This window comes from Macadamia integrifolia, chromosome 11, assembly GCF_013358625.1.
Source record: "Macadamia integrifolia cultivar HAES 741 chromosome 11, SCU_Mint_v3, whole genome shotgun sequence".
Classification (NCBI taxonomy): Eukaryota; Viridiplantae; Streptophyta; class Magnoliopsida; order Proteales; family Proteaceae; genus Macadamia; species Macadamia integrifolia.
The window spans coordinates 12034822-12100257 of record NC_056567.1 but is presented as its reverse complement, the minus strand read 5'-3'; the positions used below and the strand labels follow the sequence as shown (position 1 = coordinate 12100257).

Below are 65436 nucleotides of genomic sequence, written 5' to 3'. Positions count from 1 at the left end.
CCCAAAAAAAAAAAAAAATGGAGAAAGGTTGAGATGAGCTAGATCTAAATTCTGAAATCAGATTTGAAAATTGAAAGAGAAAATGTTAAAATAGAGGTTAAGAGTACTCAAAATGAGCTCTTAGCTTTTAAACGAAGCAGTTAGGTATCATTAGGTAAAATGTCGCAGCCCAATCAGATAATGTTTGCTAAGCTGTTACCTCCAAGAACCCACAGAAAAAAGCTATTAGTGTGTTGCACCAATTGTATTCTACAACCAGCCGGCCATAACCTACCTTATACAGGAGTGGGTCCTTCATCAAGATCATATAATCTACATACAGAGACACAAGTGGTTCCTTCGCCTGTTGAGTGTCTAGGCTTGTTTGTGATCGATTTGATCAGTTTTTGATCAATGGTATCAATCTTTTCCAAAATAGAGGATACATTTGTGGCATTGTTAAAAATACACTCTAGAACGACCGTTATCTACCGATCTCATTTCGAACAGGACGACACAGATTAGGGGGGAGAGAGAGAGGGAGAGAGAAAACGTATTTGGTGGTGCCTTATGAGTTGGAAACCACCAAACCAACAAAAATGGGCCTACTAGTTTTGGCGCATACTGGGTTGGGCTTCAGTTTAGATTTGGGACCTCATGAGTTGCAAGTTACAATCAAACAAAATATTATTGTATAGGAGGAGTCAGGGTCCACAAAATCAACCATTGGTATAAGCTTAAGCCTTTTTTATTTTTATTTTTTTAATTCAACCGACGAGTATTCATGGATTCAGCTTAACTAGTCCAATAGGTTTATATTGAGTCCACAATCGTATGGATCGTGCCTTCATGTGAGTGATCCTAAGCAGGTAAGAGGAGTCGAACTCAGAATCATATGCTTCTTGAGGTGAAGGTCCCTTGCCAACTCTAGTACCCTCTTCGGGTTAACCATTGATATAAACATTTCTCAAAAAAACACTTATTTACCTATGTTTTGTAATTAGGTTTTTAGTAAATGATAGCGGCATTGGTATCCATCACCACTAATGATTCCAAACACTTTCGAAGTATACTATTCAATATTCTCTTTAACCAAGGTTTAGAGTTGAGATCTTCAAAGGATGGCATGCCCGGAACTTAGAAAATGCTGATATTAAAAAGGTAAAATGACAATTATATATATTAAATAAATAATAAACCCAGATCTTTTAACATCATAGGTGCAAAAGTAAGACTGCATTTAATATGATTTCTTGAAATACATAACAAGCACAGCCTTTTGAAAACTTTGCTTAAGACAAAATAAGGAGGAATATTGGCTTTGATGGATTGAGACCTCTACGTTGTTTCATATACAGATCCCTATATTTTATAAGGTTAAATGTAGAGATGTGGTTATGATGGAGATGGCTCTTGTATCTTACGTCACTGTGCGTCAACCGTTAATTCTATATATAGAATATATATATCATACGAAACCAGAGTAGTGACTCTGTTATTCTTTTCTAAGAAAATGGTTAATTAATTAGTTTTAGTTTTTATTGCTTGCCATGCAAACTCCATCCATCCACGTTGAAGAAAAGAATCAAAAGAAGATAAAATGCATTTTTCATTCCATTGAAAAAAAATAGATAGATACAGATAAAACGAAGAAATTAAAGATTGAAAACTTCTTGTAGCACGCCATTGATGGATTTGATGGATCTCTTTTTCTTCAATTCTCCATAATCAATTGGTAATGTTGTTGATATTGAAAGAACGTTGAAATTAACTACTTCTTCTTCTTCTTTTCTCTCACTCACTCACGAACGACATTTGAAAATGTTGTCACGTTAATAAGTAATTTCACCAACCGTAATACGTATAGCTATCGTCAGTTTTAATTAAGTGGACTTTGAGCCTTCTGCAGGAGGATAGAGATCATCATCTTAATCTAGTAGTAGTAGTACTAGTGTCGTAGCCAATTGCTCTTATCTTTCTTTCTCTGATATTGATTTAACGGAATCACTAACTCTCTCTCTCTCTCTCTCTCTCTCTCTCTCTCTCTAAAGTGTCAATTAGTAGTCTCAAGACTCTCTCTCTCTCTCTCAACTACAACTACAACTACAACTACAACTAAAAAGGTGAGAGATGTGTGGAGATCCACATCAGGTTACAGGTCAGTAAAAAAGTGGTTGCTCCGTCAATTGTCGGCCAAAATAGATCATGATTAGGCTAAGAATTTGAAGGTGCAACTATCATGATTACAGGCAAGACGGTGAACCTGCCCATAATAACTAAATACCATCTCTAAGACACTACCACTTCTGTGCTATATACCGTTATGGAGATATCAAAGCTTTCTATTCTACCCTTTTTTTAACTTTTATGTGAGTGGAAGAGAGAGAAAGAGAGATTTGAAATTAATAAGATTTTATTTCATTTGTATGGTTTAAAATGATATAAGTGAGGTACTTATTAAGTCTCCTTAAATGAACCTATCCAAAAAAAAATCTCTTTAAATGCGTCTTAGGATACGGACAAAGAACTTATACCGACATTCTACTAAGATCTTTTTAAGCCATACCCACCTTCATCTACACCATTCTTAAAAGTTCAAATCAAGTAGGTCGTAGATGTCCCAAGAGTCGAAAGTTTTTGAATTTGGATTCTCTACGTCGCAGGAGTGTGCTGGAGAAGGATCAATGAGGAGAGAGAGGAAAAATAGAGGTGGATAAAACTCTCACTGATTCCTCTCCTGTGTGGGAAAGGATCAGATGTTTGTTAAGAAAAATATTAAAATAATAAAATTTTTCTTCATCTCGTTGATTTGACATTATGATTAGATTTGTAAAAGAATGATTTAAGAATGACTAATGCTCGGCATATATCTCACATATTTTTTCTTTTTTAGTAAAAGACATCACATTCATTGTTGTTCTTAGAGTTTCTTGATAGATATTTTCTAGGGAAACAAAAAAAAAGAGATGTGTTGAGTGATAAGTGTACATGCAGCAGTATAGACCTATTAATGATCTCGTCATTAACTACTACCCCTATTTGAGAGTGAAAGGAAAAATAGGAGCCTTAAGGCAAAGATAAGAGAGAGAGTCAAACCAGTTACCTTCCTAGGGTTATAACTCTGCCAAAAAAAAAACTCTATTAATAAGGCATCAATCAATTGTGCTAGCATTATTCTTGTAGTGAAAGATGTATTTTGAAAGCAATGTTTGGTAACTCGCAACCACAAAAAGATAAATTGGAAACCAAGGCTATTTTGAACTTCTCAACTCTAATTTTTGGTATGGGTATCAAAAGTTTGCCTGCACTAATTGGCCCGACATGAATTGACTAGCCAAAGCTCGAGATCGGCTAGACCATTACTAAACATGTCATACTCAAGTATCGAATGAGTAATAATTGGACGTTTCTAGTGTATGGTAGTGGCTTGACAATCGCCTAACCAAGACTGACGAAATACTCTTGTCTACTGATGACAGATACTTTATAGCCTAGGTAGTCGGTAAAACCATTTAGCTCGAGTACAACTCTTATGGTCCACTTACAACCCTAATAGTCAATTAACCCATTTAAAATCTGATTATGGACCGATAACTGACCGATCGAATAGAATTGTGTCATGCCTATGAGGTCTGCTTACCTAAATAGACAAAAACAATGTGATGCCTTAAATTAGTGGGGACCAATTAGACCTGACTGAAACCAACCAGACCCAGTCAATTGACACTTCTAATTTTTGAGACATGAATTGTCTACATTCAAAAAGAAGAAAGGGGTATTAGGGAAAGGCAATGTTAATACATACATCAATAATCTCCTACATGTGTAGGCCAAAATCCCATAGTTCTTGCACGTGGAGCTCATGTGGCATTCTTTCTCATGGCATCTCAGGAGAAGAAATATTGACAAAACTCTTCCAATGTATTTCTCAGGAGTCAAACATTCAACCTCCCTACTCTTATATCATATTCGCTACTGTTTCCCTTAAAAACTTGAACTACTAGGAAAATGCAACACCAATGTATACATCAGCAGGGACAATGCATTGAAGAGTTATTGATTACAAAACCATAAAATAGAAAAGTAACACGAACCCATAAAGGCCAACGTAGAACATGTCCAGTAGTAATGGTTATGAGCAATTCCTATTGTTATTTAGGTAGTGCTGTTGAGAAATCCTAACGTTGAACCATGTTTCTACCAAGAAAAAGATCATACAAGACCTTCTCATTGAGGATCCAATGGAAGTTGTTCAAACTTAAAACTGAAATTATTTTTATTTTTGGAATCGTTCCCCTTTTAATCTAGACAAAGGGCTCATTCCAATGTAGAACATGTTAAATTAGCTAGGGGACATGGGCGTTTCCCAAGACCTCTTTAATAAACAAAGCAATACTTTTTGTTGGGCAATGTTTCTTTTTTCAAAACCAATTTACCTTTCCAAACAAAGAGAGAACCTTTACATTATGTTATTAAAAGCTTCAGCTTTATCCATGAATACATATCCCTTCACCTCATGAAGGAGTCCCAAAGGTCCCTTCAATTATTCAAAGAAAGAATTGCTAGCAAGACGAAGGATTTGAAAGCAAATCAACTGAAACCTTTGAACCAAACTCAACAATTATTCTCTAACAATGAAGATTTCGACAAAACCTAGTCCATAAAGCATTGCTTTTGCCTCGGCTATATTGGAATTTGAGGAGATATATATGGTATTAATGTCTGATGAAGGAAATAAAACATATTAATTGTTTTCTTGCCACCACCAATCAAATATTCCCATCAACATCGATCCGGTTTCACAACCAAACAGGAGGATTTAGTCGTCGAGTAACTAATAGTTGTTATGCTGTCTCCATTAGAAAGGAGCCAATGTGGAGGCAAGAGGTGTGATGTCCAATCTAATTAATTATTTGGATATTGAAATAGATTTATTTATTTTTGTTGTAAACGGATAGTAGGTTGGATACATGTCAAATTGAGTGGTCCAATTCAACCAAAATATCTCATTTTTGTGTAGGTTATTATTATTCCTTTGGGGTTGGTTTGGGGTGGAATGATTCCCCCAATGCTGGAGTATAGATTTCCTTACACATTCTCTCACAGAATGAGTTGCAAGACCCACACTGACACATACTCACTCTTCTATTTTGCCCCATGTGAGTCCCAAGTGGATGATGCCAATTTTCGCACCAATGGTGGTGTTGAGTGTAGATTCTTCCATACTTTGAAATTGGAGACCAAATCAGGTTTACATATGTACAAGATTTTTCTCGTACGTTCTTGATCTGTGGATTTAGAATTCATTTTCTTTCTCTACATTTAATTGATTCTAAATTTATGAATCAGACATATATATGAGATTGTTCTCATATGTGAACCTAATTCGAATTCTTGAATTGTGAATTTTTTTTTTTTTTTTTGTATAAATTAAATGTATTTACTTTTTGAAGAATGATCTATACAACTTGGGAGTGTAGTTTTTCACAAATGAGGGGATAGGTAAGTCTCAAGAAAACAAGGGTTCTACTGTCCTGACTTCACCGTGGTCAAAGTTCCATGTGGCATTTTAAGGTAAGTCTGGTATGAAGAAAAAAAAAATTCTTGGAGCTTTGGTCTTTCACGTGGCGATTTGTATTTGGTTTTGAAGAATGACAGGTGGAGAAAGGTTGAGTATAATTAATTAATTCAAATATAAGACAATAATATGGCATATATATAAAAGTTATAAGCAGTGTGAACGACGCACCATGGAGGTACATTTAGATATTTTTGTTGTTTAATCTATGAATTAAGAAAGTCAAAATATTTAATGAAATTTTGTTTGCGTATGTAAATTCAAATGTAATTGGTATATTTGTTAGCGTTGCCATGAAAATAAAAGATAATGCTGACAGAAAGTGGGAGGGGGACCTCAGACTCTCAGAGTCAGTGACTACCGTATCTCCAATTATGTTTTTCTTGTCTGGTGGGCCCATGAAAGCGCAGTTCCTCCTGACCCCATCATATCATTTAACTTTCTCCCTCTCCCTCTCTCTCTCTCGGTCTCATATCGTTGCGGTGGTTGCACAAGTAAAACCAGTGATTGGTGATTTGGTATGGCCTCTCTCTCTCTCTCTCTTTTTCTCTCAGACACTCAGGCACACAGCTAAAGACGCAGAAACTCTTGGAGAGAGAGAGTGAGAGATTCTCTAGGGATAGCGGTGGTTTCGAAAGTGCTTGTCGCTAAGATTTTAAGGTCGAGGGTCGTAGTTGAGATGTGGGCGTATCCCCAGCACACACTGTTGGCCCTAACGCCCTAAGAGGGTCTTTTGTCGCTAAGCTCTTATAGGGTAGGACCCCTCTTCCCTCTCTCTCTCTCTCTCACATTCATACACACGCGTGCTCGCACAGACACTACAAATGGAGAAGAGAAGGTGGTTGGGTTCTTCTCTTCTGGAAGGCCATCCAAGAAAACTAACCCCCACTCAAAAGTACAACCAATGACCAGGCAAGAATCAAACATTTTCCATGAATCTCCGGCCCCCTAGCATCTGCATGCCCTACCAATCTACCACATATAAATCATTCCCCTCCCCTAGCTACATGGGCTACTCATAACCACTTCTTCCTTCCATCTTCTCTTCCATTCTTCAATTCTTCAATTCTCTCCTTCCTTGCATCTCTCTCTGCCTCCCCTGTTTGGGAAGCAACTAAGTCTGGTTATCAGTCTTGCTAAGGTTGAATGGCGGAGGAGGAGATGAGTCTATCAGTGAATGGTCAGTCTCGGGTTCCTCCAGGCTTCCGATTTCATCCCACAGAAGAGGAGCTTCTGCATTATTACTTGAGAAAGAAGGTGGCATTCGAGAAAATTGACTTGGACGTTATCAGGGAAGTCGACCTTAACAAGCTCGAGCCATGGGATATTCAAGGTATAATATCTATCTTAATTAATAATAATAATAATTAATGTCTAATTGTCTCTTTCTTTCTTTCTTTCTTTCTCTCCAAACCCAAAATCTATTCTATTTCTGTCGCTCGCTTCTTCACATTTACTTGTTTATTTTTTCATTCTTTCTTTATTATTATAAATTAAGTGCGAGTTATTAGTTAAGGGTCAAAGCCAATGTGCGTCTCTGTGTTGCACCTTCCTCTCACCTGGTAGTACTGGTATGGCTACTTGTTTTGCAGAGAAGTGCAAAATAGGATCCACACCTCAAAATGATTGGTACTTCTTCAGCCACAAAGACAAGAAGTACCCGACCGGCACCCGAACCAATCGAGCCACCGCAGCCGGGTTCTGGAAAGCCACTGGCCGTGATAAGGTCATCTATAGCAGCTTCAAACGCATCGGAATGCGGAAGACCCTCGTCTTCTATAAAGGTCGAGCCCCTCACGGCCAGAAATCCGACTGGATCATGCATGAGTACAGGCTTGATGACCACCAAACCTCCTCCCCCTCATCTGATCTGTCAAATTCAATGGGAGAGGCGGCACAAGAAGAGGGCTGGGTGGTTTGCCGTGTGTTCAAGAAGAAGAGCCACCACAAGACCATAGACAGCCCGAAAAGCTCTTCCATCACTTTAGATGTAAAAAATACCCAAATGTTCAACCCAAGCAACGATGGTGCCTTGGACCAGATTCTTCAGTACATGGGAAGGAGCTGCAAACAAGAAAACGAAACTAGCAAAACAAGCATGATTAATGATCTCAGCAACATCAACACCATCACAAGTGCCAACAATTACAATAGCCACACCAACTGGAGGTTCCTCAAACCGATCGAGATAGCCATCAGCAATGGGCTTCACGAGAGATTCTTGCATCTTCCACCACTGGAGACTCCAACGCTCACTTCATTCCCAAACGATGATCGGATTCAGGACTGTGGAAGCCTGCAGGCATGTTATCGACCACTTGATGACACGCAGACGTTGACCGATGTTGACCTAGGAGGAGGAGGAGGCACGGCTAATATCAACCCGGTCTACCACTCGGGGGCGGAACTCAGTGACTGGGCAGCCCTTGAGAGTCTGGATCGGCTGGTTGCTTCCCATCTCAACGTTCAACCAGAGACTTCCAAGCAGCTGCCCTGCTTTAACGAGCCTACCATGGCCTTCTCTTCACCGGCACCACCAACCTCTGATGACCAAGACCACCCACTGCTGCCACAGCTTCGCTGCTCCTCCTCTGCCTCCGCCTCCAACAGATCATATCATAATACCCACGACTACAACAGTGAAATCGATCTATGGAGTTTCACCAGATCATCGTCTTCCTCCTCCGACCCACTGTGCCACCTCTCCAATGCTTCACTATAACCGAACCCAGAAGTGAATTGAAGTGGTATCATACACGGTATAGAAATTTCCTAGAGTAATCTTAAGAAGGCCTACTTACCATATATGGTTAGTAGTATAGGGTTGTATGTATTTAATACCAGTATTGTTCTTCAATTAAATAAAGAGAAATATGATAAATGAATAAATAAATAAATAAATAAAAAGGTTTATCATATCAGTTCTAATTAAGTTGGGGAGGCATTGTCAACCATTATCTTTTCTTAATCTCTATAATATATGTCTTTGGCTGTCAGCATTCTTGTGGAGGACCATATATAAATAACGAGTTCTTTTTGGGTGCTGTGATTTGCTCTTCCCAACTATAATCATGTCCCAACTTTTTAAAATCGTTAACCCTATTGAATCATTAATCAACGTTTAACTTGAAAGCTTTGAAGACGCAGTTTTGGCCACAATAATAATCCCCATTATCCTTCTCAACTCTTGACCCAGGAGGTTGGACCATGGCCATGCTAGAGAAAAAACTAGAGAGAGGCAGTCACAAAGGTCAGCATCGTTCGAGAATTCATGCGGTTCTACAAACATCTTTTAGAAATCAGGAATCAAATTGAAAATAAGGTATCAGTTGTTGAATGTATGGTCATGTCCTAAAAATGACCGACTTGACTCCCTAGTTCTGCAATTTCCCTTTCGTATGCGAGAAAGAGGAAAGAAAAACGATCACCGCAGAGATATTAGAGAGAGAGAGAGAGAGAGAGAGAGAGAGAGAGAGAGAGAGAGAGAGAGAGAGAGAGAGAGAGAGAGAGAGAGAGAGAGGAGGTTTCAACTTTCATTTCTGGTTGCTTTAATAGGGATATACTTAACGAAGATTTAGTTGGAGCTCAGGACTCTGCTCTCAGCTTCATTGTTGAAGACACTTGATAGCTTTTCACGCAGTTAGAGAAATGAAAACACAACGAAATAGAAAGAAAATAAAAAATCACAAAAACCACGACATAAAGATACATGTGGTTCGGCAAGATACCTACATCCACAGTTAAAAGGGAGGAACCTTTATTAGAAACGCAGAAAAGGATTACAAACTTTTTTCCTCGCGCTTCCCTGTGCTTAGAAAGAATTCCACGTAAACCCTAATAACCCATCGCTACCAATTAAAGGGAAAATAGAGATTTAATATCCGAAATTGACCCATGTAAAACCTACCAATTCCAAGCTTAGAGACCTACGGTCTTTTAACAACCCTTCGGAAGCAGCCCACAACCCAAACTACTGAATACAAGACATCAACCTCAACAGCTTATCTCATGTTTCCTTCTTGCATGACTCGAACAAATAATCTTTAACTGCTTCTTAAACCCAGGCCCTTTGGGCTTAGCAGCCATTTAGAGATCACCAAAGATTTTGTCCATCTTGGTCTTACTGGTTCCAATTGATTGTAGATCAAACTTTGTGGCAGTAGAAAGCAAAAGAATTTGCTATAAAACTTATCATAATTCGTGGCCGCGTTTGCTCTTACTTTGGAATGGAAGGGAGCTAAGTCCTACTCTTAGCTCGATTGTCATTGTGATCTCATCAGACAAACCAGTTTTCTATACTCTTGAGAAAGATTTTCCTATTCATTTTCAAATAAACTGGCAGAAAGGAGTTGATCAATCTCTTGCTGATGGAAATGCCGTAGGAGACAGGCTATTCTCGGTGCATCTGGTGTATCCAATATATATATATATATATATATATATATATTAATACAAATGACCAGTTAGCGAGAAAATAGGAGTTGATCAATCTACTATTTACGTCAGAGCATTCCCTATAGACTGCTATCCATCAGGCTTCCATTTGATCAATTGCATTTGTAGTTCTCTTTCCTTGAATTATTATGGCACAATCCTTGGGAGGATGAAAACTTCAGCCTTCACATCTCTATAAGTCAACCAACTAATAATTTTGAATCTTTTTCAATATTTTAGTTTAACCCTAATTTTTTTAATGCAATTTTTTTATGCAATTCAAAAATAAATTCATAAATATATAGAGATTTTTATTACCAATATAAAATCAATTACAAGATAACAAAGGTCAAAGAGGGATCTTTTAACTCAGATCCTATTTGGTATCATTTTTCTTTTTTATTTTTTTTCACAAAAATAGTTTTGGCTGCATTTGGTATCATTTATGGAGCTTGTATCTATTTTAAAAAAATTGATAAAACACAAGAACCAAAAAGAGATCAAGAGTCATTTATGTATTTTGACCAAAATTGATTTTCAGTTATTTTTTATTTTAACTTTGATGAGCGTGTGCTTAAAGTCTCAATATAGAGGGGTAAAGTAGTCATTTGTTTTGTAATTAGAAATCCAAGCCCCTTGCCCCCTCTTGTTTAGTTCAAAGTGGAGAAAGACAGTTATAAAAAAGATGGGTGAAGGGAATCTCTTCACCCATTTCTTCAAAAAACCATTTTGCACATAGAGGTACCAAACTATTTCTCACAATGCACATAGAGGTACCTTAAATATTTCTCACAAAAAAAAACCATTTTTTCCAAGTAGTTACCAAACCATTTTTATGTTTTGATAAAACATGGTTTTCATTAATGATTTTTGTTAAATAAGTAAAAAGAAAAAAGAAAAATGATACCAAAGAGGGCCTTAAGAATCAAAGTGGACCACTTAACTCTGGGATCACTTGTGGACTCACTCAACCCAAATGTAAGACTCACTTAACCACAAGAGGACCTAAAACTCAAATGTGGACTCACTTACTACAAGAGGTCATGTTGGACTCAAATTCTTCTTCTCTCCACCTTCTACAAACCAAAAGATACGTATATATTGGGGAGGGGAAAGAGTTGTTGGAAATTTATGACTAGTGGCATTATGGCTTCATCACTTTGAACTGAACTTTTCATCATTTCAACTTGGGGAACTGCAAATAAAAGAGTACCTCAGCCATTGGAAATTAATGAATATCGACATAATATGGCTTCATAACTTTTGAATTGAAATTGTCATTGTCTCAAACTTGGGAAGCTGCAAATATATGAGCACCTTAGCACCTATCTTCTACTGCTTGTCAATTTGGATGGGATGAAATTTTGTAGATATGGGGTCTCCTCCTAACATGTCAAGTTTAAGTTGAAAAGAGTTAATAAGCACATGACAAATATAGGTGCCGTATGGAAAAATTAAATACTACAAAAGAATGTACTAAATGAATGCCAATGGCCCCTTGCTAGCGTGGCTTGCAGTATTACTGTGCAAGAGGCAGGTGGGAACGGATCAGGTTCACGTACGAGAATGTTCTCGTATATTGTTCTTGTATATCATTGGTCTGTGGATTTATAATCTATTAAATGAAGAAAGAAAAAGTGAATATTCTCTCGTATGTGAACCTGATCCACTCTCAAGGCAATAGGATGTTCCTTCAAGACTTTCCTCGAATAATGCTCACATGCAGCTACAATGCAAACTAGTTCCTTATAACAGCGAGGCAATGTAGATGATGTTGCGAGCTAGAAATTTGATGCAAGGAATGGCTCCCCCCCCCCCCCCCCCCCAAAGAAGCACTTACATGAGATCATCCCCAGCTCACTCTTACCTTCAAAAAGTGTAGTCCCTTTGGCATTATACTGTCATTCTCCCCTTCCCCATCTAGTTGTAGCACAACTCTTTGGGGAGAGGGGCTTTGTCAACCTCATGAAATATGTAACAGGATGGTTGATTCTATATCATCAAGTTGGATCCTTAGGCATCGGGGGAATTTCACAAAATAGGTGATGAAAAAATAAATATATTTTTTTAGATGATTAAAAAAATTCATTATGAAAAAGAAAAAGAATATAAAAACCGCGAAGGAAAAAGAAAAAGAACAAAGGCTATAGAAGCCCACCAAGGGAAAACCCCAACTAAACAAAGAAGAGAAGGACCACTACTCTAAAGGCAACCACAGTTCATATATACAGTTCACGGTAAATAAAAGACAAGAAAATAAAATGTCTCAAGGGTCAAATCGTTTTGAGACCTACGGTACAGCAATATGGGTCCTACAAATTCATAATCTTATTTAATCCTTATGCAAGATAAGAAATAAAGGATGACACTTGATTGAGCTTTTAGGATGCAGACCCTTCGAGTGACTTGGGAGTCTATGTGCCTTAAAAGAGACAGCCAATTTGTCCCTTGCCATTCCTAGGGTAACTATTTCACCTAATATGGGGCTTATATGATATAACTGATGTCATTCCGACCTGTGATATCTCTCGTTTACAACGCCTTAATTTGTAACTCTTCATTTTAACTATTGGTCTCTCTAGCTAGTAATTTCTATACTACTCTAAATTATGTTAATATTGTTGGGGAAATAAATCCGAATGATTGTCCCTCATAGGTCTTAGAAACACACACAACATATAGATTGATTGTATCTATGATAATCAATGTGACACTCCCATTGCATAAACTAGAAATAGGAGTAGAGGAATACAAAGTGTAGGTTGGAAATCCCCATAGGAATTGATCACGAACCTCTGTTTCACGTGCTTGAAGATTGGTCCTATGAAGATGACAATGAAAAACAACACAATGAGGTTCCATCCGCTAAGATCTGCAGCCTTTCACCCTTGGAATTTCTTCACATAAACACCACTCCTGTGAGGAGAGTTTGTGCTTTCAAAACCATGAATGTATCAAAGTTACGGCTACAGGGACCATTAGTTTCCATTTAGAATAGAATCCCCCAAAACCCTATTCTACTCCCACAATGGATTGGACTAAATGTTTTCTAATCAGAACAGGTTATAACTACTTAGACTCAATGGATCAATCGATATTAGTTAAACCCACATAAAGTCCTAATGTCAATCTTAGAATATATTTTTTTTCGGTTGGGGGAGTAGGATTTTTGTTGGTTAAAATCTTTATGTTTAGAAAGATGAACACTTTCCCATTTTTTATCGAAGCCCATTCTTGATTCTACCAACCCAAAATATGATATTACATGGCTGCTTCCCCAAAAAGGAAGAACAAACAAAAGATGCAACTGTTATCGACACGGTTGTATGACATATGATAGGGCCGGCAATGGCCAATCCATAATTGATGAGATGAGATGATCCACTGTCTGATGAATGTGATCTAGATCAATTAACATTTTGCACTAAGTGTCATGGAACAGAGATGTGACACGTACCTCGTGAATGATGATTTTGATCATAATGAAATTTTAGAATGGAAAAAATTAAGTTGGTATTTAAAGTTGTATTGAGGAAGAGAGAGGTGATGGGAACAACCATGAATATGGTATATGAGAGGATATATGACTACAAACAATCAATCAAGAAAGTAAGCAACACATAGTGATGATGGCTTTGATGGCCAGTGAGATTATGGCTTCTAAACCAACCTTTCTCCCTCCCTCACCTTTTTTTATTTTTTTTCTTGTCATCAACTTTTTAAAAAGTGGTTAACTAATGTCGATCGACTTGCCTGTTCATGTAAATAGTCTAGTCAATGGGGTAATCCTCCAATGTGTTAAATATCCAAAGGACCCTCCCCATGGCACCCAATGGTTGATAAAGAGTTAAATGCAGGTGATGAAAAAATTGAAATTGGAGATCCAGTGGGTGAAGAAGATAAGGGTGGATATAAACATCATCTCTCAGCAAGAACAGCAAGAACAAAGACAAGGCTACACGGGCAATATTATTGACTAGTATCATTCGTAGAATGGAATGGCTTTTGAAGAATATAAAGAGCTCCAATTTTCAACCCTTTACCTTCGGGGCCCAAGAGTTGAGACCACCTTTCATGATGAGCCCATTTGGCCTCTCCTCCAGAAACCTTGCTTTCAGCTCCCAGGACGATTCATGATGCCATGAAAACCAAACCCAGCTGTGGGGTTTGCCGACAAACCCGGAAACCCCACAGTAAAGACTTCCTTTGGGAATAAACAAAATGGAAAAAAAAAGGTTTTCCTTTCCATGATTTTGATTTTGATTTTCGAACAATATAGAATGGAAATTTTTTTTGGGGGGGGGGGGGGAGAGGAGAGAGAGAGAGCTTTAAGAAATAAGAGATTAGTTAGGTGGGTGGGAGTGGGGATGGGTGGGTCCCACAGAGAGGCTAAATCTGGGTTCAAATTTCGCACAGAGGAAGTATGATCAGTTGAATTAGGGATGGAAGCAGAAGCAGGCTTTGAAATTTCGAGGCCAATTGTAGAAATCAAATCCCTTTTAAGGATATGTGAATGTGATGTGATGAAAAAAAGAAAAAGGTTAGAGGAGACCGCCACCTTTTACTTTCTCTTCTTTCTTCCTTTAGGATTCCGATCCTCTTATCTTTCTGTTAAGACATGCTATGAGCATTTTGTGCTCCTCGCTAACTTCCAAGCACACCACGCAGGCTTTCATGGATGGAGGAGACAGCGGAAAGAGGGTAGGGTGGTTGAACGTGATGTGCATGTTATTGTAATTTCCCTTTCAAGAATTTTCCATTTTTCCAAAGGCTATAATTCATAGGGGTGAGACATCTCATGCAATTTCCCTTTCTGAAAAGGAATTTGAAGACATTTTTTCTTTTCCTTTTTCCTATTTTAGAATCTTTTGCTGATAATATAAGCTCCCGTCCCAATCTGACCCTCTCAGGAGTCAGCAGACTAAAGACTATATCGTTTTGATTATTTGGTAATAGGGGTTACATAATAGTTTTCATTTTTTCTTTTTCCACTTTAATTTGGATGAGATCAGATCGAGAAGATGCTCTACCATTTGGAAACCCTTTTTCTGTAGACGACAGAAGAATGACTTGACTGTGGACGAAGATGTCCGAGTAACATCTAAGGTATTTGCCGAATCCATAAAACTGAAACAGTCGAACGTTGTACAACAAGAAGTACGTACAGAAATCTGAAGATGGTAGGTTGGCCGTTCTCCATCCCAAAATCCACAGATCACCTGCCTCTACATGTACAATTTTTTTTTTTTTCTTAACAATGGGTATTGTACTGAAGTTGAATGAGAACTATTCAACTTTCACTAAAAATAGTGAAGAACACCAAATATCCCCATGTGAATATATGGCCCTAAAGAGGTAAGAAGAGTTGAACTCAAAACCATGCGCTTCCTGAGGGCAAGGTCCCTTACCAACTCAGCTATCTCCTTGGGTTTTCATGTAATTAGGTGATAACATTTGTTCTTTTCACCTCCACACATATCATCAACTAAATATACATGTGTTATAGTTATATGTGTACCTATATTTGTTTTACTAAGAATCTTTGAACGAAAGGAGGCGTGAGATTGAGTGGTTATAACTCCATTCTCCATTGTTAATGAAGAAATTCTTATCTCATCGTGAATGTAATTTTATTGAGTCGTGTAACTCTAATGTTGCATTGTTTATAATTTCCATTCGTTCCTACATCGTCCTAGGTTTTAATTTCTACTATGTGAAGCGTACAGAAACGGGGGTAGATGATCTAGGCTCTAAAACCTCTACTAAAATGGGGAAGTACTTCAAAGTCCATGAGTAAACGAGGGCCAATGTTGGCATGGATAAAGGTGATGATGTGTGGTTCATCATTATTTCCAAGAGATTGGTGTCTCTTAGCTATGAATTTCTTAGCCAAGAATAGGAGGACCACCAAATTAAAATGCTTTTCATCCCCTTCCTTTCTTGTGTATTGGCTTGATTGGAGAAGGAATGAAGAGTCTTTGTTAGGCTTCTCTTCTGAAAATGGAACTTAAGAAGGATGGGCTTGAAACTGAACCTTACATACTTTATACACTAATAATAATGGCCAACTGTAAGTTGTCAATTTAACTCCCAGGTTCGATCCCTTTCTTGTTTCCTAGCAAAAGTGTTCTTTCATCAGAACTTCCCAATTCCAAGCTCCATCAACTGTCATCTTTAGTAGTGTCTAACTCATCTTTTGTATCGATTTCCATTAATTCTGATTTGATTTTCATTTTCATTCACAAAATGTGGATCAACCTATTAATTGGTCAAATATTAAAAATACAAAACCCATATATAATAACATAAAACTAAATTTTAAATAACATATTATTATTGATATACTAACATGCATGTCGGGGGAAAATTCCTAGAAACTGTTGGGGTTGATGTAAAATTTGCTTAAGGTAAAGAAGACCCTAGAACCTAGAAAATCATTTAAAAAAATATAAACAAGATATGCATTTAAAAGTATTTTCTTATTGCATAATCACATTTTATATAAGAAAAGAATATGATAAATTCATATAAATAGCCATAATGAGAGAAAAATGTATGGTAAATTTACCTAAAGTTGCTCCATAACCTTCGCAAAATAATTACTCTCTCTCTCTATATATATATATCTATAATCACAGATAGTGTATTCAAATTCCAAGTCGTTAGAAAAAGATTGAGGGGGGGGGGGAAATTGAGTTTTACCTCGAGCTACAATGTTAAACTCCTAAATCTATTGTCTCCAAGTCTCTCAAAGTTTTTCTTTTTCTTTGCCCCTATAAAGCCTTATTTGGTGGGAAAAAATGGGTGAAAAAAGATAGCTTATGGAACCCTCGCGTAATGTGGTGAAAAAAGATAGCTTATGGAACCCTCACGTAATGTGGTCAAAGAACATGAAAAAAGAGAAAAAAAAATTATATAATTTTTTATTCTAATCATAATTGAAAAATCAGATTTTCCAATTTAACCTGCCTTCCAGTCAAAACTAGTCAAAGCAAATCACGTATTTTTCACTTCGTCATTCATAAATCATCTGTTTTTTTTCATAGAAGAACATCCATAAATCATCATGCCCATTGAAAACGCTAGTTGGATCACATGGTTAGAAAAAAAAAAAAAAACCAGAATACTATGTAGTCTAGTGTCTAGACAAGATTCTTATACCCCCAAAAAAATCTAGACTAGAAGACAGATTCTATTCACCCAACATCTACAAGGAATCTTGAATTTTGGAAACAAAAGTCTCAGTCACAACGTAGTCCACACCCACCACGGGCTACTATCACCATGGCCTGGACAAAGAGTCTTGCTTTAAAAAATGTGTGACTGATCACACCGAGTCAAGGGAAACCAAACTCGGCTGATTCTCTTGTGACTTTGGAAAACTCTTACTATTTTTTTTATTTTTTAATACCTGGACAAATCTACAGAATCTTGGACGGTTTTCCAACTAGAGAATAGGGAAAATTCAACAAGTGTCATATCTAAAATAATAAAAATGTTCTCATGAATCTTTGTTGTTTCATTTAGGCAGTATTTGCCAACATTCCGTTTATGTGTTTTCTTATTCCCCAGAAATAGAAAAACAACCTAAAAAGCGTCAGATAAAGTTGTTTCGTTTCACTTGCTTTTAAAATCATAAATCAAAATTTATGTCTATTTACAATTCTAGAAACGACTTTGATGAAACAAGTAATTTATGTCTATTTACAATTCTAGAAACGACTTTGATGAAACAAGTCGGACTTGTTTCATCGTTTCTAGAAATGAATTTGAGAGGAAAAAAATGTTATTGTGCTGGATAAATCTCTCACCTATTTAGACCTAAAAAGAGGCAACCAAACCCTCTCTCCCTTTTGGGCATCCGATGGTACTATTGGGTTTTTTAGTAGCATTATGTTCGCAAAAAATGTTTCGAGAAACAAGTTTATCAAACATCAAAAAATCTGTTTTTGTTTCTGGAAACGTGAAAATCCGTTTCTACTGTTTCTGTGTATTTCTACAGTTTCTAGAAACAAAAACAACAGAAACGTTATCAAACAGTGCCTTAATTTCTTGTTTAATTACTTGTAAGATACCCCAAGAATTCATGACAAGGTGTTTGCATATTATATACTATTTATAATATTATTAAAAGGAAATTTCACTCCCCTCCCTTGGCGTTTCCATTTCCTCCTTTGCAAAGTTTATAATTACTTTTGCATTCTATATTGTTAACACTGTTAGAGTTGCATGTCAAATGACATTTAACCCCATCTACACAAGGAATCTTTCCTTTTTTTTTATTTCTTCTTATATCGCAGAAGAAGAAGAAGAAGAAGACCGGTATCATCCCTTAATAGGTGCATTCCTCTCTCTCTTTCTTTCTATCCTTGTGTGTTAAATCTTTTTTTCCAAGCCAATCTCTCCTTTCTTTCCCCTGTTGTTTCCCATGTTTCTTCATCTTTCCTCACAAAAACCCTAGGAGAGATTCAAGGTTCATGTAGCCTTTCAATGTAGACAATGAACGAAAATAAGAGAAGAGAAAAAGGCTTTGTTTGTACAATGAACCTACACGAAGACAGTCCCACCGGTGTAAGCATGGGGATTGATGGCACGAGTTGTCTACTGGCCACAGGTGTTGTAGGTGAAGGCCACACGCCTTCAACTTTATCCATTAGTGGGTTGCCCAAATGGTTTAGGCGAATTGGGGATCGTGTGGATAGGTGTATGGTCCCAGGTTATATTCCCTATTTGTGCATCTGCGATTTTAGTGGAGATCGTGGCGATAGATTGTTGCACTAGTCTCCCTGAGGATTAGTCAAGGTGTGTATAAACTGGCCCGAACACCTTCAAAAAAAAAAAAATCGAGATATTCTCTCCACCAAATTTGTTTTCAACCTCAGCAAGAACAGAGGGGCCTTCCATCACAGAACTAGTCATCCAACCCTTGTTGGTTGCCGCACTCAGAGTCAAACCCATAGCTGCATCCTACACTAGCAGACTTATCTTCAATAAGGACATAATTCTCAATTCTAGCAGATTAAAATTCTCAATTCTAACAGATTACTGGAAAAAAAAAAATGAATGAGAAGAAGAAAATTTTCATATAATATTATACCCTAAAATGGAGGATAAGGATAAGCCATTTTTTATGAACAAGAACTATGTTCATGTATTGTTCATTTATATGTGTCTTTTGCTGTAATTACTTGTCTAGACTCGAAGCTAAACAAGAGTGATAGGTTACCAGTAGTAATGCCCGGAGATCGAATCCCAAAGTTCATAGCTTTGCCGTGTCCTTGTGAACCACAACGACCAGAGAAGATTGCTTTAGTGGTTCATAAGCCACTGCCACCACCTCCTCGACCACTGTTGTACTTGTTTCCTCTGTTACTGTTAACATTGTACCTAAGCTTCAAAACCCTAAAACCAAAATCACTTAAGGAAGAAGATGAAACTTGGTAAGGGCAAACATGTAATCTCACCCTCAAGGTAGGGGTATTTTGGAGTTTAAAATGAAAATTTAACGTCACCACTTAACCGTGGACAGCTCACGGCATGGGTATGATTGATAGAATCTACAACATCAAAGGGATTGTGATGTTATTTTAAACTTCATAGGGGAGAGAAATGTAAGAAATAGAAACGTGAGGGGAGGGAAGTGAAATTTCCTCTATTATTAATTAATCATATTTTTATAAATGAATCTAAATGACTTGAATTCTATTATATCCCTATTCGCATCCAATTAACTTTCGAACAGATTCGGATAACTTTTAAAAACCAAAAATTTCGAATATAGATTCCTCTATTTAGATATACATAAAATACAAATTTTTAACTATCCATTTACATTTCAAGAGACAAAACTGGAAATATAGGGCCTGGATCACTGTGGATCACTGAAAAAACATGTCCAGAATCCCATTTATACATGGCAAAAATAGACATGCAGCCCACTCCCAGTTATGGACTTAAGGATTCCCTGTTTCTGCTTGCATGAAATATACATGACTAAAAGGGGCGCTAGCAACATTGATCTATACTCCTGAATCAAAACTTGATTTCCTATGGCCTATTTGATTATTTACGTTGCAAGACCCGGTCGCAGGGATTTATGTCAGGGGAATAGGATTGGTATCGGTCTCTGTGGATACTGCTATGATACCAATCTAGCTTGGCTTTGATTTTACCACTATTTTTCATTTAAAAAAGGATTTTTAACGATTTTACCTCGGTCAGACACTGATACCTGATCTAAGATCAGCCAGGTATCAATATCAATACCTCATTCCCTGCCTGGTCGAGTTCGATTCTCTCATATTCAAGAATACTTACATTGCATGGCTAAGTTATTATGTGAGTCAAGATAGTACATACTCATATTATGCATGATGATGCTATATTTATAAGTAAACCATTATCAACAAGTCATCGTTGAGTTGTTAGGAGTTATACAAGTATGGTTTTACATCGATTATCTAGACTTTAGATGTTCTTCATGTACCATTGAGTTTAGGGGTGCATGTTTGATTTTGATGACCCAAACCCACCCTAAGCCCGAACATGGCATGGACTAAGATTTCTAACCCCTGACGGTGGGTTGGGGCTGAAAAACACTAACCCTGAGTCAAGTTTGGACCCTGGCCCGGGTTGAGGCCTAAGCCCTGCCCAACCCAATCCAACTCTGACTTTTTAACCCTGGTTATATAATATGTTTAATATATACATTGCTTCTGACTTCTATTATACATGATAATATATTGTCCAAATTATTATATATTGGATTAAAGTACGTTTTATTAGTCTCATCTGGCATGGATGTAAAAACTCAGCCCTGATTGAGTTATCTCTACCTAGGGGGATGCAGGTTTGGTTTAGGGTTTTCAAAAACCAAGCCCAACCCGGGCCATGTGCACCCCTAATTGAGTTATCTCTATTTAATAACTTAAGTTTTTGGATTAGATCTCTAAATGATATTTCTAAGGTCTCAGGATTAGATCCCTAAATTATATTTCTAAGGTCTCAGGATTAGATCCCTAAATTATATTTAAAAATAAAAAAAGAGAAAGGACCAAATTTTTCTTAAGCCATCATAATAGATAATCCCAAAAATAGATCAGTTGCTCATATGATCACCTGGTCGTACGAATCAGTATCTAACATCTATCTTTTTTGTTTCCAAATATACCCCTTTTTATCCTTGTAATGGTAGAAGCAATGACAGGTGTTGGATGCTGACTCGTACAATCAAATGATTGTACATACAACAGATCCAATCTCGATAATCCCTTGACCATGAGCTTTTGGATGGGCAGGAGATGGGATTGCCATATAGGGTATTATCGAATTTGTCCAATAGCGGGTTGTTCCTAGGATGGTACCTGATGAGGGTATATCTCCCTGACCACGGCACGGCCAAGGAGCGTCCGAACTAATGCTGCACTGCTACTCTAGCCCTCATCAGGCAGAGTTGCCACCTCGGCCCTTTATCAACCCGAGCTGCCACCTCGACCCGGCATCATCAAACAGGGCTCCCAAAAAAATGCTCTCATCCACTCCTCCATTCAAGGAATGTAATCCCTGATCACAAGGACGAGACTCTATCCACTACACGTCATCAGAGACATCCACCCGTCGATCAACTGGCATTTCCGAGATAAGAGGGGAATATTTCCCTAGTACACCCTAGGATCTGAATATTCCTAACATCAGAGAGTCATTCCTCTCTAGGACTCCACGCCCAGTAGGACTCTCCACGGGCTTACCCCTTTCTCTATTCCATCAGTGGCCTATAAATACCAAGGTAAGCCTCCATTAAGGGATCGATCATTTCTTTTGACAGAAAACTCTCTTGAGTATCTTCTGTGGAAAGATCTAAGTCATCAAAGAGTCCCCCGTCAGGTCAACCCGGCTCTCCCCTGTCTTATCTTTTGTGCAAATCGGCTGACGCTTCAGGAGCTGTAAGGAAGATTAGCTAGTCAATTTTTACCACATCAGTACTATAAGCGGGGTGATCTCTGAATTGGGTACCCAACCCACAACTAAAACAGTGAAAATGGTCTTCCATTGTTCCCTAATCACCAAACTTGGTATTGCTGCAGTTAGCTTCTCATGCTTTCAGCTTTTGAAAAACAGAAAGAGAGAACTCTTGGAGAGGATACCAATCTTTCAATATTTTGACCCCAACACTGCCAGAGAAAGGAAGTTCCACCCAGTACAACTTTTGCTGGGACATTAATTTCTTGAATGGATGAGTGAAGATTTTAAAAGCTACCTGTGCTTGGGAGGGACTCGAAGGCCTAGGATAGAGTTGAAAAACAAATTGATTAAAGGATAAAATCCAAGTGATGGAAGTAGTCCATAGTTAATAACCTATTTCAAATTTCAAGCAGACTGCATATTCAACCATGATCTTTATATTGCGACTTCAAAATAGGGAGAAACCCAGATCAGCTAGTACAGTTTAAGACTCTAAAATTTGAAAACTCCCAACGGGATTCAATTATTTGGTGATACAGCTACCAACAGAAATTTAATTAAAAAGAGAGAAGAAAATACATGGTGAAAACACTTTCTTTAAGTACAAATATATCCAACTAGTAATTGGAAGGAGAGTACTGTGAAATAAAGGATTAGGATTACCGAATCACATTGGAAGTGTTTGAAACAGTTTGATAATGGAGCTAGCTGCAGATGGGACAGAGCACCAGGCCATTCTCATTGCAATCAGGGCATCTCACCACGACTTCCCTCCCTTGCGATCGCTGTGGTAGTGCGTGTTCTTTCGCCACCATCACAAGCTTACAGCTCCCACTGCAACGAAAACAGGGCAAAAATCTTACACCACCACATCCCTCACACAGAGCCCCGGCCCTGGGCAACCCTTCGAGGACCTGAACCAAAAAACCCTCTTCGTGTATCCTCAGAACTTCTCTAGCTCCACCAATATACCGACCCTTAACGAAAACCCTGGGAGGAACAGTTTCCGCGATGTCCTTCCCATTCATCAACTCCCTCAACTCTTCCCTGAACCCACGATCCATCGAAACGTCTCTCTCGTTTATGGACACCCCAATCCCTTCGAGAACTGCTCTAACAGCGTTACAATCCTCGAATGTCTTGCGAACCCCTCTTAACGTTGTCGTGTAAACGACCAATTTGCTTTGGCCGTTGGGCAGGCATCGTTTCTCGAATTCATCGTTGAGCGAGTATCTGCAGGAGGAGGGTTTGTCGGTGAGAGAGTTACCATTCAATGGCTTTAAGACATTGCTGGGATCAGGAGAGGCAGCGGTGCTGAGGGGTCGATTAGGGTTTGAGTTTTCTTTGTTGCTGCTCATGAGGTGATGTTTGAGGGTCAAGGGCTTGGGAGACCTGGAGATGCGGGAATCGAGCTCGGAGAAAGTGAGGGTGCGTAGCAGAGAGGAAGGGGAAGGTTGGAGAGGTTTTGAGGGGGCTACGACTGGGGTGGGAGTAGGAGGAGTTGGGAAGCGGAAACTGCCTGTGTCGAGGCCAGCCATAAGTTCCCAGGAGTTGATGACCTCCGATGGTTGGGAGCGAAGGGGCATTGACTCCGGGAGAGAACTTGGGAAGAGCGTAGCGAGAACGAGCCTTGGTGGGGTGGGAGGCTGGTGGAGGAGATCATTGCTGTGTGGTGGTGGTGGTGGTGGTGGGTCGAGGTTGAGGAGGCCATAGGTTGTGGAGGTGAGAGACACGATGTGGTGACCCAACCCAGGCCTGCCAAGCTGGGATAATTCATCCTCGTGATCGAGCAGAGTGGAAGAAACGCAACCCATCCAGACTTTAGAGAGCGCCTGGTAGCGGTGAGCGCTGAGCAAATCAGTAGACCAGCAGCAGAGCAGAGCCAGCTGTGGGAGCAAAACTCCTGATCGACCGGACAGAATCTCCCTCTCTCTCTCAAATAGCGAGCAGAACAGGTTTCAAACTGTTTGCGAAGCTGCCCAAAAAGCTAGAATCGCCCAAATATCAACAGAAATGTTTGTGATGATCTTCAAATACTCTGGATTCCTAGAGATGCAGGGGAGTGGTCGAAGGGGGCCGAAGCCGCGAAGGGTGACACGAGAGACCATTAAATGATGCAGCAAATTCAAAATTCAGGGACAAATGAATCACGATTGTTTAGTGTTTACTCCTCGACCTCGTTGCTTACTTATCCATAAATAATTATAAATCAAATAGTTACTTTTAATGACACCACCATTATTACTCCTTCGAGAGAAGTGACATTGGTTTAACGAAAGAGAAAGATGGCTTTCCTACCACTTTTTGCCTTTTTTCCTTTCTTTTCAATTACAGTACAATTCAAACTTGCTACAGTGATTTTTAAGCTCTTCGAGAGGCGGGAAAATTAGTTTCAGGATTGATGCTGTATCTTCAGTATTCAGGCTCTTCACAGTTTGCCTTTCCTTTCCTGGCCCCCATGATTATGAATGTCCCATTACTTTGTCACATTTCTCGCATTTGGAGCTACATCAAGATAAAGTTGCTTTGAAATAACTCGTACTTTACCCTTCCCCCACCGCCCCCACCCCCCAACCCCCAACCCCCCAAAAAAATAAAAAAATAAAAAAATTTGTACAATTGAGAAAATAATTGGGTGATTAGGATTAATCCAAAGGCTTCACGCCGATTTAAGGCTTTCAATATTATCGTCTATTTAGATAATTGGGCCTCATAGATCAGACTATAAAATGCTAAAAAAATAAAAAAGATTAGAGTATAAAGTATGGACATGTTTTTATTGAGTCGGCCAATTATCAAAACATAAACGAATTATTATAGGACTCACTTATTAAACAGGGCATAAATGAGCTATTAACAGTCGGTTAATGGTATTAATTGGTCTTGGTTGGGAACCCATTGGGCTACAATCAAACACCATTAACATCCATAATTGGGCTAGACCTTAGCTTTGGGCTATTGTTGAGTCGGTCGGTCTATTCTCGGGCGTTAATTGATCAGGCCCAACCAGACTCGACACCCCTATAAAAAAATGTTTTCACAGATTTGGGCGCTTTATGCATATAGAAAAAAAGGCCGTAAAAGCATTGGGATGTTTATCGATCTATGTTTTGGGCGAGACACACAATGTGGCCAAAAAAGACTCAGTAGGGGCCACACTAGGGGGCCAATGGGCCATACTAATTCCAATCATGGTTTGGGATATTAGTATCAAATGATTCATATTGGTATCATTAGCCACCGATTTTATTACTGTCCCGATTCTGTAGCAGTGGAATAGTACAGATTAAGGGTAAAACAGTCATAAAAACTCAATATTTTAGAAAAATCGGAGGCAAACCTATCCAATCCATATTGAAATTGTATTGATACTAACACTAGACTTCACAAGCTAACCACCAACTGTTGCGATTCAGAGTAGACCCATACACTTTGAAGTTTGAAGGGCTTCTCTGAGCCAAAACCAACTACCTATGCCTCCCATATGGTTTTTCTTATCCATTTCTTTTAGGGGAGAGAAAAACAAAAAAAAAAATATCATGTGTTGGGACATAAGAAATTCTATTGGTTTAGAGACACTCTTCCCTGAAATTCTATAGCTTAACCATTTGAAACTTACCTCTTACAATATATGTACTTTATTATGCTAAAAGGTCTTGTACATGGCTGTGCATGTTGTATGATTCATGCACAAGACCTTAGATGAAAACAAAAACCCCAACAAAATGATAAATGCACCTCTTCTATTTGACAAATCATCAATAGATGGAATCTCCCATGCATCAATATTTTCCTTTTTTAATATCTGAAAATGTTGAATCTTTGATGCTGAAAGCCCAAATAAAATATCCCACCATAAGTGGTTTGCCTAGTCTTTCAATGATTTAAAAGATTGGATCAAACCATAGAATGAAACCTATTTGAATCAGAATTAGTGTTGATTCATGCGAAATGGTCATTGAATATTCTTAGAACTTTTTTTTTTAATATATATATATATATATATATATATTCTTTTTCTTTTCTTTTTTTTTATTACAAAAACCTCTCAAAGGTGGAAATTTATTAAATGAACTCTGACAAAAGTCTATGGACAATCAACAAGAGCTCCTCCAGAAAGGAAGAGACCAACCTACGAGCTGAAGCTCCACCAACCAAAGTAGAAGCGACGTAAAGATGGTCTGTGGCTGCACCCATCAGTTTCTGAGCGTGGTCCACAAAAATTCATCCAAACATGGCTGTTAGATTTTTATTTTTATTTTTAACATTAGCAGAAAATAAATGAAACTTGGCAAGATTTACAAGTCTTATGAATCAGAAAGTCTTAAAAAAATCACATATCTAAAAATATTTAGGTTGTTCTTTCCCAATCAGTTTTTAATGTTGTTCCCATGTCCAATGCCAGGTTATAAATCCTTGAGTATCCCCACTACAAATGATCCCCAGTCTTGCAGATGAAATTTCACTGGGTTAAATGATGAGAAAGTCGTCCTACAATTGGCATGTTGGGACCATTTACCTCAATATTTATATAAAGATTTGATAATATAAAACTAGATTTTTTTTTTTTTTTTGTTAGGTTGAATACCGTAAATGTAGTTAATTACCTATATATTATTTTTCTCATATAATAGCAACTAAAATAATGAGATTTGTATATGGATTTTGGTGCCCTCATTTTAAACTCCAACTATTTACTACTGTTTTTGGGGTTGATATAAGTTGATTCATTTACATTAATATTTTATTTTTATTGGTCATTTTTTTTAATTACTTACCAATACTTATTGTTGGGCCTCAAATTTTGAGATTGGTGTTTTTTAGCCTAACAGCCCTAACCTAGTGAGATTGTACCTAAAAACATTGGGATGTGATGAATAGATCCAAAGTCCGTAACTATGGTGATCAACTTAATTTTCTTCTAAGATGGAGGCACTTATTTACCTCCCATTTAATTAAGAAAACAAAAAAAAACTAAGTTTTCTTTCAACTTTGGATTACATAGAAATCACTATCTTCTATATTATTGATGTGATCATATGAACTCTTATGTCATCATTACAGTCTCACCCTTTATTGTTGAAGTTAAAAGATACCTTCGTAATGCAATGCAATGGAACTAAAAGGAATGGATGTGGATATTTAAAAAAAAAAAAAAAAAAAAAAATTGACTAATAAAAAACACATTATAACCTAGCTTACTAGCACAGTACATGCATTTAATATTTTTTGGAAATCCATCCAATTTAGGGGTGGCAGAAACTTGGGTTGTCCTAACTCGTTTGAGTAACTTTTTTTAGGTCAATACTCAAACAAATTCTGCAAAAACATCATTTGGGTAATTTAACATTTATTAATGCTGAGAAGAGTGAGGAAGAGGAAAAATATAGTAATATCTACCTGGGAGAAGGTATTTTGAGCAAGTAAGATACTCTAAGTCCTTTCACATTGATTATTTAAATAATTATTTTTTAATAAAAATAATATAATAATCCATAAAATGAGGTACAATGTATGCCTCAGGCTGAAAGATCAATTTCCTATCTAGTTTATGATAAACTTCTATTTCCCATTACTTATTTATCTATTCTTTTTCATTTTCTTTCTATTAATTTTTTTAGGGGTTTTATGAGATTATGAGATTACCACGTGATGATACCAAAATTAAAGTGAAAATAGACGGAAGTGGAGACAAGGATATTAGAAAATAGAAGCAAGTGGAGACAAGAGCCGTTTTAAAACGTTCTTTCCAACCAAAAACTATCTTCCTAAAATTTAAACCCAATTGCAGATTTTCAAAAGGGTACGCTAACCCGGAGGGTATTTTATTTTAGTGAAAATAAGCACAAAATTTTAGTCAAACAAAACCAAGGGAGAAGAGTCTATGAATGGGTAGATGTGGAACGATATACCAGGAACCCTTACCCAAAAAAAAAAAAAAAAAAACCAGGAACTGATGCCACACGTCCCTTTTACCAAAAACAGGTACCATTAACATGGCAAAGCGCAAAGCTGAAGGCGACCTTCGAGGACAGAACCGAACCAAACATAACAAAAAAAAGGAACACCCCCCCTCCCTTCTCTCTCTCTCTCTCTCTCTCTCTCTCTCTCTCTCTCTCTACATATCTGCTCCCAAGTCCCAATAACGGAAAAAAATCGTCTGCAATTCCGATCTCGTACAATTCCATGCAATACCACCTTCAAGGGGTGACACGTGTATTGATTCCAATGCAATGGTCCAGATCTGATTTAAATGCCTCATCACTGATTTAATGTTTTATTAGTTGTAGCAGATCTGGACCATTGTATTGGTATCAATACACGTGTCACCACCTAAAGGTGGTATTACACGGAATTATACATGATCGGAATTGCAGAGGATTTCAACCCCCCAATAACACATGATGCCATGACAGTTCGTCAGTAGTTTATAAGAGAAAAGATGAAACTTACCCACCAAAAGCTCTGCTATTACGACACCTTTTAGTTTCTCTTATCCCTGCTCTTAATGGTCATGAATTTTATTTACCAAGTTGTTGACACCTCCATTAGTGTCTTCCATGCCACAGACCCACCCATTTGTGCTGCATACGGATTAGCTTGTAATAAGTACCTGCAACAGATTAAGTTTCTTGTAACCCTGTTTCTCTCTTAACCATAATCTGCGGCTCCAGAGCTCCACATTGTATTTCTTCTCATGAGCTAATCCAATCCGATCCAAAGCCCCAGTTTTGGGGGGACGGGCTTGAAGCTTTGGTGGCTCTCCTGTAATTGCTGCTAAGTTTTCTTCTTTCTTTCCATGGGAAAGAAGGGTGGAACCTCGTGGTTGACTGCAGTAAAAAGAGCATTCAGGTCTCCCAGTAAGGAAAGCGAGAAGAGGAGTAGCAGAAGGAAAGAAGACCACGAGCAAGAAGAAGACGAAAATGTCAGTTTTCCTCTGATCCTTTCTTCTCCTTTTTTGAATCCCTTTTCCCTTTGTGTTTTTTTGTTTGTTTTATGGTCTCTGATCACTATTGTAAACTGCAATAACGATCTCGTCCTGTGCAGAAACGTGAGAAGCGAAAATGGATTTTCCGAAAACCTTCGAATCATGAACCGGTCACACAACAATCCAAAGCAAAGCCAGCAGCTACGACAACTTCGCCGACTCCAATTGCTGCAGCTGCAACCGCTGAGCAAAAGCATGCCATTGCTGTTGCAGTGGCGACCGCAGCTACAGCTGAGGCGGCCGTTGCTACGGCAAAAGCCGCCGTGGAAGTGGTTCGCCTCACCAAGCCTTCTAATTTCGTTAAAGAACACTACGCAGCAATTGTTATTCAGACCGCCTTCAGAGGATATTTGGTAACCCCAAAATCAAACAAAAAAATTTCAGAGAATCGATTCTCTTTTTATGCTTCTTTTGCTGATTAATGTTTCCCAAATGAGATGACTGATTAATTTTGATGTGGTGGGAAGGCAAGGAGAGCTCTTCGTGCGCTGAAGGGGCTTGTAAAGCTCCAAGCTTTGGCGAGAGGGTATAACGTTCGAAAACAAGCGAAGATGACGCTTCAGTGCATGCAAGCTCTGGTCAGAGTGCAAACTCGGATGCGCGATCAACGCCTGAAGCTTTCCCTGGATGAAGGTAGAAAGTCCATGTTCAGAGACACCAACAGCTTATGGAAGTCGCGGTATCTTCAGGACATTGCAGAGAGAAACTCTTTAGTAAGCGTTCTTAACTTATGATTATCCTCTTTTGGCTTTAGCATAAGCTTCTTGAAGGTTTAAATGGCTCTCCTTTCACAGTCAAGAGATGGAAGTAGCACTGTAGACGATTGGGACGATCGCCCACACACAGTTGAAGAGATTCAGGACATGTTACAGAGCAAAAAGGAAGCTGCTTTTAAACGCGAAAAAGTCCTCGCCCACGCCTTCTCTCACCAGGTTACTCTCTCTCTCTCTCTGATTCAAATCTATGTTAATGTTTAAGTACTCACATCTGCCAAATCCTTCATATTCCATATCAAAGATATGGAGATCTGGTAAGAACTCCTCAAATGATGACGAGGAAGAGCTAGAAGATGGACCAAAATGGACGGGTAGGTGGATGCCCACGAAACCATGGGAAAGCAGGGGAAGATCTTCAACTGATCAAAAGGAACACATTAAGACCGTCAAAATCGATACGTCTCGTCCTTATTCTTATCCAACCCCTACGAACAGAAGATCGCTGCAACAACCTGGCACGCATGGTCTTGCATCTCCTCTCCACAGAGCTTACCAGCAGCATCTCTCTGTTCACCAATCCCTTGTCACGCCTTCTCCGTGCAAAACAGGGCCTCTGCAAGTACGTTCGGCCAGCCCTCGATGCCAAAGAGAAGAACGAATCTACCCAACGGCTCACACCCTGAGCTTAGAGTCCAGTAATTACAACAGCATTGGGATGCGTCACCATGGAACTGCTTCAGGGACTGGGGCAATGCCCAACTACATGGCTGCCACAGAATCGGCAAAAGCGCGGGTTAGATCACAGAGTGCTCCGAGACAGCGGCCACTGACGCCAGAAAGAGAGCGACTGGGGTCAGCGAAAAAGCGTCTCTCCTTTCCCGTTCCGGACACATACAATAGTGGCTATGGCGGTGGATACAACTACAGCCACAACTTGAGGAACCAAAGCTTTAAGAGCATTCATGGAGGTCATTTAGGGATGGAGCAACAATCGTATCTGTCTTCTTGTTGCACGGACAGCCACGGTAGTGAAGTCTCTCCCTCATCGACCGGTGACCTCAGGAGATGGTTGCGCTGAATTTAACCATTTTAAATGCGATTTTGAATGAAAATCCCTAAAATTTGTTTTCTTTGGTTTCCAATTTTTTTCTCTTTGGATTTTTGTTGATTCCTTTTAATTAAGCTATTGATAAAGCCATGAAACTGGAAGTATGATTTGATTGTGTGAAATTCTATAATTCTGAATTAGGAATTCTCCTTGTGATTTCGTTAGTGCAGGAGGCTTATATACAAGAGTGGAAAGGATGGATCATCTCATTTGTTACAAGCTGTTAACCACTGACTGTTAACTACAGTTAACCAACTAACTAACTAACTAACTAAACGCTACAACAAATCTTAAGCTGACTCAGCTAGTTTGTTACAACAAAATAACAGAGAGCATTACCTTCTAACATCCCCCTCAAAGGCAGCGGCAGAGCAGTGACGGTGAGTTTGGAAGCAAGTTGTTTGTGGCGAGCAGAGGAGAGAGGCTTTGTAAAGACATCGAGAGGCTTTGTAAAGACATCAGCCAGCTGATTGACACTAGACACATACTGAACAGCCAGTTGTTTGTTGATCACTAGATTCCGAACAAAATAAAAATCAATTACATGCTTGATACGAGTATGCAATACTGGATTTGCTGCAAGATATGTAGCACTGAGGTTGTCATACCAAAGGACAGGTATGGCTGAAAGAGGTGCACAAAGCTCGGAGAGCAGACCACGAAGCCAAAGAATTTTAGAAGTAGCATGAGCAAGACCTCTGTACTCTGCTTCAGCATTTAAGCGCGCAACAGTGGCTTGCTTTTTGGAGGTCCAAGACACAAGATTAGGTCCAAGGTAGATGCCATATCCACATGTAGAGCGTTGGTCATCCACATTTCCTGCCCAGTCAGCATCAGAAAATGCTGTGAGGGTAGCACGATTGAAGGGACGAAGGAGAAGACCACTAGTGATAGTGTTCTTCTCAAGTAATGAAGAACTCTTTTGACTGCTGTCCAATGCTCAGTGGAAGGGCAATGCATAAACTGGTATAATTTGTTCATCGTAAAGGCAATGTCAGGTCTTGTTATCATGAGGTATTGTAGTGCATCAACCACACTCCGATACTCTATACCCTCAGGAAGAGGTGTCCCCGAAGACTTAGACAAGGAAATCTTAGTGCCCATTGGTGAAGTAGTGGGCTTAGCTCCCAACATATTTGTCTTTTGAAGAAGATCATGTATATACTTGCACTGCGAGAGAGCTGTAGATTAGCACCAAGCTGATGAGCTTCAATTCTAAGAAAGTAGTGGAGAGGCCCTAGATCTTTAAGGGCAAATTCACTATTCAGCTGCTGAATGAGAGACGTAATAGAGGCTAAGTTAGAGCCAGTAATCAGTATATCATCGACATATATCATAATCAGAATCGTTTGTCCATGGAGATGCTTGATAAACAGTGAAGCATCAGATTGAGAAGCTTTAAAATCCAATTTCAGCAAATAAGAACTCAATCGTTGAAACTAGACCCTTGGGGCTTGTTTTAACCCATATAAGGATTTTCGAAGTAAACATACATGATCTGTAAATGTAGGATCAATGAACCTTTTGGTTGAGCCATGTAGACTGTTTCATCAAGAGTGCCATGTAGGAATGCATTGTTGATATCTATTTGTTGAATAGGCCAATTGTGCATCAAGAAGAGGGAGAGAACTGTCCGTATAGTAGTGGGTTTGACAACCGGACTAAATGTCTCACCATAACCAAGCCCTTCTTGTTGAGTGAATCCTTGAGCTACGAGTCATGCCTTGTACCTTTCAATGGAACCATTGGCATGTCGGTTGACTTTGTAAATCCATTTACAGCCCACAATATTCTTTTTGGAAGGAGGAGGACAGAGAACCCAAGTCCCATTTTGTATTAAGGCATTGTATTCCTCATTCATTGCATTTCGCCATTGAGGATGTTTAAATGCTTGGGTAAAGCAAGTAGGTTCATGAACATCTGTACTAACACTGCTGAGAAGGGCCAATGGAAGAGGGTGACGAGAAGAAAGTAAGGCTTTTGGTTTTCGAATACCACTCTTTAGGCGAGTTTGCATCAGATGAGAAGGTAATGGAAGTGTAGGGACTGAAACAGTGGTGGGAGGAGGAGGTATAGAATCTGTAGAAGTTGTTGGAGGAAGTGGTTGTGGAACCAAGTTTGTGGGAGGAGAATTGAAATCAGATGAGTAAGGGGAAAGAGCTGAACGGGCAGGGGAAATAGGTGCAGCAGAATCAATAGGGAAAATAATTGGGGGTTGGGACAAAACAGAGGAAGAAGGGGGGAGCAAAGAAGGTGAGGTATCAGGTAAAGGCATAGAGGAATAAGGATAAGAAGTTTCATCAAATACTACATGTCTAGAGACATGTCTTACCAATGGATGGGTCAAAACAATTGTAACCACGATGAGACGAGTTATAGCCAAGAAATATGCAAGGTCGAGAATGAAAGTCAAGCTTATGTTTATTATATGGACGGAGCAGTGGGTAGCACTTACAACCAAAAGAACGGAGGATAGTATAATCAGGAGATCTATGAAATAATTTCTCAAAATGATAAGTATGTTGAATAACAGGTATGTGCATTCGGTTAATGAGAAATGTGGCAGTGAGGAACGCATCACACCAGAATTGAAGAGGTAATGAAGCTTGGGCAAGTAAAGTAAGTCCAGTTTCTACTACATGTCGATGCTTTCTTTTGGCTGAACCATTTTGTTCACTGGTATGTGGGTAAGAGAGGCGATGCAAAATGCCAGTAGTAGAAAAATAAGGATCTAGTTTAGCATACTCTAACCCACCATCAGTTTGAAGAATTTTAATTTTGCAACCAAGTAGATTTTCAACTTTGAGTCTTGAAATGAATGAAAACAGAGGCAACATCAGATCTATTTGTAATGGGAAAAATCCATGTGAACTTGGTGTAATCATCTAAAAAATGTACAAAATATCGAAAACCATTAAATGTTACAGAAGCAGACCCCCAAATGTCTGAAAACACAAGATCAAGAGATTGTTTGCTGTAGTGTGAGGACCTTTTGAATGGAAGTTTGTGAGATTTGCCAAGTTGATACGAAGAGCAAACACTATTGATTGGAGGCTGACTGTGAAATGGAAGACGATGATGAGAAACAATGCTTCGAAATTCGAATCACGTTCGGTGCTGGATGTCCAAGGCAACTATGCCAGACAGACAAAGGTACCGTTCCCCAATGTGAGCTGATTTGTGCGAAGAAAAGGAAGCAGGAAGAAGCTGATAGAGCCCATTATGCATTCGACCTTGGAGAAGGATCTTCTTTGTGATGGAATCCTTGATGAAGAACTTATTGGAATGAAATTCACAGAAGACATCATTGTCTTTAGTCAATTGAGAAATAGACAATAAATTTTTTGAAATAAGAGGAACCTGAAGCATATTATTGAGTGCTAAGGGATTTTGAGTAGTAGGAAGAAGAGCAGAACTGGTTTGGTGAATAGACAAACCTGCGCCATTACCAACATGTAACTAATCGGTACCATGGTAAGCACCTTGAAGCTCAGGATTTGCTAGATCATAAGTAATGTGATGTGATTCAGCAGAGTCCGGACACCAGCCTTGATCTGCAGCATAAAAGGGATTGTTATGTTGAACAAGAAGACCCTACAGTGGAGAGGGAGAACCAGAGCCTTGGTTGTCATATCGATACCAATAGGTAGTGGCAGAATGGTTTTCTTTCCCATAGATTTGACAAGTTAGCCAAGGTTGCTCTGAAGCATTCGAATGGAACTGAGTAGGAGATCGGTAACCAGGACTCTGATATGTTCCACCTTTGTTGAAAAAACGACCACGGCCTCGACCACGACCATGAGAACCAAAATTTTGGTTTGATCGGGAACTAGAATTCTGAGAGAAGCCACCTCTGCTAAAGGAATTGTAATGATCAGAATTTGATCGATCTTTGTTGGATGAGCGAGCTTGAGATAGATTTGCAGATAATGAAGCATTATCAATTTGGGGAAGACTAGCTTCTGTAATTCGTAATTCCTTACTGTGCAGATAACCATATAGGTCATCAAGATGAATCGGATCATAGCGAGTGGAGATCGCCGTAACCAGTGACATATATTCGGGACCCAATCCTCCAAGAACATAAAGAACAAGATCATCGGAAGAAATCGGCTAACTTGCACCGGCAAGATTGTCAGCAAGAGTGTTAGATCAAACACCAAGAAACACGAATAATAAAGAGACAATAGATCCGTACGACGCAGAGATTTAACGAAGTTCACACACCAGGGTGGTGTGCTACGTCCTCGGGCGAAGAAGAAGATGATTCACTATGCAGAAGAGAGATTACACCCTAGCAGCGGCGAGGAAAAACTCGCCCTGAAACCTTAGCTCGAAAAATCCCAAAATACAATGACTTTCTCAACAAGCAACAGTACATTATATATACTCCAAATCGCGGGTCGACTCATCGGGTCGCGGTCGATCTGGTCGAACCTACGCCCCCACACCTCATACGAGATCAGTGATGGGCTCCGGGCTTGGGCCTATCGGTCCAACCCCTCTGCTTCCATCATAGATCTTAGAAAATTCCCCATTCGGGTCGCCACCAAAATATGTCGGATCGGATCAATCTTCAAAACGGGTCAAGAATTCGAGACAAACTTAACAAAGAGTCTTGATCTTTTGTAAGTATTCTTCCATAGAAAGATCTTTCTTCTTGATCGTCTGAAGCTGGAGACGAAGTTGCATCAAATGAGCCTTGGATTGGGAAGAAAGTTGCTGCTCAAGAGTTTGCCAGACATCTTTTGAGGAAGATAATCCAACAACATGAATAAGAATGGCCTCAGAAAGGGAAGACAAAGGCTAGCTTAAGAGAAGCTGATCTTGCTTTATCCAAGAAGCATATGAGGGGCTGGTCATTTCTGGACAGGAACAAGAGCCATCGACATAGCCGAGAAGATCGTGACCTCGCAGCAATGGCAGAAATTGGGACTTCCATAGCAGATAATTGTGTCGATCAAGTTTAATTGACAGGAAATGCTGAAAATTTGAAGGAGATGTGGTGAAAGAAGGTGTGGAAGGTGGTTGTCCAGACATGGCGTCGGAGGAAGACGGTTGCCTAGAAGTGGTGTTTGATACCATGTGAAATTCTATAATTCTAAATTAGGAATTCTCCTTGTGATTTCATTAGTGAAGAAGGCTTATATACAAGAGTGGACAGGATCGATCCTCTCCTCTGTTACAAGCTGTTAACCACTGACTGTTAACTACAATTAACCAACTAACTAACTAACTAAACACTACAACAAATCTTGAGCTGACTCAGCCAGTTTGTTACAACTGAATAACAGAGAGCATTACTCTCTAACAGATTGATTGAACACGAGTGATGTCTACTACCTGCATTAGATTTAATCAAATCTTAAATTCTCACTCTCTGGGTTTCTAATGGGTCCCCAGTCCCCAGACCCCCACCGTTACTATTGATTTTACCTTCTTTCCCCAGTTCTTGATTGCTTCAGCCATGGATACCCAATGAAGGGAAGCGGAAAAGAAAAATTCTGACACTAGTATGAGAAAATTTGATCTAACTTTTGATTATCCAAAGCTTGTTTCAGGGGATGAGAAGATAGACAACAGAGAAGATGAGGTGGCGATTGGGAAAAAATTTGGCAGATAATGAAATGGAATAATTTTCTTTTTTTATTTCACAAATACCTTCTTAGATTTTTTTATTTTTTAAAACACCTTTTTAAAATTTCATTTTCTTTAATTATAATAGAGATTGCAGCTATTTGACTGCAACTCGGGCAACAATTAAAGATTGACGAGGGAAATTGAAACATCAAACTCAGCAAACTCAGCTAAACAGTCTAGAGACACTGGAAGGCTAAATAAATCAAAAATCTTAATAAGTTTTTTTTTATATAAAAAATTCTTAGTCAGTCCTGCCTGCCCACGGAGACGAGATCAAGTATGAGAATAACAGTCCGTGGATTTGGAATCAATTTTGTCTCTCTTTATTTAATAGATTCCAAATTTATGGACCATGGACGTATGAGATTGTTCTCCTACGTGAACCGAATCCAAAATTTTGCTCATGTGCATATTTCTAATTGCTATGCTTTCTGCATCTTTTCAAACTTTCCATTAGCTTGGAGTTATTTTTCATGGAAGAAGTAAGGCTGAGTAGGTCTTGTCCAATCTCTTATACGCAAGCCTTGTGCATCGAATAAACTTTTTTTATTTGCATGGAAGAAGAGAATGTTTGATCTGCAGTAGGGGTGAATAGATTTTTTTTTTTTTTTTAATTCAAATTCATGGGATTATTGGTTATTATATATTATACCCAAATAGAGACCAACTACATACGCACAGGGGAGTTAGTAGGAGTCTAACCGTCTAAGGCTACCCCAATGCACTTGAGAGAAGTTTGTCTAATTAATTTTCCTATCCCATACTCCCCTATAAATGATAAGGGAGAGGGATAGGTATGCTAGCACAGTACCTAGGAATTAGGTATGCTAGTGAATAGTGGCCGTCAAATGAAAAATAAAAGATCTCATCCTTTTGTAATTTTTGTCATACAAAACTTACTCAATACTGCCGCTCCACGGTCTTCCTTCCCCTTTTCCTCACCAGCTCCGACTCTGGCAACGCTGCACTCTCTTTTTTTTTTTTTTTTTTGGTTTTTTCTGTTACTCCCTCTCTCCCTCGACTAGGTTGAGCTCAGTTCTCTTCTTCTTCTTCTTCTTTTTCTGGATTTTACTGTTCCTCTCTCTCTCTCTCCCCTTCCCTCTGAGCTTTCTTCGACCTCGGCAGTGGCAGTGGTAGTGGCAGCGGTAGTGGCTGCGGTTCCTCTCTCTCTCCCCCTCCCTCTGAACTTTCTTCGACCTCGGCAGCGGCAGCGGTTCCTCTCTCTCTCCCCTCCCTTTGAGCTTTCTTCGACCTCGGCAACGGCTGCGGCTGTGGCAGATCCCTGTTCCTTTGGCCTTTGGTGAGAGAAGCGAAAGAGAGAGAGAAAGAGCACCGAACAAGTGGACAGCGACAGCGTTCGGTGTGAGTTTCAGCACTGAACAGGCCTAGGTTGAGCTCAGTTCTCTTCTTCTTCTTCTTCTTCTTTTCTGGTTTTTGCTGTTCCTTTCTCTCTCCCCCTCCCTCTGAGCTTTCTTCGACCTTGGCAACGGCAATGGCAGCGGCAACGGCAGTGGCTGCGGTCCATCAACAGCTGCGGTGCCAACTACTTTGCTTTCTCCTGATGGATCCGGTGAATGAATGATTTTTTCCGGAGAGAGAGAGAGAGAGAGAGAGAGAGAGAGAGAGAGAGAGAGAGTAAAGGTGTTGCAACAGTGCATCGAAAATTTGTTTATCTTCTCTCCATCCAACGGTTCAATTCATGTTGATCAAATCATACGGTCAAAATGCCGCTAGCATTCCTAATTCCTAGGTACTACGCTAGCATACCTGTCCTTTTCCCAAATAATAATGACCTAAAATGAATGAAATAGTATTACATTCAATCGTGTAGAGTGGGCTCTTTCTTATTGGAAAAAATTTAATTCAAGTGAACTAATAAGTTGTAACTTTACCTTATTCCCATTTTTTTTCAAGGAGGGTAATATTGTCATTTTACATATGTATTAAAATACTATGCATAACAATAAGACATATTCAATTTATTTTTTAAAGAAAAAAGAATTATATATGAGAGTGTGGCCTATGCATAGTGATGTATACAAATCGAATTCGGATCGGATGTGTTCGGATCTAGATATTTTTAGACTGGATACGAATACCCCTAAACGAATATGGATGCGGATCGAATTTCAGATTTTCAAACTATCCGTGTACTCTCCTACTTGTGTAATCTAGACCTTCCTCCCACCAATGAATATGATTTGCTCTTAATCCATCTTTCTAAGTTGTTTTAACTCTTTTCCTTATTCTCTAGAACCTGATTAAACTTCAAGAACCCTCAAAATCATTACTTGATTATTTAATCGAATTGAATATTTATTTTTCATATAATTCTGATTTTAATCCAAATATCCTTTAATCGTATACAAATACCCCTAAAAGAATACAAATGCAAATTCTAATTCGAGTGCTCTCATGATTCTCTCTCCTTATCTATGAAAAGACATCGCTACCACTATTTTGTAAGAATAGAGAGATAGGCAAAATAAGATTTGGCAAAGATTACAACTTGGAGACAGAAAATCACGTGTCATATTTTTAAGACCCTAGAGAACTTTTGGTAAGACAATAAAAAGCAATTAAAATGTGCCAAATTATTTTTAAAAAAAATTGTAAAGAAAAGTCAAATTTTAAATACACTACAAAGTTGTTATTTATCCAGTATTATATCAAATAATTTCTAACTTTTAATATTTTAAAATTTTTTGTTTATCCCTACATTAAATATCTTTTTAAGAATACCACAGGTGATAATTACAAAAAAAAAAATTACAAATTCTTAGTTCATCACATCTGTGACAAGAAGTTGCACCCCTTCTTATATGTTACAAAAGATATGAAAAGAAAACTAGATCCTCTCTCTTTTTTTCAATAGATTACACTTTTTACTAGTCTAGCCTCCTCTAACTGAAGGGACCCCAATTAGAGGAGGCTACACTAAAAGTAAATGTGATATAGTGAAAAAAGAGAGAGATGACTGAGAATGGTTTGCAGTCATAGGGTCTGGAATCACAGTACTTCCTTCAATGTGGCTTCACTCCAATTGTCCAACCATTGGAGAAGCTGGACACTGACGATGATAAATAGCAGTGATCGCTTAGATGAGATTTTACATGACAATACTTGGTTTGGGTTTGGATCATAGAACAAACAGGCTTGCTAATTATAGTACAATTAGTTCTTGTTTTTAATTGAAGTTTCATGGATTTACAGATTTACCTTCAAAGTCGGTTTAAGATTTTTAGATTTTTCAACATTTTCGACAATGCTACCCAGCGGTAAGGAAAAATTCGTCTTTATCAGCATCGACAGAAACCGGCTGTTCAAAACCAGAGCGTACAATCAATGCTTCTTGCTCAAAGAGAAAAGAGACTCCCTGAAAAAAAAAACCCCTCTGCTGGCCCCGCTGCTCATGTTCTTGGGAAACAACTCACCTTCTTTGTTCTTCCTTAGCCCCATCCACCTAACTCCCCTTTTATCCCTACAGAAACTAGGTCCCTTCTGCTTTCTGAGTAAAAGTTCTTCATTTCAGAATTTTGATGCACAAATAATGGATGACAGTATAGCACAAGAAAGCAAAAGAAAAATAACCCATAAAAACAAAACCATTCAAAAATGGTGAACAACCCCACTGTAGGTCCCAACTGAAAAAGAATTGAGAAGAGATTAAAAAAAGAGCCAGACATTTAAGTTCCCTCGATGCTAAAGCATGATGGTAATTGAACCTGGTTCAGCTACTAGAAGGCAGGGCTGCTGCTACCGCTTCCATCTGAGACAGAACCCAGGTTCTGCTGCAGCACTTCGGATGGAGATGAATTTGCAGTCGTTCCTGGGCTGCAGGCGGTATCAACGCTATTACCCCATGCGACGGACATGAAATTGAGGCCCCCGCCTCCACATGAGCTGCTCTTGCCACTGCCACCGCCACGGCAGCCTTGCGCGACGCTAGGTCGCAACACTTCAGCTAACGGTCCACCAGGTGGCGAAGGTATCCACGAAGAGGAAGCATTTACCCCAAGACCCATTTGAATCTGATCACTGTCTTCGTTGGAGAAGTTGACACCGGGCATCGATAATGTAAGTGCAGACCGAGGTAGCTCCCCATCCAAACACATTGACGACCTACTCCCTGTATTTGATCTTGCTGGGATTGACCACGCGTCTATAAACCCTCTGGGCGTCCGCCGCTGCTCGAGACTTGAAGGCTCACCAAAGGAAGTTACTTCGGGGTTCAGAAAGTGGAAGCACTGATCGTTCTGATGGGGAGCTTCGGATCGTTCCCCAGCACCAAAATTCGAAAAAGAGTTCAAACTCGACTCTCCTTCGTAAGGCTGTCGGAAAGCAGAGGCATTTGCTTTCGGGTAAATTAGTTGCGGCCATTGTTGATTCGAGGAAGCAATAGGAACCGTTTCCCCTTTCATCATCCAGTCCACACCCCTTTCAAAGAAGCAGAAACAAAGCTCAATACTTAAATTAATCACAAAAAACCCCTAAGAACTGTTGCTCGAAAAGAGGCAAAATACCAACGAGGGTTCTCAGAATTCGGAGCGAGGGCTGCGAACTGGTCATTTTTATTAACTCACTAACCTGAGTTCCTTATATGATGCAAGAGGAAACATGTTATCGAAAGGGGAGGCCTTGAAATCTGAGCGGCAGAGAAGCCCAGATAGCTGATGATTGCTAGTGGTATTATTGGACGAAATGTTGGAGAGGCATGGGGACGCCGTCTCTGGTGGTTTTATTGGAGCCAAGCGCTTGTTGTTGCCGTCGATATTGTTAATATCGGCTCGTAGATGTACTTCCACAGGCTTTCTTGAACGGGGGCGGCCTCTGTGCATGTGTCGCTCACAGTATTTCTGATCAGGCGCCGCATCTCTCGAGCACCGCCATTTCTTCCCATCCGTTCGGCGGCACCTTCCCGGCTCAGGATCGATGCCGCTCGAGAATCGTAGATTGAAACAAGAACTCCGAGCAACTGAAAATTAACAGTAGAAAAAAAAATTTAAAAGAAAATTTTGGGGAGCAGGGAAGAACAAGCAAGAAAACAGCCTTAAAAAGTACAATAATCATGGAAATCATCAAAGAGGGAGGAGGAAGACTTAAAAAGTGAAGAAGACAAGACCAAGTTTTGAAAATGAGAGAAGGAACCCATATAAAATCATAGGAAAACAACACAACCCATCTAAAGACGAGACAGGGATAAGTTAAAAAGGCCAAAGACATTACAGGTAGAGTGGGGAGCAGCCGCAGCAGTGTCTGAGAAATGCCTGCAAATAGGCGTGAGGAGATCAGGAGGAACAGGGGCAGATGCTACCATGTACTTGTAGATCAAAGCCTGTCGCTCCAGCTCCTGCCACTGAGCTGATGTAAAAGGGAAACTCATAGAAGCCACCATCATTCCTGCTACAACACATGAAACCACAAGTCCACACAGCATGAGATTTTTATTTTTCTCTGCTAATTGTATCCTCCTCCACCTCTGTTTTTGTCACGCATAAACAACCCCAAGCAAAATATACTAATATTTTAAAGAGAGAGAGAGAGAGAGAGAGAGAGAGAGAGAGAGCTCAGAAGTCGAACAAAACTATTGCTTCTTATTGAGTTGTAAGAGACACCTACCTGGGGATTCGAAGGCGGTAGTGCTTAAAGGCTGCGGAGTCTTTGCCGCTGAAACCCCACCATGACCACCTCCACCACCTTCTTCCTCCTCCTCCCTGTAACTTCTGTCATGAAAAGTAGGTCCAGCAGCACCAACAACATCTCCATTATCATAACCATTCTTATCATGAGGCCTTCCAGACGAAGGAAGTGGACGATTATGATGCATTCTCATCATTTTATACGGCAAGGATTCAGTACGTTGCAGTGTGTTTAAGGCAGACAGATGACTACCCCTCACCACGATTGCCCTGTCTGTGATAAAACTATTACTGGTATCGATTTCATTATCATAAAATCACTTTTCCCGAACAGGAAGCGAGTTCCCCCATGAACCAAGACCCCAGAGAAAACATTATGTTAGGTATAATTGCAGAGAGAGAAGAGTTCTGGAACCTAAAACTGCTTTTTAAGACTTGCAAAAGGCTCAGCCACTCTACCCTCCAGGGGTAGAGAAGAAACAAAGGTAACAGATAATGTAAGCTTCGACTCTCTCTCTCTCTCTCTCTCTCTCTCTCTCTCTCTATCACACATCACAATGTTAGTATTTTATTTTATTTTTTGATTAATACATCACAATGTTAGTAGGTTATGGCACTTCGTGGTATGTTTTGTGGTGGGTAATGAGTATTGATGTGTTCGTTGGGTTTTGAGCTAATAATAGTGATCCTATGCCACAATTCTCCCATGCGGCCTTGCCTTTGCTTCCTATGCTTCCAACATTCGCACTATTGTGGACAAAGTTGTAAAAGATGATCTTTCGCTCTCGCACACACTCAACACCCAACCCAACCCGCCCCCTCATTATTGCCATATCTATCCCCTCCCCTACTGCTTTATTTGTCTCTCTCTCTCTCTCTCTCTCTCTCTCTACCCACCGTACTCCATCTTTAACATCTGTCTCCCATTTTTTCTTTCGTTTTTTTTGTTTTTGCTAAACCTGTCCCCTATACGTTCTTCAATTTAAAAGAAAAATTTTAATCCAAAATGAATTTTTTAAGGATAATTTACAGCGCCACCCCCCAAGAATACCAATATTATAGGAATGCCCCATCTCTTTTACCAAATTAGACTTGGACCCCATGCTGTCAGTTGCTGTTAAGTGAGGAGTTAAAATAACATTTGTACCCTTTTGACTAAAACAATTTCATGGTGGTATTGCTCCCTTCCTCAGATTTGACTTCAACACCGACACCGACATGGAGCCCAGATCTTCACCGATGCTTGTCATCATTTTCCTCAGCACGGTAGTGTTTTTGGTGTCATGAGTATACGCTAGGAAAGACATGGATTTCGGATCAAAACTAAATCCTCTCTCTTCGTCTTTGTCCAGCTGCTAAGAGTCTGCAGCAAAACCCTCCTCTTTCTCCCTCTTCTTTCTTCCTCCTCTCTTTTCTTTCTTTATGGGGTTTCTCCCTCCGATCTTCTTACGTGTTGGGATTTATTGAAATGGCTTAACGATCGGACGAAAAAATATGAATGCCATTGGATTAAAAAATGCCACATTTCAGCAGCCTAAAGCCACTCCACCGGTCTCCGCCACAGATCGTCTACACAGACGATGTTTTCCATGTCAGAGATGGCAATGGCTTCGGCAACACAATGAAAAAGCCTAAATTGAAGAGAAAGAGAGGAAGCCTATTGAAATTAGGTTGGGTATTTTAGGTATGGCACGTGATGAAGAGAGGATTTGGGTTTCTTTTTTATCGATCTCAGGTCAAAACTGTCCGCTCCATTTTAAACCCTCTTCTCTTTTCGTAGTCTTTGTTCAGCAAAACCCTCTCCACCATCCTCATTTCCTTTCTTCCTCCTCTCCCTTCTCTCTTCTTCGTTTCTGCTCTCCACCATCTCCCTCTTCTTCCTTCCTCCTCTCACTTCTTCTCTCTTTTTTCGTCTCCGTTCAGCAAAACCCTTTCCACCGTCTCCCTCTTCTTCCTTCCTCCTCTCCGGTTGGGGTTTTTTTGGCTGTGAACAATTTGAAGGTGATTTCTATCTTTCTTAAACGGTTGCAATTTCCATTCTGTAAAAACGATTGCTTTATTCCTTTTTTCTATAAATTGCTTTGTGCGACTACACATCTGTAAAATTCCATAAAGTGGGTCATTGAGTGAATTTTTGAACATTTTTTTTCTTTAAAAAGAGCTTGGTTAGGTATTTCAGAGAGAGTTTGATTGAACATTTTTTCTAAATCTTTTTTTTTTTTTTTTGTATCAGAGAGAGAGAGAGATTGGTCGAATAGAGACGACTTCAGATTTTTTTTCACCGTTGAACAGAGACAGAGGAGGGGAGGAAGAAGAGAGAAGAAGGGAGAGGAGGAAGAAAGAAGAGGGAGATGGGGGAAAGGGTTTCGTTGAACAGAGATGAAAAAGAGGGAAGAAAGGAGAGGAGGAAGGAAGAAGAGGGTATTTTGATATTTTAAAAAAATATAATAGTTGACATTAATATATAAGATATATTTCATAATAGTGATTGATGGTAGAGGATCTCAGTTTAATTTAGTGAAATAAAGAGAATGACTGGGCCACTGGGGCTTCTCCAAAAGTTGACACTGTAAATTATCTATTTTTTAATATTGCTTGAAGGAGTAAAAATACTCGTGAGATAAGATGGGATAAAAAAGTGGGAATAAAGATATTTAAAAAAAAAAAAAGAGTTTTAGAGAAAGGATGCCGTTAGGGTTTGACTGACGATCGCTGTGAAGTGGAGAAGGGGGTCGCTTTCTGGCTTAGTAGACGCCATGATCCCTTGGTTTTGCCTCGGGAGACGAAAGAGGCCCACAGTACACCGTACCTTCCTTAGAATAATAGACCCAAAGCTAGATCTTGACTTAACTACGGTTTGGTTTGGAACAACAACTCGGGTTAAGGGGTAGTAGGGTCGTGGCCCTCGTGGGTCTCATGAGGTATGGCCTGATGACATCTGATAGGGTAGTGGCCCCCTGGCTTTGGAATCGATGATTGGGTAAAAGCCAGCTTTGACGTGATACATTAAAACTGAACTTGTAAAAGTCCAAAGTAGCCTGAGATTGGTCTACTGGCCTCACAACCGCCTCAGCTTCAGGCCCTCGCTCCAAAACCAAGTGGTATAAGCAACCAATCCATGACGAGGCTATGAGCTGCCCCCCACTTTGTCCCTTTGTATTGGTTTGTACGCTAGATAGATGCAGAGGCAGGGCTAACAACCCCCCACACCTCTCTCTCTCTCTCTCTCTCTAACTCGCTCTCTCACATATCCCACGGTGGCTCCCCCTGCGGTTTTCTGTATTAAGGTATTGAGGTGGCGTTGAACTATGCACTGAAGTCAAAAGTACGAAATTAGGTCTCACTTTCCTTTAACCATAACACAGTAGGGGTAATGGATTGATGGCGATTAGGTGTCAATTCTAAACTGCATTGATATATTCGATCAAATTTGACATGTTTATGGTCTAATTAATAAACGTTTAAATGGAGTATCATGGTGTAGATAGCTAGTTATTTGAATATTCGAACAAACTGGCACATTTATATGCTCAATTTAAATCGATTCGTTATAATCTGATTTAGCCCGATCTGCTTTAATATGATATAAAATTCTTATTTTTCTACTACTAGTAAGAAACTAATTAAACTTTTTTACCCTTTGGTTTGTGGTAGGATTTGATTTAACTAATTTTTATTTTGCAAATCGTAATGGTCATAATCTCTTCTTTTAAAAAAAAAAAGAACAACCATAGTCTCAACCCACTTAAATATAGAATTTTAGGGTAGGTATGTTTAAAGCTCTTTTAGAGCCTGTTTAGACTTAAATAGGTCCGTAGCACGGTTAAATCCCAGTTAATACCTGTTTAAAAAAGCCCGTTTAAAGCTCGACACCGACCTGTCCGATTATGAACCATACCATGTCCCCCAAAACTAGGCCCATTTATCTAAACGGACATTCATGGTGCAAAGCTTTTAACTGATCAAGCCCGATTAGACCCGATCGAGACCGACCCTACCCGACTAGTTGACACCCCTAATGTTGGGTGCTCACAAAGATTATTTTTGAAAGTCAAGAAAAAGTTTTATTTTAAAGAGTTTTAAGGATTTAATTAATTTTATCTGCCACAGTCAATACCAATACAAATTCGCTATTTTGAGCAACACCGAAATGACCAAATGCTTTGCCTCCCAAGAATTTCATAAGGTCTTTATTTATTTATTTATTTTTTCACTACTAGATTTTGTACCACTGATTGATATTGGTATATTTATTAGAAGAAAAAAAGATTGATATTGATATCGTTCATAGTTCACAGCCTATATCAAAATGAATTAACCAATACGATTGGTCGCATCTCAAAACCCAAACTCAGAGATGAAATGGCAGGAAGAAATGATGTAACAATGTGATTTGATATTATAATTGGAGCTCCCTATTGCCAATGACTGAAATATTCCCTATCAGTTTATTTGGAAGGTCAGGTAAGGTCAAATATTGTGGATTAAGAAATTTGTGGGGAGAATTAAGAATTTTTACCATTTAAGTATATTCAATGCAATTATTAAAAAAAATGGGAGAGAAAAGTAACTGCACAGCTGGGTGGCACCTGTGCCAAGATTTAGGAAAGGTGATTCCATGACTTGTAAGGAAAAACTTATTGTCCTCAATGTTGGGGTGCTATTTGGTTGGAATTCATGGCATTACTTATGGAAATGACTGTTTTAGATGGCAATTCCATGACTTGTAAGGAAAAACTTATTGTCCTCAATGGTTTTTAATCAATACAAAAAGAAAACAAAGTCTTCAATAGGAACCCCCTTTCAATGGTAGCAAAATGAAATTGTCCTTGGAATGGTTTAATATTTGATAAGATGACGCATCGGTAAGGTAAGATAACATTTTGTTATGCTACTCTTCCTAGAGATAATGTAAAAAAAAAATTTACTTGTGACAAAAAGATTAATTTTTTTTTTCTTTACTCAAAAACTTAAAATTCAAATTATATTCCCCATAAATAAAGAAGAAGGTACAAAAAATTAGGGACGTTTCACCCGTTTTATGGAACATGTGGGGGTCCTCGACAATGTTGCCTCTATCACATCTTTATTAGCATAGTTGGAAAATCAACTTTTTATTCAAAAGAGACACTTGAGTAAAGAAAAAAAAATTATGAAACCTAGTTGTGAGTCGTGAAAACTAATCCAAGTTTAAGAAATTGCTATAGTCAGTCTGACTATTTTTAATGATTTGATGTTGCGACTTTAGTTTTGTGAAACTCATTTATTTATTTATTAGACTATTTATTATTCAAAAACCATAAATTTGGTCTACAACTAAATAAAATTTCCTGATCTACAAATGAACAAAACCCTAAAATTTTTGTTTCTTGTCTTCATTAGTAGCTCCCCCCCCCCCATCCCTCTCTGCCACTTTTTTTCCTTCTTATATGTGAAGCAACCATAACCTCTGTCCCTCCTCACTATGAGAATGAGAAGAAAAAAAATAAAGAAATAAATAAATATGACTCACCTTAATCAGGTTTAACTGTCTGAATCACCAGATTTTGAAAAGGGCGAATCAAATAAATAAATAAAACTTGATTTCCCACTATATAATAACAGTAATTAAGAAACAAAAATTAGAGGATTGGATTGTGAAATTTAAAGCCCAATTTGCAAAAATTCCCAAAGAGATTTTGGATTGCGTTAAATGCCATGAATTCAATTCAGGGTGTTGTTTTTGGGTCTGTGTCTCCTCTTCTTCTTCTTTAAATTGAACTTTGTACAACGTATTAAACAATCTGACTATGTGTTAAATAAATAGAAATGATGGGAATTGGCAGTGGAAGGATAAGAAGAGTGTTTGGCTCCCCAGACCGGGTATCGCTCTGAAGACTTAACACACACACACTCTCACTCTCCCATAACTCATACAATTGCAACTCAATCAAATGGAACCTTAAGACTTGATAGAGAGAGAGCGCTGCAGCGTGTGACACTTCAAAGTTCAAACGGTCAAAAAGCTAAAGCTTTTTGGAAACTGGAATTGTGCCGGATTAGATTCGTGGAGGTTTTGGGTACCTAAGTAAAGTGCTCTTTATCCTTTGGATTTTGGACTGATGGTGTTTCATCTCAGTTCTCAAACGTGGATGGCAATGAGGATCAAAGTTTGAAAACTTAGTATCGAGAGTTGGAAATTTAAGACTGATATTTGAATATCAATTTGAATCAGTTAGGATCGGACAGAAATATTCATTTTTTTATTAAAATTTTATTTTTTTAAACTATTTTATTCTTTGCCTATATCAATCGTCAATATGGTATCAACCAAGAATGAAAATCAATTCCAATCCGATCAACCCGATCTAATTCTTCAAATCACGATGAGGATTTTTAGTTTTTTCTCTTGGTACTATGATGAGGATTAATGTCAATTAAATCGATGAATGTACAACTTGTCATTCTTTTTTTAATTTTTTTTTTAACTCTTATATTTCCATGAACGCTGAAAGGACAAATGAGACTTCAAAGTCGAGGGTCGAGACATGAAACCATGATGGGCTCTGAACGGAATTTAGCTGCAACCCTTTGTGGCAATCAAAGAAATAAAATCTAAAAGATATTTTCAAAAATATTACAATCAAAGACGGTATTTATGAATCTTAAAAGAAGTAAATATTTTATTTATTTAATTACCGACAGGGATTGCAGCCAACCCGGGTAACAGTCAAATTTTCTTCTCAGGGAGAGTCTCGAGACTCAAGAAGGAGGGCAATGACGTCGGTTTATTGTTTATCTGGGACTGAATTCCGTAATAGAAGATTAGTAGTGGAGCAGAGAAGAGACGATAGGAAGAAGGAGAGTAAATATGAGAGAGATTAACCATTGGTAGCGGAGCATTAAATGCTAGAAGCATTCATTACCCTTTTGGGTATGAGAAACAGCTGTCGGAAACAAAATAAACAAAAGGTGCGGGTCCCTTCACCATTAGTCCCATTTCCCAGTTTCCCCACCGTTGTTTTGAAAAGACAAAGACATCTACTTACAAATCTAACTCACTCCCTCGGGAGCTGAAAGTCAATATCGGGAAAACAGAGCTTAGCTCTGTCTCAACAGAACCTAATTTAATACTTATTTAATATTCAAAGGTAGTTAGAGTAAACAGTGATGAATTAAATTCCAAAATATAAAAGCTAGAAATTTTAACCGCCACCAGGTCTAGTATGTCAGCCTATAATTAGGGACAGGGACTGTTACCTAGTGAAGGACACGCACAAGTTGGAAATTTTCTTAAGCCGGGGGGGAGGGCGAGGGGGGACCGGGGAAGTGGAGCTCCTAGTTTCGTCAAAAGTGGAGCAGACCCGAAATACCTCTAAATTGCCTTTAGGTATCATCGGATGGAAGACAGCTGACGGTAGCTGACATTACCTTGCCAGCCTGTCACCAGCGCCATTCCGCGTGCATGGTTGCTGGTTGTTTTAAAACCGGAATCGGGGATTATCTACCGATTCCATGTCATATTGTGCTAGAACTGGGATCAGTTTTGGAATTGGGAATCGTCCCTGTAATCGCTCCGATCCAACTGCTTTTATAAAAGAGAAAATTCCATTTCGGTGACCACTGACCACTGATACAAAACTTCACAAATTAGTTCGATTCCCTTTTCTTGAAACCGTAGAATTAAGGACCCTTCTTCTATAATAAATTAATAAGTGATGGATCTACAAGTTGACGCTTTGTGCTTATATTGGCATCTACAAGCTCAGAAATTACTAACGATCAAGACAAACGCCTTAATTTCAAGCATGAAATTTTACAATTAAGTTTAAATTCCTGCCCCTGTTCAAATCTTCATCCTAACCGGGGCCAAGAACTTTAGAAGAGAGGTCAAGAGAGGTCCAGAGCAGACTCCATGGTGGGAAAGAGGCTCTCCAACGCCCAAGCCAAAAATTTGAACCATAATAAGAAGTTTATGTTAGGATGTTGAAAGAATTAGGGTGTGATGCCTCTTCTTTCCTATTTAAAGGATGGGAGTTGATGAAGCACTGATCTCAAAAGAAGACGTGGAATGACAAGCTTAACCTTGTTAGGAGTTGCCTTTAAGCTGTAAAGAGTCTCAGTCCTGAAGAAACGGTGGCGGCTTGAGCCTAGCCTTGGCTTCTAGTTAGCCTCCATCATGCAATGTTTAGCCACTTAGTGGTGAGATGATTTTAGGCATATCATGTTATAAGGCACCATTTGACAATGTTCTTAAGAACGCGTTTTTACATTTTCTTATTCCTAGAAACGAAGAAACGAAGAAACAGGGTAAAAAGCATTTGATAATCTTGTTTCGTTTCACCCGTTTTTAGAAACATAAACAGAAATTTATGAAAATTTATGTTGCAAGAAATAGCTGTGACGAACGTTTCTAGAAACAAGAGAAGGCAACAAATTGTGGATTTTTGCCTGATTCAAAAACCCAAAACTAAGAAGCGTGACTCTTCTCAAGCTCAAAAGTAATGTATTTTTTGAATCTCAAAAGTGAGGAACATGTTATCAAACAATAATGTGTGCATAAATTGATCAAAGAAATAGGTTTATCACAACCCATAAATCCGTTTCTGTTTCAAAAACGTGAAAATTCATTTTTGTTGTTTTTGGAAACAGAAACGGTAGAAACGTTGTCAAACGGTGCCTAAGTTGTAGTGCACTACTCCCTAAACCCGGCTTATTGTCTAGTTGGTTCGGTTTGGTCATGCAGGGTTCGAACCAACAAGGGTTGATGCAGGTGCCTTATGGTGTATGACAACAAGGGTGACATCGAATGCGGGGTAGCCGGACAAATTCAAGGAAGTGCCAGATGTGGTTCGCACACCTAAGCCTTATAAGGCTATGTATGAGTAGGGAAGGTAAGTTGTCATATTAAATGATAAGAATTTGGCTCACAACAAGTGGCGGGAATGAAATACTTGTTGATGACCGATTCCCACCGAAATCCAGCAAGTTTGGCCATGTTTTGGCCAACAGGTGGGTACAACTCTCCCGTGTGACCCACTTGTAGGGAAAATGTGGCCCCTGCAAGCCCAACTTGGGTCATCACGCGTGTTTAAAATTCTCCGTGGTAGTGGAGTCATATATGCCCAGTATTTTTGATTACTTCGCTTGGTTCGCGATTCAGGCCATAGGGTGTCAAATCCAAATGCACCCTAGTAGATATTTATGAGCCAATTATAAAAAGCATTTCCTCTTCTCCCATTAATTGTTCAGTAAGGTTTGGTGGAGAGGAATAAAGAGGAAAGAGAAGAAGAATGAAGAAAAGGGAAGAAAGTGTGGGGAAAAGTGTTCCCCGCTCATTGCCAAAGCCGTACCTCACCGTTTTGACGCCGAGAAGGTGATTGGAACCTTGAGAGTTGCAATTCAAGGTAATCGCTTAGTAAACAAAAAGAAAACTGCTTCCATGAACAAGATTTTAAAAGTCTTCAAAAAGGTAGAAGTGAACATCCATCTTTGGATGCCATATCTCAGATCCCTGCCTATGCAAAGGTCCTGAAAGATTTGTGTACTCACAAACGTATCACTAGTGTGCCCAAAAAGGCATTCTTGATAGACAACATTAGTTCCATAATTATCAGCCTATAATCTCCAAGTATATGGATCCAGGGAGCCCTACCATAGCTTGTGTCATAGGCAACACCTACATTGAGTATGCCTCACTTGACCTAGATTCAATGATGGAGTTCTGTAATAATATGCCCCTCAAGAATGTAGAGTACTTTTTTTTTCTCTCTCTCTCAACCGGTCACAAGATATGGCACTCCCTCTTCAAAATGTATACATATTAAATTGTGATGTAGCTTTATCAAAAGATTTGTCACTTGTTGGACTAGGAGTCATTATTTGTGTGATTACAGAGAGACATAGATTCTTGCAATCTCACAATGGGATTGTTTTTCATTGATCCTCATGGAAGGGAGAAAGAAAAGCAGTGGGGGTGTTGCGAAAATATATCCCACATTAATTGGTATATCCAGAATCGAAACGTGTAATTACGGTAAACAAGGAAAAATAAATGACGTAGAGACAGGATTTATGTGATTCGGCCCGGTTGCCTACATCCACAGGGTAATCTCACGAAGCTCACTTCACTAACAAGGAAAATTATAATGCACATCCTTCACTCTCAACACTATATATGCAATCCACTCCACAAAAAAACTCCCTCGGTACAACTCTCACTAAATACCAATAGAGATTAAAGAGCATAAACCCAAAAAACTTCTAATGATGAGATCCGAACCCAAATCAAGAATACCAGTCAAAACCCCACTCTTAGTAGCTTCAGTTATGTGCTTCAACACCTCTCCCCCTTCTTCCCTATTTATAGGCAATGCTACAGGTTGTTTAGCACATTTTATGTGCCATGGTTGGTGTTGTAGCTGCCTCGCTCATTTTCATTTTCAATTCAGCTAGTGAAGTAGATGGAGGGTTGTGCCGACCATGAAAATTACCTCACCTCTCATTTCTTCTCTTGTTTTTTTTTTTTCATTAATTGCTTTTATTTGTTTCTCATTAAATATAGTGATTGATGAACTGGCTTCACTACTGAGAAAGGGGTGAATCAGTAGGCACTAATATTTCTCCCAAAAATTACCTTGACAAACCCCACTGCACTACGAGCACTGAAACAGATGCACACATGTATGCACCGTTGGCTAGGGTAGTCCCAATTTTACCAACTACAGTTCGTGTCCCCTCCTGCCTACAATCAGAGATGGTCAAACCTACCAGGAGTGTGCACCCACTCTGCAAAAATAACTCATGGTACTTTTATCCAGACAATAAGTACACACAATCACAATACTAAATTTTACATGGTTTGGCAATGTGCCTACTCCACAGAGCAATGCCCACAAATGGGTTTCGTATATTGCCCAATATGCTTCTCTTGATTTGGTTTTTGATGATACAAATCGGGGCTACAACCCATCACTCACAGCTACAACTGTAGATCCCTAGATAATACTAGACATTTCAACAAACACCTTATGAGTGCCCACTTACAAGTCCCTTATAAGAAATTTCAAATAATAAAATTCAAAACCCCAACACAATCATATCTATGGCTATGCAAACAACTCTATTCAACTTGCAATAGCCAAAAATAAAATGGAAATTTAGAAACTTTACCTAAGTGAGAAAGTCACTTGAGCAAACCCACCATCAACACCATTTCTCCATCTAATATAGCTTCAAAGCACCCAAAGAACCAAGTTGAAATGATTAAGGCAATCTCCAATATCCTTAATACATAGACTTAGCTTCATCTTCAAAGTATGGCCCGAGTGTATAGATTCATCTCTCACTTTCACTCCCAATCTATTCTTCACGTTCTTGTGAGAAATCCCCAATTTGAATAACTCAATTTGACTCTAAAATGAAGAAGTTAGGTCCAAAATTTGAATAGGGACATGAAAGTCATTTTTATTTTATTGTAGGGACATAATAGTGCTCTTAACTACTTTTAATGACAGTTCACGTGTCACTATTTCTTAAAAACATGAATTCCCATGTGACATAATTCCAGCAATCATATCCGAATTTCTAAAGCTAACTGCCCATCTAACTGTCATTAACACTTCTAACATATTATAAAGGGTAATTTACAATGCCACCCCCTAGAGAATGCCAGTATTATAGGAACACCCCCTCTCTTTTACCAAATTAGACTCAGACCCCCTACTGTCAGTCATAGTTAAGGAATATACCTTATATACTGATGTCAGCTACTATATTTCTTTTTAAATACCAAAATACCCTTAGTAAATGTGAAGTACCTAAAATGCCCATGTAATAAGTCCCACCCCAAGTCATTTCCACCCACAGTCATGTCACCACCGGCTTTGCCATCTAGTTCACATACTCTTAGGTGGCCCACCTTCGCCTCCTACCAGCCGTACTCTCCTCATCCTCGATCTCCTTTGAGGATGATTTTCCAAGCCTTCAGACAGAGGAGTTTCCAAGCCTCCGGAGGACAATGGGAGAAGCTTACTCCTTTTTTCTTTTCTCTATCGAACCAGATGGATCATTCATAACTTTTTCTGATCTCCTTCCACTAGAACTCTTGGGTCTGGCTCCTTCCATCTAAAACTCCATGACAAATCATCAAATGGAGCACTTTGTTTCGGAGGCGAAGCGATTGACACAAACACATCATCATTACTTACAGCAGAAGAAGAGCCCTTCATCCCCGGCAACCCATGAATAAGGACAGTGGTGGCTTATTTCGTGACCAGATGAGAAATTAGTTATATAGAGTGAGACCATTAATTAACCAAACATTGATAAATTAAACTGAGAAGTGGAGAGTGATAACATTGTGATTAGGTCATGGCTGCTCTGTTTGGAAAACTTATTTCCCCCTCAGATCAAGGTCATAGAATCTGGGAAGATTCATCCTTTAGTAAGTGGAGAAAGAGGGACCCTCATTTTTCACTTCACTGCTATGATGCAATTGAAAGTGAGAGCCTATTTCACTATCTTTGTCAGTAGTGGAATTTTCGATAACTTGGGGAGATTATCTGTTTGACAAGTGTTATTTTCATAGAATCTGGAGCAAGTGATATGTTATCTACTTCTTCTCTGATATTCTCGCCGCCAGGGATCAAGCCGTTGCCGACGGTGTCCATGTTATCTCCCTTCCGTAGGCAGTTTCATTTATGATTGTTACTACTATGATTCAATCACCATCGGAGCCTTCGAGGCCACCCAGAAAGGCGTGCTTGTTTCCTGCTCAGTTGGGAACTCTGGCCCTACTCCTTACACTTTTGTAAACATCGCCCCTTGGATGCTAACCGATGCTGCCTCCACCATATATTGGGAATACCTGGCTAGGGGTGTCAACCGGTCGGATCGGTCCGGTTTCGATCGGGCTTAATCGGGCTTGAAGACTTTCAAAGGCTACACCGTGTCCGCCCATTTAACTAATCGGGCTTAGTTATTGAGGGCATGGTACACTTTATATTCGGTCGGTCGGTCTCAGGCTATAATCGGGCTACCTTAATCGGGCTTTAGTCGGGCCTTAACCGTGCTACGGACATGTTTAATGTTAAACGGGCTTTAACCGGTTTTTAAACGGGCCCTCTTTAAAATGTGCTCTTATATTCCGGCCCACTCATGCAAGCCCAAAAAAATGACAATAAATCAATAAATGATACCAAATATAACCGTTATTTAAAATGTGAACATGTCTTTTACTTTTTAGTTTTTATTCTTTAATTTGGGGGGTAAAATATGTATTCTACAATCATTAAAGGGTCGGGCCAAGTTGGTGCATAATAGGCCGGTCTCGGTCGGGCGTTATTCGGTCGGTCTCGGTCGGGATCCCGACGGTTCAAGTAGCAAAACCGAGACTGACCATTTATAAATGGGCTGGGCTCAAGCCCGACACGTTTAATAAACGGTCCGGGCTAGGCCGGTCTATAAACGGTCGATCCCGATCGGTTTAGTCGGGTCGGGCCACGAATTGACACCCCTATACCTGGCCGATGTGGTTCTCGGAGATGGAAGTGTTTTTGGCGGAGTCTCTCTTTGCTTAGGGGATCCACTCAACCAATTGTATTTACACCTTTTCTACGGTGCCGACCTCGGTAGCAGCTATTGCTACCCTAAGAGACTCAATTCCTCCAAAGTAGTTGGAAAGATCGTTGTCTACAATTATGGCTGTATCACAAGAGTGGAGAAAGGGAATATCGTCGAGAGCATCAGTGGCGTAGGGATGATATTGGCAAACACCTCCGATTGTCTGGAAGAACTCATTGCCGATTTTCATGTCATCCCTATGACCATGGTTGGCCGAATTGAGGTGGGAGAGAGAGAGAGAGAGAGAGAGAGAGAGAGAGAGAGAGAGAGAGGTGAAGAGGACTTGGGTTAGAACATAAGTTTTAGTGAATAGGGTATAATGGTCATTTTAACTTTTCATTTAACAGTGAATGACAGTAGAGGGTATGAGTCTAATTTGGTGAAAAAGAGAGGGTGTTCCTATAATATTGGCATTTTGTAGGGGGTAGTGCTGTAAATTACCTTATTATAAATAGACCCCTCCACACATAGGTATTAACAATGAGGCCATGCGGATTTACAATAAATCACACAAACCGCCAAAATGGTTAACTATTTAGGCCATTAAAACCTCGACAAGTATATGGTGGCAGAGACCTTCAAATCAAGCTAAGAAAAATGACCTAGTCCCAAGGACTTCACCAAGTGTTTGATAAAAGAACCATTGCACGCACGCTTCTCATGGCCCTTGGCCTTGCACCCATGCCCATGTGACGGATACATCAATACTGCATCATCACCCACATCACTAAGCACCATGGTGAGACCCAAATGGAGCGTACAAATACCTTAATCAACCAAAACCATTCAAATCATCGCAAACATTATATTGCCAATAATGACAACAATGCCATACATCATAGCACTTATAAGTGCAACCATTACCATGATGCCAACGCCTAATGTCTAACCGTGACAACAAGAGAGATAAGGGAAAGGAGATGTAAGGGCCTCCAATGTATTTCGTCAGCAGCGTCTTTCTTTGTCTTCTACTGCCGACAACAAACTCAATTAATTCGTGATGTAGCTTTCTCACCAGATCAGTCACTTGGTGGAATTCATCATCTATGATCAGAGAGGGACATAGATTCTTGCAATCTCACAACGGGATTGGTTTTCATTGATCCTCATGGGAGAGAGAGAACACCAGTCAGGGGTGAACTCCATGGAACTTCTTCGTTCCTTGCTTACCGACTAGCTTCGCAACATCTGGACATTTTGGCCCAAATTTAATGGTTAAGAAATCCTCATATATGATATATATTAAGGTCTGAGGAGTCAGGTCTAATGCGGAATCACTCCCTTGACCCATCAACATCATCTTCAAATCTGTATTCCCTTGAAAGGAAAGATTAAGCTGTTAGGTGTTCTCGACATCATCAGAAGAGGTTTCACCAGAAACATTGCAGGTAACGTAAGATTTCAAACTTTTTAAGCAGTAACTCACTGAACATCCATCCATCTCCGACTTCCCTTCAAAGGCCTCTGTGTCTGAGTGTATGAACAACTCATTAGCTTTCATATAAAATAATAATTTAACATCTCCACATACTTCATTGAGTTCATTCCTTGTTTACGAAACACCACGATGCTTCTAGCCGTGCTGACAATAGGTGGGAACTTCCCCTACTCCTCCACTATGCAAATTGACGCCCACAGAGCCTATTTGATTGTATATAAAGTGTACCTCCTTTCTCCTTTATCCCATTACAAGCAAGACCTGCAGTACTGTGCAGAGATAAAACCCAAACTCCACAACAAAACCCTCTCGGTCAAGCCGAGCTTACCGGCGATACAATTTTAATTGAAGCATGAGAAAAGATGTTTCTAAGACCAGATGGGTCTTCTTCAGGTCTCAATATCTTTTCCTATTAATGTGTACAGTGGACTGTAGCCCTCCCGAAGACCCCATCGAGTGTTGGTCGTCGCGAACAAGTAATTGCACCATCACAAATTCCTATGGTGCCTTCCCTGATCGGAGTGTGTGTCGAGCGGCGGACGTTGCATATCCGACGAGCGAGGAAGAACTTATTTCTGTGGTGGCCAAAGGCACGATGAGCAAGAGAAAGATGAAGGTGGCGACCCGTTACTGTCACAGCATCCCCAAGCTGGTGTGCCCGGGTGGGGAGGACGGGTTGCTGATAAGCACCAAGTATCTGAACCGGACTTTGAAGGTAGACCCAACCACGATGACGATAAGCGTGGAGAGTGGCGTGACGCTGCGGCAGTTGATCGACGAGGCAGCCAAAGCCGGGCTGGCTTTGCCTTACTCGCCCTACTGGTGGGGGTTGACGTTGGGTGGGCTTCTGGGCACCGGCGCCCATGGCAGCTCCTTGTGGGGGAAGGGAAGTGCTGTGCATGACTACGTCGTCGAACTTCGGATGGTCACACCGGCGGGGCCCAAGGACAACTACGCAAAGCTCCGAGTGATGGATACCACTCAAACCGAGGATTTCAATGCCGCTCGCGTATCCTTGGGTGTCCTTGGTGTCATCTCACAGGTAATTCAGCTGGCAATGAACAATTTCCACCTTCCATGTGAAACCCAACATTTAGATTTTTGAGGTTTCCCCCTCCTGAATCCTTCTATGTGCTTGTAGGTCACCCTAAGATTGCAACCACTCTTCAAACGCTCCATTACTTATTTGGTGAAGAATGACTCGGATTTGGGAGACCAAGCGGCTGAATTCGGCCATCAACATGAGTTCGCAGATATCATTTGGTACCCTAGTCAAGGGAAGGCAGTCTATCGAATTGATGACCGAGTCTCCTTCAATGTCTCCGGCAATGGTCACTATGACTTCATTGGGTTCCGGCCTACTCTTTCCCTTGCATTGGCCATCATAAGATCTTCTGGTAACCATTAATTATGCTCTTCCCTTGTTGGCTTATACTTACATTTGGGTATTGAGATCTGAGTTTCTGGTTGGATATATGGTTCGTGACAAACAGAGGAAAGCCAAGAGTCTACAAGCAATGCGGAAGGAAAGTGCATCGATGCAAAGCTAGTTACGTCCACCTTGATGAGCAGCGCATATGGCCTAACAAATAATGGGATTTTGTTTACGGGTTACCCAGTGGTTGGATATCACAATCGGCTACAAGCCTCGGGGACTTGCCTGGACAGCCCCGAGGATGGTCGCATCACGGCTTGCCCATGGGACCCTAGGGTGAAGGGCCAATTCTTCCACCAAACCACAATCAGCATTGGCTTGTCCAAAGTGGGAAGCTTCATCCTAGACCTGCAGAAGCTCTCACGGTTGGAGCCCAAGGCACTGTGCGGGTTGGAGCTCTACAATGGGATCCTGATGCGATATGTAAAAGCCTCTAGCGCCTACTTGGGGAAACAGGAAGACGCAGTGGACTTCGATATCACTTACTATAGGAGCAGTGAACCCATGAGCCCCAGGCTTTACCAAGACATCATAGAAGAGGTAGAGCAGCTTGCGCTCTTCAAATATGGAGGGCTTCCTCACTGGGGCAAGAACAGGAACCTGGCGTTCGATGGTGTGATCCACAAGTACGGGAGGAATGCGAAGGCGTTCCTGAAGGTGAAGCAAAGGTATGATCCGCAGGGACTCTTCTCCAACGAATGGACAGACGAAGTGCTTGGGATTGAAAATCCAAGTGAGGTGACCACACTCAAAGAGGGATGCGCGCTGGAAGGGCTTTGTGTGTGCTCGGAAGACCTCCATTGTGCTCCACAAAAGGGTTACTTTTGTAGACCTGGTAAGGTATACAAGGATGCACGGGTATGTACACGTTTGAGGACGACTCATCCGCGGCTAAGTACTAATAATATTCACAATCATTTGTATCGTTAGTATGTAATGTGTTACCTCAGCTAAATATATATATACCTACCTAGTCATGTGGTTTCAGCAAGCTCGAGAAATTACTGGCCCACCTCCCATGAGATCAAGGATCTCATTCATATTGATCGATGCTCCAGTATGCACTCTCATTGGTCTCATGGTGGTGTAACGACCATACACTACCATGTAGCTATCTCTTATCCATATATATGTAATAGGTAAGGTTTGTGGCTATTTGTGCCACATGGAGAGGTGACATAATAAATTTGACCATTGTTTTTTGTAAATTAATTTGACCATTTGATGAAATGAATCGGATAGGTCAATTGTCAAATTTTAACATCAAATTCAGTCGTACATCTTCCAATGTATATTCATGCATCCAGATCTTATAATTATCATGGTATAAAATCAAGAAGATATTCATAGGGGAAAGAACTTGATGCTTCCCACCCCACCCCCCACCACCAACCCTTTTAAATGAAACTTTTTAGATGTAGTTTTTATTTACTTTTGAAATCCAATAGAATTAGATGCAAGGCAAAATTTATAAAAGCTGTTTTTTAAGGTTTGAAAATTTCACTCCCATTCCCTATAATACCTCTCACAACCAAATGGAAACGTACTTGTGGCGTTATTGATAAAGAAAACTGTCACACATGGATAGTTCGCAATATCACCGACGATAAAAAAGCAATTGGGATAAGAATGAATATTGTATTGAAATAGTGTTTATCTATGTACAAGAGGGACCTCTATATATATATAAAATATGTGTTGTGAGTACATATGTGCAATATAAATATGGTTGGTGAGCAAGTGGAACAGTGTATGTACAAATTCAACTCCTTCTTTACATCCTCCCTCCAACTCAATATGGGAAAGTCGATCCCAGCTTGAGTTTGGAAACAAGAATATCAAAACGTCCTGGGAGATGAGTTTTGGTGATATTGTTAGCAATCTATTCAGAAGACGTAACTGCCATAAGACAAAGAGTAGCACAAACAAAATGTTGAAGCACAAATTGACAATCATTCTCTATATGTTTGGTGCATTCATGAAAGACATCATGGTGATTCTAGAAAGCACTTCATTACCAAAAAAAAAAAATTGATTTTAGATAGTACTTCCTATTATCATAATTAAAAATAGAAGCACTAGAATGTATCTCCCATGTCTTCGGGTATCCACTGTAACCAAAGATAAAAGAACAATAAGAATAAAGATGAATATTGTATTGAAGTCGTGTTTATCTTTGTATAAGAGGGACCTATATATAGGTCGTGAGTACATGTGCAATATAAATATTGTTAGTGAGCAGGTGGAACGGTGTATGTACAAATTCAATTCCTTTAAATCCTCCCTCCAACTCAATGTGGAAAGGTCGATCTCAACTTGAGTTTGGAAATAAAAGTACCAAAACGTAATGGGAGATGAGTTTTGGTGAAAATGTCAATAATCTGTTTAGAAGAGGCAACTAGTATGAGACGAGAATGCCATGAACAAGATGTTGACGTACAAAGTGACCATCATTCTCTATATGTTTCGTGCATTCATAAAAGACATCATTGTGATTCTAGATAGCACTTCTATTATCACACTTAAGAATAGTAACACCGAAATGTATCACTCCCATATTTTCAAGTATCCACCATTACCAAAGATAAAAGAATAATAGGAATAAGAATGAATCTTGTATTGAAGTCGTGTTTATCTTTAATTCTTTATACAAGAGGGACCTATATACAGGTCGTGAGTACATTGCAATATAAATATGGTTGGTGAGCAGGTGGAATAGTGTGTGTACAGGTGCAACAGTGTGTGTACAAATTCAATTCCTTTACAACTGAATTGGTCTATTAGCACCCAAAGCCTATTGGCATTGGGGGGAAGAAATCGTCTGCAATTCCGATCTCGTACAATTCTGTACAATGCCACCCCAGGTGGCTGACACATGTAATATTCCATATTCACGGCTAAGATGAATCTACCATGATACAATCTTAAACCAGTGAAAAAACCATATTGAATCAAACCATTGGAGAACAAACCGAAACAAACCGGATCGGTTTATCTTTTTGAAATAAAAGCTGAAATATTTTCCCCCTATCCTCTTTTGACTCTCTCTCTCTCTCTCTCGGCCTCTCTCTCTCGATCTCGACTCTCCCTCTCGGTTCTCTGTAACCAAAAGCTCAGACTTGCTCTTTCCCTCAACTCTCCCTGCTATCTTGACTCTTCGTCTGTTCGTCCCTCCCTGCTCTCTCGATTTGTTCCACGCTCTCGACTCTCTCTCTGTTCGTCACTCGACTCCTCTCTCTCTCGGTTTGGCTCTCAACTTCACTCTCGACTCACTCTCTCTTTGTTACAAAGCTCTGTGCAAAGGTATGATACACCAACGTTTTCTTTGCACCAACGTTTTCTTTTGTTAATGTCATGCTTTTTTTTTTCTTAACAGCTTACCTTGTTGAACAAATTGTTGATTAAATCTCTATCATTCTATATCTCTCTCTCTCAAAAGGCATCAATATGTCTAGATCTGTGATTTGGGGTTTTGAGAACATGAATGTTGATTTAGGGCTATTTTCATTGGCTGATTTGAGCTTATTTATCTTTAAAATTTCAAATTCATATTTGTGTTTGCTTGCTGTCTCTTTCAAAACTTAAGAGATTTTAGGTTATTTTCCTTGGCTGATTTGAGTTTTTTTTTCAAAAAATTTCAATTCCATTATTTTTTATTTGCTTGCTTTCTCTGTCAAAACCTAAGAGATTTGTTGTCTCTGTCCTTATATTCAAGTTAGAGTATTTTAAAAATTTTTAATTCCACTCTTGCTCTTGCTTTGTTAAATTCTGTTGAAGTACTGGTACTTTAATGTTTTTTGTTTGTTTTGTCTAGTATGGAGAATGTTAGCATGAATGATGTGAGTGAACCTATTTTTGGGATGTTATTCAATTCAGAACAGGATGCATATGATTATTACAATAGTTATGGATGGGTAATGGGGTTTAGTGTTAGGAAACACTTTCTGAATAAGAGCAAGAAAGACAAGATGACCATAACATCTAGGGGATTTGTCTATTCAAAAGCTGGTTGTTGGTTGAGTGATAAGCGAGACATCAATACTGCTAACCCCCGAGCTGAGACAAGAACAGATTGCCAGGCACGAATGAACATATGTTTGGTTGATGATGGAAAATACAAATGTTGTGACTTTGTGAAGGAACATAATCATGAGCTTCATATTACATCAACAATTCATATGATGAGTTCACAGAAGAATATGTTAGACATACATAGGCAAGAAATTGATTTGACAGATGACTCGGGGATCAGGCCTAGATCCACAGTTGAGTTGATGGGTAGGCAGGCTGGTGGGATCAAAAACCTGAGTTGTTTGACCCAAGATGTTAGGAACTATCTCCGCACTAAAAGACAACGTGCCTTGACATATGGTGAAGCAGGTAATTTGATGAAGTACTTTGTTACCCAAACTAGGAATAACCCATCTTTCACATACTCGTTTCAACTGGATAGTGAAGAACAAATAACTAACATATTTTGGGCTGATCCAAAAATGATCATTGACTACGCACAATTTGGAGATGTAGTCAGCTTTGACACTACATTTCGCACTAAAAAAGAGTGTATGCCATTTGGGTTATTTACTGGATTCAATCATCATAGAGGGTGCACTGTATTCAGGGTCGATCTTTTATATGATGAGACAGTGGAATCTTTCGAATGGTTGTTTGAGGTATTCGCTGAAGCACATGGTGGAAAGAAGCCTATAACTATATTCACGGACCAAGACAAAGCTATGGCTAGAGCATTAAAAGAAATGTGACCTCAGATATGGCATGGATTGTGTACTTGGCACTTAATGCAGAATGGCATTACACATTTGGGTCATATGATGAAAGATGGCTCCAAGTTTCTTACAGATTTAAAGAAATGCATATACCAATACGATGTGAAAGATGAATTCAAGACAGCATGGCATAATTTGCTGAACGAGTATGTTGTTAAGGATATGGTTGCAGCGCATTTATGGTCTTAAAAGTCAATGGGCGAAGTGCTATATGAAAAACACATTCACAATAGGCATTCGAAGTACACAACTCAGTGAGAGTCTGAACAGTGACTTGAAGGACTATTTGAAGTCAACTTTGGATGTTGTGCATTTTTTAAACATTTTGAGAGAGTTCTTAACCAGAAGCGTGGTAATGAATTAAAAGCTGAATTTGATGCACGAAATAAGATGCCACGACTTGCAAATTCAATGTCAATTATACAGAAACAAGTTCGGGAACTCTACACTCCTGTAATTTTTCAGTTATTTCAAGAGGAATATAATTGGATGACTGTTTGCACCATCATAGGCTGAATTGATGGAATGTCCTTCACTAATTTTCGGGTTGGGATTTTTGAAGCAAACTGTGAGTATAAAGTATGTTGTAACCCACTTCAAGGAATTGTAGCATGTAGTTGCATGAAATTTGAGACAGATGGTATTCTGTGTTGCCATTGTTTGAAAGTTTTTAATGTGTTAAATATAAAGCGTATTCCTGAATGCTATATTTTGAAGAGATGGACACGGGGAGCAAGAACTATGGTGGTCAATGACAGTAGGGGGAAAGAAGTTGAACAAGATGTCAACTTGGATTGTACGCAACGGTATAAGCGTATTTGTCTTGAACTTATTCAAATAGCATCAGAAGCTTCAAATACAATTGAGGGATACAATTTGGTGAAAGATGCTGCGAATGAATTAAGGTTGAAGCTTGGTAATATTAGAATCAACCCAATTGATTGCCCTGATATACTAATATTTCCTGATTTCTCTGATAACGTATACCCAGGATTACGTTTGAAGCATAAAGAGAAAAGTACAAGAGGTGGTAGACGGTTAAAGAGTTGAGTTGAAAAACGAGGAAAAAAAAAGAAAAGTGGAGGGCCAAGTAACAGTCAACGATTACAAGAACAACAACCAACACATGCACCAACTCCTACACAACTGATGGATAACACATATCCCAGTTACATGTCACTTATGGTGAGTAGGTTTGGCTTGTTATGTTGTTTGCTGTATTTTTTTTTTCTTAGTCAATCTAGATTGCCTAATATTCAATGTCACTTGCAGGATTCTATTTCCCATGTATCATCTCAAGCATCTGTAGCTCATCAATCACTGGATGAAGATTATATTTCAATTCAGCTAATGAGGACTATTATTTTTTGCTATTAAATACATCCAGTTAATGTCATGGCTTATTTTTGTGATATTAAAACACAAAGTTTCATTGGATCTTTATTTTTGTGCTTACCAATACATCCAGGATTCAGCTAACATTATTTTTCTGTAAGTAAGGAGTCTTTTGCTCAAAATGGTAGAGCACCTAGGTTAGTGCCCAGATTATGGTGGTTCGAATCCACCAAGACTTAAAAAAGTGTCTGCAATGTTCCATACTCTTTTTGTGGGAAACGGAATAGTTAGTACAGTCAAACCTTATCTAACCAGCTACTGTTCCATACTCTCCATGTATTTAATCTTTCTTGGATATTATGATCCCATTTGTTTATTCTGTTGTAGAGTTCTCATCTCAGATGATTAGTGGGATGAGTTATCGAATATCAGAGTGTTGAGTTGCAACATTTCTCTAAAACTCCAATCTCCTAATTGTGTTAGTCCATCTTACAAGGATGTACTCAGCCAATCAGTTTTAGTTGTCCTCACTATTATGAATGACTCCGTGAATGTGTGATGGACTAAAATCCTATCCAAATTCTAAGGCAATTGGCTCTATCCATATTGGTAGTTCAGATAGTCTTTTATTTATAAGTATTGAGTGCACATTGCAGTTTTAGTCATTTATTTATTTATTTATTTTGTTGTCAAGGTTTAGTCGTGAGTTCCTTTTGTTGGTGTCAGTATGCAAATTTTGAGTTAGAAGTTGTTTATAATATAGGATTTTGGGATTAGAAGTTGCTGTAATAGGGTC

General features: G+C 39.3%; 6 protein-coding genes and 1 long non-coding RNA gene across 9 annotated transcripts; 4 read left to right on the top strand and 3 right to left on the bottom strand.

The window, feature by feature from the left end:
* The first annotated feature begins 6359 nt into the window (after positions 1 to 6359).
* Positions 6360 to 8553, top strand: LOC122093606 (NAC domain-containing protein 43-like). The gene is made up of 2 exons (XM_042663962.1): positions 6360 to 6890; positions 7150 to 8553. The coding sequence occupies exons 1-2, from the start codon at positions 6704 to 6706 to the stop codon at positions 8277 to 8279; spliced, it is 1317 nt and encodes a 438-aa protein (XP_042519896.1). The 5' UTR covers positions 6360 to 6703; the 3' UTR covers positions 8280 to 8553.
* Positions 8554 to 22367: 13814 nt separating this feature from the next.
* On the bottom strand, positions 22368 to 24117 carry LOC122093362 (uncharacterized protein At3g28850-like). Its single transcript, XM_042663691.1, has one exon. The coding sequence runs from the start codon at positions 23764 to 23766 to the stop codon at positions 22657 to 22659; it is 1110 nt and encodes a 369-aa protein (XP_042519625.1). The 5' UTR covers positions 23767 to 24117; the 3' UTR covers positions 22368 to 22656.
* A 4231-nt stretch (positions 24118 to 28348) lies between these two features.
* Positions 28349 to 30908, top strand: LOC122093303 (protein IQ-DOMAIN 17-like). The gene is made up of 5 exons (XM_042663591.1): positions 28349 to 28877; positions 29000 to 29293; positions 29408 to 29653; positions 29735 to 29872; positions 29958 to 30908. The coding sequence occupies exons 1-5, from the start codon at positions 28752 to 28754 to the stop codon at positions 30732 to 30734; spliced, it is 1581 nt and encodes a 526-aa protein (XP_042519525.1). The 5' UTR covers positions 28349 to 28751; the 3' UTR covers positions 30735 to 30908.
* A 2705-nt stretch (positions 30909 to 33613) lies between these two features.
* Positions 33614 to 35032, bottom strand: LOC122092732. Its single transcript, XR_006144276.1, has 2 exons — positions 34202 to 35032; positions 33614 to 34040 (listed from the first exon to the last, which is right to left on the bottom strand). It is a non-coding gene; the product is annotated as an uncharacterized LOC122092732 (long non-coding RNA).
* A 4877-nt stretch (positions 35033 to 39909) lies between these two features.
* LOC122092847 (growth-regulating factor 4-like) lies at positions 39910 to 42541 on the bottom strand. 2 transcript variants are annotated; one of them, XM_042663143.1, is made up of 4 exons: positions 42024 to 42541; positions 41631 to 41807; positions 40992 to 41379; positions 39910 to 40841 (listed from the first exon to the last, which is right to left on the bottom strand). In XM_042663143.1, exons 1-4 carry the CDS (start codon positions 42238 to 42240, stop codon positions 40142 to 40144), a joined length of 1482 nt encoding a protein of 493 aa, XP_042519077.1. In that variant the 5' UTR covers positions 42241 to 42541; the 3' UTR covers positions 39910 to 40141. The 2 variants fall into 2 exon arrangements, with proteins under 2 accessions (XP_042519077.1, XP_042519078.1); XM_042663144.1 differs by having other exon boundaries at positions 41631 to 41804; positions 42024 to 42540.
* Positions 42542 to 56702: 14161 nt separating this feature from the next.
* Positions 56703 to 59796, top strand: LOC122093392 (probable L-gulonolactone oxidase 6). Of its 2 annotated transcripts, XM_042663726.1 has the most exons (4): positions 56703 to 57033; positions 57509 to 58125; positions 58225 to 58480; positions 58577 to 59796. In XM_042663726.1, exons 2-4 carry the CDS (start codon positions 57679 to 57681, stop codon positions 59446 to 59448), a joined length of 1575 nt encoding a protein of 524 aa, XP_042519660.1. In that variant the 5' UTR covers positions 56703 to 57033; positions 57509 to 57678; the 3' UTR covers positions 59449 to 59796. The 2 variants fall into 2 exon arrangements, with proteins under 2 accessions (XP_042519660.1, XP_042519659.1); XM_042663725.1 differs by lacking the exon at positions 56703 to 57033 and having other exon boundaries at positions 57060 to 58125.
* A 2537-nt stretch (positions 59797 to 62333) lies between these two features.
* LOC122092915 (protein FAR1-RELATED SEQUENCE 5-like) lies at positions 62334 to 64355 on the top strand. Its single transcript, XM_042663217.1, has 4 exons — positions 62334 to 63191; positions 63324 to 63470; positions 63651 to 63758; positions 63996 to 64355. The coding sequence occupies exons 1-4, from the start codon at positions 62334 to 62336 to the stop codon at positions 64353 to 64355; spliced, it is 1473 nt and encodes a 490-aa protein (XP_042519151.1).
* Positions 64356 to 65436: the final 1081 nt, after the last annotated feature.

Coding starts and splice junctions, on each gene's coding strand:
- LOC122093606 (XM_042663962.1), top strand. CDS start 6,704: ATGGCGGAGGAGGAGATGAGTCTATCAGTGAATGGTCAGTCTCGGGTT. Junction 6,891..7,149: donor CGAGCCATGGGATATTCAAG/GTATAATATCTA, acceptor CTTGTTTTGCAG/AGAAGTGCAAAATAGGATCC.
- LOC122093362 (XM_042663691.1), bottom strand. CDS start 23,766: ATGGGTTGCGTTTCTTCCACTCTGCTCGATCACGAGGATGAATTATCC.
- LOC122093303 (XM_042663591.1), top strand. CDS start 28,752: ATGGGAAAGAAGGGTGGAACCTCGTGGTTGACTGCAGTAAAAAGAGCA. Junction 28,878..28,999: donor AGCAAGAAGAAGACGAAAAT/GTCAGTTTTCCT, acceptor CGTCCTGTGCAG/AAACGTGAGAAGCGAAAATG. Junction 29,873..29,957: donor CCCACGCCTTCTCTCACCAG/GTTACTCTCTCT, acceptor TCCATATCAAAG/ATATGGAGATCTGGTAAGAA.
- LOC122092847 (XM_042663143.1), bottom strand. CDS start 42,240: ATGATGAGAATGCATCATAATCGTCCACTTCCTTCGTCTGGAAGGCCT. Junction 41,808..42,023: donor TACCGCCTTCGAATCCCCAG/GTAGGTGTCTCT, acceptor CATGTGTTGTAG/CAGGAATGATGGTGGCTTCT. Junction 40,842..40,991: donor GCATCATATAAGGAACTCAG/GTTAGTGAGTTA, acceptor CTTCTTTGAAAG/GGGTGTGGACTGGATGATGA.
- LOC122093392 (XM_042663725.1), top strand. CDS start 57,436: ATGAGAAAAGATGTTTCTAAGACCAGATGGGTCTTCTTCAGGTCTCAA. Junction 58,126..58,224: donor TCCTTGGTGTCATCTCACAG/GTAATTCAGCTG, acceptor ATGTGCTTGTAG/GTCACCCTAAGATTGCAACC. Junction 58,481..58,576: donor GGCCATCATAAGATCTTCTG/GTAACCATTAAT, acceptor CGTGACAAACAG/AGGAAAGCCAAGAGTCTACA.
- LOC122092915 (XM_042663217.1), top strand. CDS start 62,334: ATGGAGAATGTTAGCATGAATGATGTGAGTGAACCTATTTTTGGGATG. Junction 63,192..63,323: donor CTTTCGAATGGTTGTTTGAG/GTATTCGCTGAA, acceptor CACTTAATGCAG/AATGGCATTACACATTTGGG. Junction 63,471..63,650: donor AGTATGTTGTTAAGGATATG/GTTGCAGCGCAT, acceptor GTTCTTAACCAG/AAGCGTGGTAATGAATTAAA.